The sequence below is a fragment of the Pseudonaja textilis genome, chromosome 3 (genome assembly GCF_049901715.1).
Source record: "Pseudonaja textilis isolate UNSWEBS1 chromosome 3, rPseTex1.2, whole genome shotgun sequence".
NCBI lineage: Eukaryota > Metazoa > Chordata > Lepidosauria > Squamata > Elapidae > Pseudonaja > Pseudonaja textilis.
Window position 1 is genome coordinate 91550295 of NC_141992.1, and position 67935 is coordinate 91618229.

The window sequence follows — 67935 nt, forward strand, 5'->3', positions numbered from 1 at the left end:
CATGATGCTCTGTGCTGTGCTCACCACCCTCTGTAGTATTTTTCTATCTGCGGCTGTCAAGTCAACATACCACACCGTAATCCAGTAAATGAGGACGCTTTCTATTGTAGACCGGTAAAAGGAGATCATCAGTTGTTGTTCCACTTTGTTTTTTCGCAAGACCCTGAGGAGTGGAGTCTCTGTTGGGCCTTTCTGGCCACCTGGGTCATGTTGATTTTCCAGGTGAGATCTTCGCAGAGGTAGACTCCCAGGGATTTAAAGGAGGAAACTGTCTCCACAGAGTCCCCTCAAAATAAAGCAGGACAGGTTTCTCACTCTTCTTCTGGAAGTCTAACACCATCTCCTTTATCTTGCTGATGCAGGTTGTTTTGAAAGCACCAGGTGGATAATTTTTGAGCCTCCCTCCTATGCGCTGTTTTGTCTCCACCTGTAATAAGACCCAGTATGGTAGTATCATCTGTGAATTTAATGATCACAATGGATGGTGATGATACACAAGCTACGTAGTTCTTCTTCATCTACATAATTTCTTAGTACAAATAAAAGGAGAATGGGAATAAGGATACCTTGTTTCTGAAAAACTGATTTTACAATTTTTCCAAACCAAATGTTTTATAGTCCTCAAATGTTGGTCATCATGTGGGGTTTATTTTGATGTTCATGACTGCATTAATATCAAAGCAGGGTAGTAAAAGATGCCATTTCCCATATTGTGTATGGTGTTTCAAAAGAAATGTTTGTGGAGTTTCTTAGTCATCCTGGTCACGTTTGTCCCAAAGGTGCTTTTTCAAAAGGCAAGTGGACCTTCTGGGTTTTTTTTTCTTTGAAGACATTTTGCTTCTCATCGAAGAAGTTTCTTCAGCTCTGACTAGATAGAGGGGAATGAAAGGATTTCTACTCTTTGCAGCCAGCTGGTCATTTGCATTCTTTTAGCAAGTCATTGAGTCCACCTGGAGGTTTATCTATGTTGTCAGGGTCATCTGAGTAATGCAAGTGGGTTCTTGGAACTGTTGAAAGGACTGTGTTCTAGACTGGAGATAGATGATGTCACATCCCTTGCCTTTTGAAAAAGCATGTTTGGAAGAAATAGTTGAAGCTGTCATAAGCCAATCTTTAGAGAGGCAGCCTTTTTATTATTTTAGGTTCTATTCTGCTATATGGACTTTCTTGGGCACAGCTTGCTCCAGGATCAAGAAGCACTTTGAATTCACTTTATCTGTCAGTAGTGATGCACTTCTGAATATTATATGTAGTTATTTCTTAATTTTCCCCACAATATGTCTAATATAGTGCCACTATGGGAAACATTAATATTGGTTGCTATTCAGCTTGCACCAGGCATTAGAGAAATTTTAATTAAAGGGAGCTCTTAAAAATTAAAGAGGAGAAATTTTAATACTATAGCAGTTTGCCTCAGTGGACTGCTCATTATCTAATATATTTGAGACCTTTTATCTGAAAAAAAAAGTGATGGGTTTAGATAGATGCATCTAGTCATTCTATTAATCTATTTTTCCTCAGTCATGTCTTTGGTAGAATACCTGAAATGAACTAATATCTCTTTTGAGGCACAATTATTGCCTAGTGACTTAATGGATGTATGTTTAAAAATCTGAAAATGTTTATCAAGCTTTTATAGATGATAAATAAAAAACCTGACTATTTTAAGCCTTAATTGAAAAACTCAGTTTTGTAAAATATAGTTAATTGTGATAATGTAAAATAAATTACAGAATGCATTAAGAGCATGATATGGACAGTTTAAATACTTTCAAAATTGAGTAGAAAAGAATGCCACATTTGAAAAATCCTACTTTATTAAAGAAATTGGAAGGCACAGAACTATCAGTTTAGTCCACTAGGAGACCATGAAACTGCATATAACATTGTAAAAATGAAAAGGCCTCATTATAAGTGAATCACAAGAACAGTCTGATTTAAGCCGTTTTGAGAAATCTTTTTATGAATCATTTCAGGACATTAGGAAGATCAAAAAGAGAAGCAGAAGTAAAGAAGAAACAAATATACGCTACATTTCTCAATTTCTTTTGCGGAAAGGGAACTTCACGAAGACAGTAGTGTCACAAAAACAGGAAAAGCCCAAGGGGAACATCAGGTCAGCCAGAAAACAAACTTACATAGGAAAAGGAATCAAATAAAAAGTATTAAAGAATCCCTATAGACAAAAGCCTAAGTAATTAAGAAAACTAGACAAATAGGAAAAGGAAACAAAAGATAATTTAGAAAACCTTTACAAACACAGGACATATCAAATAAGCAAAACAAACAGACAAAAGACACAAAATATAAATTACAAAAGGGACAGACAGGAGATTGCCACAGAACAAATATGAAAAACTATTTTAAAGCTAAAAGAGATTACAGAAAACCAGTAATACAATCTGGCCACCCTGCGGAGTTTGCCCTCCAGTGGAAATAAAGACAAACTCAAACAGGATTTGAAACATTAGGCACAAATACAAACACTCACACAAAATCAACTTACAAAGGGAGAAAAGGGTATAAAAAACCAGGGACTTACCATAAGAAGCTAGCTAGCCCAGGAACACAGACTTTTCACTGTTCTCCACCTCCCTGAAAAATAAAAAGATCCAGCTTTCAAGCAGTTGTCTGTATCCTTGTGCCGGAGCTCTCCCAGCGGGAAAATCGAATCCTTGAAAGAAAGGCATTTTGACACCTTTGAACACTTCAAAATATTTTCATCCTGTCTTTATTATTTTTATAAATGACAACAAAAACTCATATTTCTCTCTCCTATTTTTCCCACAACAACAACTCCATCAGGTGAGTTGGACTGAGAGAGAATGACTGGCCCAAAGTCACCCAGCTGGTTTTCATACCTAAGGTGGGACTAGAACTGACAGGCTCCTGGTTTCTAGCCTGGAGTTTTAGCCACTAGCTCTTAAAATGACACACCATGTTTAATTTTCAGAATTGTTTATCATTAATTAAACCTACCATTAATTCTTGAATAACATAGCTCTTTTTCAAGTGAGTTTAGCCTTTAGGTATAATCTTATTTGGATGAGAACTCTAATCAAAATCAATAGAGGAAGATACCCCATTCATATCCCGACAAAGAGCTTCTAGCATATTTTGGTTTTGCTTTTTAATATATTTTTTTAATTGGCTTGAGTAAATTGCATGTGAAATCAAGCTCAATGGAGTCATTTTAGAAGGGCAAAACTTTAGGGATCAGCCATGGATTTTCACCATGCAAAGCTGCAGACTGGTGGAACAGAAAGTTTTATAAAACTATACAATTATATCATTTTTTTTCAATAAAAATAACAGCAATAGAATATACTGTATCTGTACCTAGATTTTTTTTGTGGAGTTTATTTGAGCAGAAGAAGGGATTGAGCCACAAAAATTTTGACAGCTTCAGGTGATAAGTACATACTGATCTTTTATAAATGCATACATTATTTGGCTCCCAGTCAAAAAGTTCAGCTAATGAAGCAGCTTGTATTTCTAAAATAAAACATAAAATTGCATTGTTACTGTTAATTATACTGTTTATCTTTTGTACAGTGGCAAACAGAAATGATGGCATGAAAATAATTAACTACGATGACATTCTTTCCCTATTCAGAAAATTACACACTTGAGATCCAAGTGGTGTGCTAGACTACATAGAGAGGCACTGTTATGTTAAGATTCTATTATTGTTATTTTATTATTACTAAGAAGAAAATTGTGGTAAATTTTTAATAAGGGAAATGTGAAGGCATTAAACAAGCTGCCAGATATTCCAAACAGAATGTGTAAAGTGCTGATTCTGTTATTAGCAATGAGACATACAGTGTAGCCTCAAGTGCTGCATTAAGAAAGCTGACGCTTCACAATAAAATATACGTTGAACCTTAATCATATATGAAAAAGCTAAATTATTTCTTAAAAATAAAAGAAATGGAAAATTAAAGGCTGTATGAAAAGGCAATTTATTTGAAGCTTTGAATTATGAGGGAACAATAGGCAACATGAACCTTGAAAACCACAATATGAATTAGGAGTTATATTTTGTGAGAGAGTTTTACCTTCTTCTGTCCTTCCAGACAAAATAATTACATTTAACCTAAACCTTAAAAGCTTGTTGGATTATTGTGGGGAGGTCCCAGTCCAACCTACCTCCTGACTTTATTATTGTGGGAGTAAAACTGTATAAGAGAGTGCATTATAGAATATCTTGAGCTTATATAATGTACACACAGACAGACAGACAGACAGACAGACAGACAGACACATATACACACACACACTTATACACATTCATACACCCGTGCAAAAAATAATGTGTGTGGTAAGCGTATTGAGGGGAATTGTCTATGATAGCATAATCCTTTTATTCAGTTCCAGAACAAAATATAGCTATTCTAATTAAGAAAAGTATGGTTTCTTTTGACAGCTCTTTTATCTTCTTGACTTCCATTTACTTTTCTGTCTTATTTTTTCCATGGGAAACAAACTTATACAAGGGGAAATCTGGTTATATGTTTGTCATTACAAACATATTAAAGTCATTACAAACTTATCATTTTTGATTATTCTTTTCTTAAGATTAATGCTAGGAATTAGATTGTTTGAAACCTACAAAGTACCCCGGGCACAGTGTGTCCATGTATGGCTAATTATATTAGGAACTTAGTTTTCTGACAAGAAAGAAATAATAATAATAATCACAATGATATAGTTATTGTAAATCTCTTGTGTTCAGAAGATTGGAAACAAAGCTGTTAACTTCACTAATTCCAATGACATTTAGCAATCATGTCATTGTTGGATTATTTCTGTAGAAGAATAAAAATAAAAACATTTTCTGAGTAGGAAATCTTCTAGAGATAACTCTGTCATTAGGCTGGGGGACAAAACTCATCTCCTCCTTCTTCCCGCACAATGATGACAAACTGAATAACTAGCAATTATCTAATATGCAATGTAATTACCAAAACTCTCAGTCTCTTTTCAAACCAAACAGCCTAGAAGATGATAAACCGAAAAATACTGTCAACATACATTTTCTATTATTATAGTGTTTCTTTTAAAAAAGTTTTTAAAACCTGAACTCAGGTGGTAGGAAACATTCAGTGTGTGGAAGCATCTAAAAGTGTATGTTACAGCTAGTCCTTCACTTATCTGAAGTTACAATGGCAATGAAAAAAATAACTTACGAATAATCCTCACATAGTCATTGCAGCATCTCAATGGTCATGCAATTAAAATTCAGGCACTTGGCAACTAACATGTCTTTACCACGACTGCAGCATCTCAGAGTCATGGGATTGTCATTTGTCACTTTCCTGGCTGGCTTCCAACAAAGACAATGGGGGAAACTGGATTAACAACTGCAGGATTCATTTAACAACAGCAGGTGGCAGCACTGAACCAAATTCTGTGGCTTATTTCTTTTTCCAGCTAATGATCTCAGGGGGAAAAGAAACATGAAAAATTGATGGTACAAAGAATGTATGTCTGTTTCTGAAGGGTTTGAACAAAAGGCCTGCCTTGAAGTAAGTAACATAAAACCAACAACAGCATCAGGATGTGAAAAGAGATCTTCAAGGAACTTGCATTAAAAGAAATACATGTGGAGAAGGTTCTAGATCCTACGGAAAGCTGAGATTTTAAGAGGATGCACATTGTAGTTATTTTATTAAAAACATTAAAAAAGAGAATTGTTGTATCAATATGCAAAGACAATATTTGTATGGAACTATATATTTGGAGATTTATGGGAAATGATAATTGCAACAACACAGAGATGATAAAGAACTATGGAGATGTTCTGTGAAAACCAGTCAGCCTCTCCATTATGCTTTTAAGAGAGAGAAAAGCGTTAAGGTTGCAATTAAATCTCATCTGAGCAAAGAGTCACTGTAGCAGTTAAATAACTTTCAATTGTGCTTGTTTCTTCTTTTTAATGCTGATAGAAGTTTTATACTGTTTCGTGTTCTAGCTTCTTGATCTCAGTCCTGATATCCAGACAGCAGACATTCAGAAACTCTGGCTTCCACCGCTGCTTTTTCATGTTAGGCTGTCCTGTAATTATCCTGTAACAAGGCCTCCCTCATCTGTGATTTGATCATGGTTGACTTGGCATGCAGTATTAAGATTTGGCTGGGCCCGGAAGTTAGGCATTGGCCAGTGGTGGGATTCAAAAAAATTTATTACTGGTTCTGTGGGCGTGGCTTGGTGGGTGTGGTGTGGCCTGGTAGGTGTGGCTTAGTGGGCGTGGCAGGGGAAGGATACTGTAAAATCTCCATTCCCTCCCTGCTCCTGGGAGAAGGTTACTGCAAAATCCCATTCCCTCCCTATCCCACTAATCTGCTTTCCAGCTCCGTTCTCCTGTGCAGGGCAACAAAAGAAGACCCAGCCAATCAGCTGGGATTCAGGAGGCAGAGAATGGATGGGGGCAAGGCCAATCAGAGGTGGTATTTGCCAGTTCTCTGAACTACTCCAAATTTCCACTACCAGTTCTCCAGAACTGGTCAGAACCTGTTGAATACCACCTCTGGCATTGGCCCTTTCTGAGATATGCCTAGCCTGTGGTTTATGTGTGGTACCAGCTGAGAACCCAGGACTGGTGCTTGTAATCCACTGCAGGGAGGCTGGATCCATTAGATTGGTCTGCCCCATTGACTGATGGATGTGGAAGCTGAGGGAGCTGGGAGCTGTTTCTATTGACTGTGCTGCAGGATTCTTCTGAGGTGTTGGTTGCTGCTTGGAATAAAGGGGCAATTGAGGCATTGGATAGAACTGTGGAGTCACTCTCCATGAGATAGACAGCTATATACTGTAAGTTTGATAGACAGACAGACAGAGAGACAGATAAATATCCTTTTGCATCTTTCTCTTACCCAGTAACCAGCAATTGTAAGGAATTGTGAAAAGCCATAAGATGAACCGCATTTTATTTGATTAAAAATAGCCAAGCTTGGCATTATTTGAATTCAGTGTTCCAGATTTTAAACATCACAGCACATTTTGTAATGCAAGTGAACAAAAGGAAAAGAGGTGCCTTAGTAATGAAATGAAGAAAAATATAACCATGATCATTTTTATAGTAAGGATATGAATGAGGATGTTACAAATTCCATAATTTCTACATTCTAGTTTTGAAGTGCTATGTTTTGTAGACAAAATGACTAGGATAATATATATTGGCTCACAAGGCTTGTTTTGAACCCTTTTAACAATAAAGCACATGTTTAATTTTGTTCTTAAAAGGGCTACATAGTGTTAAGGGATTAAGTAAATGCAATAGTCCTGCTCCATTAGCATTTAATCTCATTCCATTCAGCTAAGTGATTACAGCTGGAGTAAAGTGCAGTCCATCTGCCCTAGAAATTCAATTTTGAATGAAATTTAAATTGTTCAGTTTGCACAACAACTAGCAACCCTTGGAGAGAAGGATGCTTAGTTATCAGAGGATATTTGAAATAGAAACAATCCCATTAGACATCAATGACAAAAACTAAGCTTGGAATAGTGGCAGGAAGCTTTGAACCAAATTGAGCTCCTAGAGACAAATCTCTCGCTGGACTTTTTCTGTTGTGAGTGTTGAGGTAAAATAGTCCTAGAATAATATCTCTATAATCTCTATAATGCTAATCTTGACAAGGTATGTAAGAGAGTTTTTGTAGTCTAGTCATGTCAAGATAATACTTAGCAGGATACCACAAAAAAGGGTAAAGGGAAAGCATGGAAGAGCAACAAAGAAAAAAAAGGAAACAATGAAATATTCTGATTTTAGAAAGCAGTTCGCCTAATATGGCATCAACTCATCCCCACAATGTTTCTGATTTTAAAAGTTAGGAATATTTTTCATTTGCTCACCTGGAAAGGATGTTTGGGGATTTCATATCATACAAGACACATACAAAATAAAGAGAGGGTCAAAGAACAGGAGGGAGATGCAGAAGCAGATGGGAAAACAACATCAAAGGCGCAGTACAACAGCATCTAATAACAATGGTTGAGGCCACCAGAAGAGCAAGAATCAGAACTTTGTATCTCCCTCAACATTGGAAGTGGAGTGGGAGTGGGAGGAGGAGGTGGAGGTGGAGAAACTTATACACATTGAATACAAAATTCAATGCATTGAATGCAGCAACTTCATTCAGGAAATTGAATATGCTCTGATTATGTATTTCTGCTCTGTTGGATATTTAGTCCTGCTTTGGAATCTGAAATAATTTGTGCCTGGCCATAAATAGTTTTCTCCTATTCCCACATCATATATGAAAATATAATATAACACTGTATACTGTACTCTATCTTGAATTGCATCAAGTTTCAACTATATTATTTTGATGGGACTTGAACATATTTAGCAAAGTAGTCCATAATATCCTGAGATGTAATTATTTAAAGGAGGACACCAAAAAGGAAGAACAGTTGGTAGTAATTTGTGTCTATGGATATATTCTATAATTTCCAGTCTTATACTCTGAAACTTAACTTTCAAGATGAAGATGAAATTAACTTTCAAGATGAATTATGATAGTATTTGAGATCAAGCCTCATTGAATCCAGTGGAAGTTTTTCAAATGTATAGGAAGTATTTTATGTACAGGATTGTATTGTTCAAGAATGTGCGCAAGACCTGAAAATTGAATTATTTTAATTGTCACGCATGGTGTTTTTTTTTTTTTTTTACAGAAATAATTCAGAAGCCAGAATAACTTGGCTAAAGAAAAGGTCCTATTTATTTTAGAATAGATTGTTCCCGAGTTTTTAATCTGCATATTTATAATTATTGAAAGTCTACATGGGGTTGTCAAACTGAAGAATAGTGTATATAACCCTTGCCTTGGAAAAATAAAAATGAATGGTTGTTGACCTGAGCTATGAGGCTATTATCTGGATTTCCTCTGTGCACTTTGTGTATGTAATATTACTTTGTTAGGTCTAATGTTTTAATTGATACACAGTCACATGAACTCTGTAGTAACCTGACTTCTTTGAAAAGAAAGCATGAAACAGTAAACTAAAAAGCATTATTTTAATTAATAGCATAATAAGCGGGGCAGATGTTTCCATTGAAATAATCAGAGTTGAATTCCAATCCTAGCTATTATGCTGCTCTTACTGGGAACTGGATTATAAAATTTGAGAAACTTTTATGTGGCATCCTCTAGATTCTTTCCAATAATATTATTGTTTCTGTTAGCATGTCATAAAATTAGCATCTCCAAAAGCATCATCAAATGTATTTTTGCAGATATCCCGATCCATTCTCTCTCTCTCTCTCTCTCTCTCTCTTTTTTGCATCAGAATGTACATGTAGTCTAAAGGTGTTTTAAATGGTAAATTAGTTGGACCATTCAAATAGGCTGACTGGAAATAAACATCAGGCATCAATGTTGAAACTGTTGACAGAATTTAGACTAGATTCAAATATTTTCCATTTCGATTATGAATGGAAATATCTTCCATTGCAAACAACAATGGAGGCTGGCCAGGCCTACCTGATGCCACATTTGTTCATTTTATGAGAACTGTTTAAAGTGTTCATAAAACACTCTGCTGTTGATAAATAATATGCCAGTGACATTGTTGCTTTTGCAAGGAGGAATTAGAAGAATTTCAAATACTGGAAATGCTTGAATACCTAAGAGTTAAAAATGAATCCCAATCAGGTACAATTGAGTTTCTTTGGTTAAATAAATATTCAGTGTCATTAATATGAATTCCTTGTACTATATCAGTGGAGTTCTTATAAAACATATTTTGAAGAGGATTAAATAGGAAATCTAGTTTATATAGTTTGCGTTCTCCATGTTTAATTCATTTCAGAACTAATCTTGCAGTCTGAAATGAAAGGTTTCTATTGTCTTCAAATGACTTAAATAAATAACAAATATGCTATTAATCTACTATAAATAGGAATAGGTCTGCAACCGAACAATAATCACAAATGTGATTTATGACATGCCCTCCACTGGATGCATTTTTCAAACAAAATCACATCATATAAAAATTAAATTGTTAAAAAATATAGAAGCAATAAAACCCATATACATTATGATACATTTGCAATTGCAGAAAAAACACATACCTTAAACAGCTAGTAAATTGATTTATTTTTATTTTTTAGATTTTTATCTTGCCTTTATTATTGTATAAGTAACTCAAAGAGCGAACTTACATAACATTCATCTAACTTTCCTAATAAGGTTTACAACAACCCCCCCCCTTATTATATAATGCCACTAAGTGCCATTTTCTAATTGCTATCTGACTTTACTAATTTTGTTAACCACCTCCTATTACTCTGCTTCATTAAACAAGTAATGTTCACACCTTTTTAAATGGCTTTGATGATGTCTGGAACAGAGTGGATGGGGGGAAAATTCATGTTCTGTTGCTCATGTAGTAGATTGATACTTTGTGTATAACATGGAAGACATTTGCTTGGCTTGTCTATTGGAAATTCCATCTTCAAACATTTGTTCCAAAGTCAGTTAGAAGAGAGGTTAGCTGTGTATGCATGTGAAGCAGTAGAGAAATATGAACATATCTCCCTCAGGTAAAAGAAACAGTGTCTCTCTCAGTTATTCCTTCTATACAAAGCAATTATTTAGAAAGTATTATGGGTATTATTATTTAATTATTGCTACAGTACTGTTAAACTACTAGGAGGCACCTTTTAGTCCATCCAGGCTAATGAAAATGCTAAGCTGTGACATATCTAGTCAGTACTTGGGATATACTTAGCATTTGGATAGAAAATCACAGGGAAGTATGGGATACATATACTGTATATACAGTAAAATGAAACAAAACAAAACAAACTTTAATCCAGAAGGCAGCTGTGGCAAACCTCCATATTGCTGCCAAGAAAATTATGTAGACATGTCCATAAAGATTTCTTTTAATGAATCTTGACTTCAAAGTAAATTCTAGCTTGATGTAATTAATCTTGACTTTACTTCTGTTAAACTAGGGCTATATTTGCATTACTTGTCCTCACTGACTTCTTGTGGTCATTGTGGAGTTTTGCAGCTCAGTTATGGTAATCCTACTTAAATGCCAGATAGGAAATATTGCACCTAAACATTTTCCTGACACAATAATTTGAACCATTTGGCCTACCCAAAATTGACTGAAGATGCTAAATAGATCCAACTGACTGAGACTGAAGATTGAACAAGTGATCCTGTAATCATATTCCATATCTGTGGCTATAGAAAATGGACTAGAGATAATGGATTCAATCTTTGAGCAAAATGGTACATCTAAGAATAAAATACTACAATTCAGAATTGGTCCTACTCTAAGATGCAGTGAAAAAATTGTCATAAGTTGCAGATATTGAGAAATAGTGATCATCCTTTCTGGAAATTTATGTGTATATGCACACACATGAACACACTCTTACAATCAAGAAGGAAGATATCTGTATGCTAAGCAGCCTATAATGAATCTTTAAATTAGCCTGCACTGGGATTAAGGATACTATCCTGTTGGCAGAAAGGAAATGAACTTCACTTCAAGTCTTGGGTGACCCTTACATAGAATAGGCTGTTGCTGCTTTATAATTCTGGCAGCAAAGTGTCTTGGGGTGATTCTGCCAATTTCAAGATTGACTCTTAGAATAACCCATACATTGATTTAACTCAAATGCCAGCATTCTTTTTCAATCAAATGAAAACAAATCAACAACTGAGGTCAGAATTGCTAAAGATTATGATGTTTTCTATCTGGGCTTGTGTGTGAGAGTTTGTGTTGTCCATGCATAAGTATTGCGCCAACTGGTTACCAGTTCTGTAAGCCCAATCTTTTTCTAATGGACCTTACTGAACAACTTCCCCTCCCTTTGATGGGTTAGATTTTTGTCAACTTTATATTGCAAATTAATAAGATTAGATTCTTCTCCATCATGTTAGTTTCCAACTTGATAAATTATTAGGCATGTAAGTGTATTTCTAGATACTGCTCAAAAAATGGAGAAAATATGATGGTTATTGAAATGTTCAGGCAATCTTCAAGGAAATCAGTTTGACTAATATATAGAAAGCTGGCTATATCATGGATTTTCCAATTACTGAAAACATTCTGAGCAGATAGCTAACCAAAAGCATTCCTACCTCCCCAATCACATTGATGCACATGTTAGCATAAAAGCCTTGTTTGTGTCAGTGTTTTCCCATGTTGTAGAACTTTTGTTCAGGTATCTAAAGGCAATGGTCTGGATTTGTAGAAAGTGTATCAGATGCAATCATATTGCTGTTTCTCTAGAAACATTCTGATTCCATAAAAGCTCCTGGACTTGTCGTTCATTCCAGTGGAAGCCATGGCCTGCAGAGCTTTCAGCCAGTAGCAGCTGGCATGTCAACTTGGCCTTACCTGGATCAGGACATCCTGGCAACAGTGATTCATGCCTGTGATTAATGTAATATGCTTTACCTGGCCTGCCATTAAATGTGATTCAGAAGCTTTACCTGGTAGAAAATGTGCGATCAGGCTTCTAATGGGTACATGCTGGCATGCTACTTTTATTCTTGTTCTTGGCAGTTGCTGCTCTGTTTGTTAATCAAATTTAGAATACTAGTTTGGGTCTGTGAAACTCTGCATGCCTATATTTCCTTTGAAAATAATTGGCATAGTTGTTTATCATGCAGTGACATATTGGGAGACCCATCTTTTGGGAGATCATGGAAATGGTCTGTGTCTATGATGGCTATATATGCTGGAATGTGTTGTGAAAATTCAGCTGGCACCTGTCTTCTAGATTTCCGCAAGATGGTTTTAATCAAATGTTTGAAGTTTTGTAGGATGGTTGATTGAATGAGTGGACATTTTGGTTTGGAATTATTTATGCCAATTCCATGTGTTTTTAAAGAACTGCTAGGTTACATAAAAGTATTGTAAAAAAAATAAAAATGTAATCAGCTCACTCAAGTTCTCTGTTCCTATAACAAGATTCTCTGTTCCTATAAAATTGCCATAAGATTCTGATTAATATATACTTCTTTCTTGTATTAGTGTGCATAAGATTTCTGGCTTCTAAATAGCAACAACAGCAGAGTATGCTAGCTAGATGCATATATATAATCATGGGTAATATTCAACTTATATAATAGTCTCATTTTTTAAAATATCAGTTTTATTTCTAGTTGCACTAGCCATTGATTGGCTTTTATTCTGTCACACACAGTTGCTGAATTGTACACTGTTGATAGGTTGACTTCAGTGTATACCTTTGATAAAATGTTTGAAATATGCAATTATCACTCGGGTAAGAATATACTGTATTCATACATGTTAATGATTGCAAGGGATTATAGCAAAGCAGCACATATTATATCATGGAGGGGAATTTTTTATTTAATGTATCAGCTCTGGACAGGAAAGCTATAGGAGATCAATGTCTTGGTTATACTGTACAAAGTAAACATGTACAGTTCATTTCTTAAGATGGTCTTCATTTTTTTGGATCTGGTTATGCTTTCCACTTCATATGTGTATTCCAAAGACCCAATAGTCAATTTTGTTAGGTAAAAATTGGGGAAAAACTCTTTTCATAGGTGTTTGGCCATGCCAGATTGACAGTGACCAATGCTGCAGATCCACTCTGCTGTAATCTTAACACATGTGAAGGTAGTGAGGTTGGGGAAGATTGAATTAAACTAATTCTTCTCTTGTCACTTGCAAATTCTTGTCTTGTTACTTGTCATTGTTATAACTTCAGTTCTCTGGTTTGGAACTTCAGGAATTCTAATCCTAACAAATTTGGATTGGCTGACTTGGTGACAATTGGTGTTGACTGTGGCAATAACAAGAGAAAAGGGTGTGTTTGTGTGTGTATACTTTTAATATCCATGTTATAAACAGTAGAAAACTTGAATTGATATTTTATAGGGTAACTGTTATGAGCAATTGTCTTTTATTCAGTTCAATTAAAATGTAGTTCTGGAATATACAGGTGAAACTTGAAAAATTAGAATATTGTGCAAAAGTTTATTTATTTCAGTAATACAACAAAAGGTGAATCTAATATATGAGATAGACTCATTAGATGCAAAACAAGATAGTTCAAGCTGTGATGTATCTTTTTTTTTTTGGAAAACAATTTTATTGGTTTTTAAAGACAAACAAAACAAACAAAACATAAAAACATCCAGCTTTCTTTCATAAATATACAAGCAGTGTGTCGGTTGGTTTACCAGTTTTTTGTGCATCCATTTCGTAGTCTCAATTACAGTTATATTACATAATAACTCATATTATCAATCAGAAATTAAATACCCTGGTATCACTATTAAACAATCATTTGACTATAGTTTTGTTCATTCATACTTAGCGAGATAACTATAATTTACTTAATTTATTTTATAACAAATCTTATAGTCATACCAAATCTATCCTAAAAACATTATTATAGATATGATATCAAAAAAAGAAATATATCTTTATATATTTATTATTTCCTAGAATTCTAAATATTCTATTATTGTATTTTATTATCTAACCATTGGTAGAAAAGCCGTGATGTATCTTAATTGAGATAATTATGGCTTACAGCTCATAAAAATCCCAAATCCACAATCTCAGAAAATTAGAATATTGTGAAAAGGTTCAATATTCTAGGCTCAAGGTGTCCCACTCTAATCAGCTAATTAAGCCATAACACCTGCAAAGGGTTCCTGAGCCTTTAAATGATCTCTCAGTCTGGTTCAGTAGGAATCACAATCATGGGAAAGACTACTGACCTGACAGTTGTGCAGAAAACCACCATTGACACCCTCCACAAGGAGGGAAAACCTCAAAAGGTAATTCCAAAGAAGTTGGATGTTCCCAAAGTGCTGTATCAAAGCACATTAATAGAAAGTTATGTGGAAGGGAAAAGCATGGAAGAAAAAGGTGCACAAGCAGCAGGGATGACCGCAGCCTGGAGAGGATTGTCAGGAAAAGGCCATTCAAAAGTGTTGGGGACTTTCACAAGAAGTGAACTGAGGCTGGAGTCAGTGCATCAAGAGCCACCACACACAGATGGATCCTGGACATGGGCTTTAAATTGTCAAGCCACTCCTGAACAACAAATGTCAGAAGCGTCTTACCTGGGCTAAAGAAAAACAGAACTGGTCTGTTGCTCAGTGGTCCAAAGTCCTCTTTTCTGATGAGAGCAACTTTTGCATCTCATTTGGAAACCAAGGACCCAGAGTCTGGAGGAAGAATGAAGAGGCACACATTGCAAGATGCTTGAAGTCCAGTGTGAAGTTTCCACAGTCTGTATTGATTTGGGGAGCCATGTCATCTGCTGGTGTTGGTCCACTGTGCTTCATTAAGTCCAGAGTCTACCTGGAGATTTTGGAGCTTCCTTCCTCAGATGAGCTTTATGGGGATGCTGACTTCATTTTCCAACAGGACTTGGCACCTGCCCACACTGCCAAAAGCACCAAAACCTGGTTCAATGACCGTGGGATTACTGTGCTTGTTTGGCCAGCAAACTCGCCTGACCTGAACCCCATAGAGAATCTATGGGGCATTGCCAAGAGAAAGATGAGAAACATGAGACTGAACAATGCAGAAGAGCTGAAGGCTGCTATTGAAGCATTTTGGTCTTCCATAACACTCAGCAGTACCACAGGCTGATAGCTTCCATGCCACGTCGCATTGAGGCAGTAATTGCTGTAAAAGGGACCCAAACCAAGTACTATGTACATATGCATGCCTCTACTTTTCAGAGGTCTGATATTGTTCTATGTACAATCCTTGTTTTATTGATTGCATGTAATATTCTAATTTTCTGAGATTATGGATTTGGGGTTTCCATGAGCTGTAAGCCATAATCATCTCAAATATGACAAATCATGGCTTGAACTATCTTGCTTTGAATGTAACGAGTCTATCTCATATAATAGTTTCACCTTTTAAATTGCATTACTGAAATAAATGAACTTTTGCACAATATTCTAATTTTTTTGAGTTTCACCTGTATTAAGTGAATAGAAATGTGTTTCCTTAGCTAAGGCTGTGGTAATCAATTCCAAGAGTAGCATCTGTAAATAGCTAGATAATATTAGTTAATGAATGCAGCTTTCAAATTAAATTACTTCAAAGATCATGCTTTGTTATGCTGTCAAATAATTTGCCTTTAAGAGATCTCTTGGAAGAAAAGTGAAAGCACTCATGTATATGGATGTTTAGAATTTCTACTGCCCAGCTTAGAAGCCCCTTGAATATCTGCAAGAGACTTAAGTTTAATTACTTAGATATATTACCCAACAAGTCTTTGAGATTGTTAAACATTAATTACAAATAATATTTTGTAACCCAATTCGTATTGTTATTGTACAACAGGAATTTTTTAATTGTTCAATCAGCTGCTGCAAAGTTTCTTCTCCCTATTAAACACTTGAAGCATACTTTTGTATAGTTATTGAAAAGAATGTTAAACAAGGCTACCATTGCAGGATTATGAATAGAAGAATTAGGCTTGCATCAAACAGGACTGTAGTAAATAATGGAAAATCAAAATATTGTTTAAAAATGAATAGATACCATTAGATTTTTGTGTGTTTGTGAATGTAAACCTCAATATATTTTAAAGCATTCCTCATTTTTTATTTCCAAATATATAAATAAAACACATATATACACATATCTCTTTCATAGAAAGCAGAAATATCTATCATGTTTCATCTGATGCCCAAAGCAATGGTCTCCAAGTCTGAGTTTAAGCTCTAGTGAATCTATTTTTCCCCATGCTATAGTTACTATAGTTTCTGCTCCACACAATAACCATCCCTTTTTTTTCCATCACAGCAGATGAGATAATCAAATGCATTCTAAATTGAAAAATGTGTTCCTTTAAACCTTCTCTGGAATCTCATTTTTTTCTAGTCACATATTGTGAATGATTTCTGCATTGATCATGGCTATTTAATTACCTTAGCCGTACATTTTGAATCCTTTGCATCCCTATTTATTTATTTGAGCATTTCCCTTGGGATGTATTTGTAATTCCAGTGAACTGTCACAGTATGTACTTCACAGTTTGTAAGCAATAGAACAATGCCTTTCTCATGGAAGTTCAGATCATAGCAGCAATTAATAGCCAAATATATTCATCACACAATGACACAATTTATGGCAATTGAAAAATGCCTGTTGATGAATGTCAAAAATTGATGGCTCACTATCCTTCCATTTATAGTCCAAGCCTAAATTTGGTGGCCATCAAAAGAGAACTATGACTGAGCCTAACATATATTTTTTATAGCAAGTGCATAGGTTTTTATGGCTTGTTTCTTTAGATGTAGGAAAATGAATAATCCGTGGTGATTTGAATATAATGTTCCCCATGCAGCTCATTATGTAACCATGGAAATACTACATTCATATATGTGGGACATATTATAGCCATTTTACAGGAACATTTGGAACTTCCATTATTTTCTTATTAGTTGATTTGGGTTTGGTTCCTGGTGAATATATGGGCAAATGTTCCCCATTAAAAAACAACTCTACCAAAGGCATTGAAATAATTAATGTGATCCAATGCATTCATCCTTTGCACTGTTCTCTTCTTCCTGTGCTTTCCTCAGCCTTAACAATCTATTGCTTTTTCTAGTCCATCCTCTGATTACATTCCCCAAATGTGTGAGTTTCTGCTTACTGATTTTTTCTACTGAAGACATCCCCTCCCATAAGCTTCTGAGCAATGACCACATTCTTTGGAGCATGGTGGCTTGTGAAAAACCACCAAAGCAGCTGGCAAAAAATGTAAACACTTATGTGCTGAAAATTGTGCCCGAGGGAGAAAAACAAAGTGCTGCTATAGTCAGGGAAGTATTTCTGTAAGTGTTGACAACTGAGCCACTAAAAACATTTGGTATTATTTACAAGTTTGATCTCAAGGGTAAATGAACTCAATACTTCACACATTTCCATAACATCTGTTTAAGGACTGTGGCTGGGATATAATTAAATGTATTTTTTATTTGACACTTTAAAAATCCCTGTGTACATCTAAATCCCACTAGCAACAGGTATGATTGAGGAGGCATTTCAATATAATTGAATAATTTATTTTCTGTTATTATTAAAGTTTATTATAATAGAAAGTACAAATGTAAACAAAGATCATGGGGGAATAGAGAAGGGTAAAAAGAAGGGGGAGGAATGCAGGGTTAAAAGGAGAAGAAAAGGTACTGTTTTCTAATTTTTTTCACTGAAGTAGAATACAAAATACATTTGAAACCTCAACTTTTTGCTTTACATATTTAGTGATTGCTAGCCATTTTTACAATTACAAAACCATTCTAATCATCAACACCTAACATCAAAGTTTCATTTTTTTCTGTTTCAAGCATGAAGTCCAGAAGCATTTTCCAAGTGGAAACAAAACTGGGTAAGTCCCTTTTTTAATTAGAACAATTAATTTTGCCATTTCCACCAACATACAATATGTATGAATAATTTCTGTGTGGCTTGATTAAACTCTTACATAAAATTTATTTAATTTTACTACTAGCCAAAAGTATTAAGGTTCTAATTTCTAATATCTACTGGTATCTATTTTTAAATTCTAGAATTGTATAGTCAAAGGAATATATACAATAGTTCAAACAATGAAATACAAATATTGTGGTACAGGTGATATGTCATATAGGAGATTATTTCCTGCAAACACTGATACAAAAATTCTTCCTTTGTGATGCTTTGTGAGGGGAGTAGTTTGCACATCTTTTATAAAAACAGGAAGCATTTAGAAATAGTCTAAATTTTAATTCATTTTCCTCATATTTTAACATTTTACTTACATGCTCACATGACAGGTAACATTAATTAATAATGTTAATACTATTCCAGCAACAGTTTCAGTTAAGAACAGATCACATCAATTTAAAATTATAAGTGACACAGCAGGAGAGTAAAGGGTTGAAACTATCATCAGGACAATACCTTATTGTCCTGATTTTATTCACATTAGCAGAAGCAATCTTTGTATTGTGATTTTTCTTCTTTTAGGTATCTTAGTCTACTCAAAGACTTAGAGAACACCTTGTATATTTTACTGCTTGAAACTAGCTGCAAAACAAGATGCCAATTCTTTTGCTCCTTGGAGATCACTAGGGTACACATATACCTTTGTGATAAAGTCCCACTCAAGAGAAGGCAAATGGAACCCTTTCAACCCTTTACTCTCCTGCTGTGTCACTTATAATTTTAATTTGATGTGATCTGTTCTTAACTGAAACTGTTGCTGGAATAGTATTAACCTTATTAATTAATGTTACTTGTCATGTGAGCATGTAAGTAAAATGTTCATCATAAAAGAGGGTGATGCTTACATCAAGCTATTATACCATGTGACATCTAATAGTATTCTCAGACTGCATAAATCATGTGTGTCAAACTAGATCACATCACATGACATCACTTGATGCATTGCAATGTTTTTTGCCTTTGCGGAACCAAGGTGGGTGTGGCCTGTGCATGATGCATCCAGCCTGACCATGCCAGTTTGATATGCCTGGCATAAATGGTCCTTCAAAGAATATCTGTTGCACTTAGCTAGTATCATTTTGGCTACCTAACCAATGCCACTCACAAACAATTATAAACAGAGGAAACAATTCATTATAGGGCTAAAATTGAGGTAAATAGGAAGAACGTATCTTCTTTTTACCAGTTTCTGCTGTTACTGATTATCTGTAACGTTTTGCCCTTAAGCTGCTCCTATCCGATAATAAACATGATTGGACTTTTTAATGTTTTAGGACAGGGTATCAAACTTGATTTCATTGAGGGCCACATCAGAGTTATGTTTGGCCTTGGGGGGCTGGGGTGGGCATCGCCAGGGTCAATGTGTAACTTTTGTCAGGGGGCACCTTTAGTGGCCTGAGCAGTCTGCCAGTGAAAACGGGCTCCCGATCTCTGTTTTTGGCTGTGACAGCCTCCAGCAACCTACTGCCAGTAAAAATGGAGCTTGTGGGGGGGACGAGCTCTGTTTTTGCTGACAGAGGCACTGTGGCCTGGTCCTTTGCTATTTCAAGGGTAGCCCTGTGGGCCATATCTAAGCACCATGTGGTAGGATTTGGCCCCCTGGCCTTGAGTTTGACACCCCTGCTTTAGGACAATGCTGTTTAGGGATGCTTCAGAAGCAAGTTGACAATATGGATTCCCAACTACCGTGGTAAGAAAGAAACTGTCCATCTCTTTTCTTTCCTTTCTCAGAGTTGATAGGCACAGAGAAAGAGAGATAGAGAGGTAGTGAGATAGAGAAGTTATAGTTAAATAATATAATAACGCAGAGTTAAAATACATTTATACAATATATACAACACTTAAGGCATCAAAATGCAGATTTATGCTAACACAACCACCATCTTGTATTTTCCCTGCTGTTAGGGATACACCCTAGCAGAATCTGCACAGCAGGCAGGCAGGCAGGCAAAATATGTGAGATAAACGTTTTTGTAGCTTACACTCAGTAAAACAGATACACTGTGCTAGTTAAATAGTTTATTCCAGTAATAGTTTTAGCATAGTCAAAACAGTCCATATATCATTCACTAATTCAGTCCGTCCGGGGATTATTCAGTTGCAAAGTCCAGTGTCGAAAAAGAGGTCAGTAAAACTTACGAATATCAGTCCAGTAATATATCTCCTCGCAGTAGAGATATGAAGAAGTCAAACCTCCTTTCTTCCTTCAACGGCAGCAGGGAACACGCAGTTAGCAAATCATCAATCCAGTATATCCAGCAATCGTCAGGTTCTCTTGCTCCCTCTTATGGCGGTTTCACACCGCACCCAAAATTACATGCTTTGCAGTTTAAAGTGACACACACTTAAACTTACTATCATAGTTTATATATATTATTTTACCCAAACTACGTTAGGTAATCTTGTTATTCCTTCACCTGCTCTTCCTCAATAAGTGCTATTTAATCACAGGTTGTTCTAAATAGTGTAGTAATTGTAACATTTCACACCTAATATAATGGTTTTAAAGAAAGATCAGCATAAAAGCAGCTAGTCTGAAGTAATAATAATACTAATAATAATAAAAAATCTGGATTTCAAGCTGGACATGGTGGACATGACATGTGGACATGTCATACATACATTACAACCACCATGTTACTGAGCAAGACCTTCTGCAGAGGGTGGAAAGCAGACTTTAGAAGGAAAAACTTGGAAAATCCAATAAGGGGGTATTTCTGCCATAGCACAATTGCTATCAGAGCAGACAACAATGTGTGAGCTGGAATGAGCCAGGAAAAACTATGTTCAGCTCAAAGAAAAAAAAATGAGTAGAAGACTGAGGCAAGGAGTAGATAGCAAGACTGTTCCTGCACTTCAAGTGCAGTTGTGTCCCTTTTGTAGTTAACTATTAGGGAATAATACGTACAGGGTCACTCCATACACAGGTAAGAGGGTTAAATTTCTTCTGTGTATCTTCCATTCCAAACTCTTTTTCTCCTTTTCTTCACAGGCACTTTCCAAAAGAAGGCATCATTGTTTGACATTGGTAGAGGTAATTTATGTGGCTTTAAAAAAGTGAAGATGGGAAGGACATTCCCGCCCCCCCCCCAAAAAAAAATAAAACAACATAAGGAGCTCACACAACAGATTATATTTTTACCTTTCCATGTATTATGGTCACAGTCTAGATATGGAAATAGATATTGTGTGTTCATGTCCGTATTGACTCCTGGACAAGCCCCTGAAGTTTTCAGTGGGCTGGCTGGTGCCTTAACTACTATTCTTAGCTGGCTCTCTATTATAAGTAAATAAGTAAATAAGACAAGAAACTGGGGGGTGACATAACTTATAATGATCTTGTTTAGTCTTAGCTGAAAGCAAAATGCAACAGTCTCATATTTCAGTTCTGTCACATGAAGCTTTTATTAAGACATAATTTTTTTAAAAAAATCCACACTCCCTAGAATGGAAAACTGAGAGATTAGACACAACATGAAAATAACTTAATCACTAGGTATTTAATTTTTTTAAAAATAAAGCTAAATTCCATTTTTAAAACCTGCATTTTCAATTTGTAAACCATTGCATTAGTGAGTCACCTACCCTGCTAGCCATCAGTATAGAGATGCTAGGAGATTCCAAACTGCTTTTGAGCTTGACCTTTACAAAAATGGGAGCCACCTTTTTTGACTTCTTTTTAGTTCCTTATTTACCAGTTCTTTATAAGCTTCTGACTTCAGAAACCGCGGGAATGAATCTTTGACCATGAGGTTATAGATTAATTTTTGAGCATCATCAAAACAGTTGAGAGTTGGTTTCGAAATAGCCTGCATGATGCGGTCTCTGGTATTGAAGTCAATGTTTATCTGCAGGAAATACAATTGTTTATTCTACTGAATATATGAAATGTTGTCTGGGAGCCAAAAGCAAATAAAATTTGAATCGTATCCCCAAATGCACTCTTTGATGCAAAGCGGCAGGAAAGCTTTTGTTACTAAAATATTGAATACTAATTTTAATTTAGTTTTCTACTCTCCAAAGCCATTTATCGTAATAATAACAACATCAAAACAGCAACAGGTTTTCTGGTAAATAAGATGATGAGCACTCCAAAATTTTTATACTCAATATGTATGTATTGGTGTCATTCTTTTCTCACCTGGCTAACATTTGATTATTTGATCAGTGTGTATGTATACATTTAAGATAATTAAAAAATAATCCCAACCTTCCAATATAGAAAGCTATAGGAATTACATTTTCCCGTGTTCGGTAGAACCATAAGTTTTTTCTCTTTTTTTAAGAAAGCTTTCATTTCTACTTCAATTAAAGCTTGATCTGCCTTCTCTTTGTCATTCTACCTATTTAATCATTGAACTTTTATGAACATTAAAATTCTAAGCATGAATCCGAGAATTTTAGTATTTTGTTTCCAAATCAAATGTGAAAGTTCACAAAAGGAAGCAAAAATGAGACCATTTGATTGAATCAGCTTACTGTCATCGTAGGATAATTGGTTGAATTGTACCCAACTGTCAACAGACCTAAGTCATGTATAAAAAAATGGGAAACCAGGCTGAACAGCATGTTTTTAAACAGAAAATTAAATGAAACTGGCTCTACCTGTTTAAATATTTTATTCCCTTGCATCCATCAGTAAAATAATCAGAGACAAACTGACCACTAAACTAGAAGTCAAAGCCAAGAAAGGTAGGAAGAACTATTAATGAATGATTTTTGGAACAGGATAACTTACAGTAGTGACACAAGATAGAAATAATTTTGATTTATGCAATATATGCTAGACATGTAAAAAAAATATTGTTTTTAGGCTGTTAACTGAACTGAATTGTATTTCCTTTTGTTGTTCTATTCCAAGATGATAAGCATGGTTTGCTTGCCTCAGCCCTTGTTACTTGTGAATGTTCTGCTTTTGAATATTTTAATTTTCTCATTGTCTTCTGCCGCAAAGGCCTGCCAATGCATTTTTCCCTCTGGACTATTGGAAAATGTTATAGTGTGGCACTTACACATAGTCTGATTCATCAACTTGGCATCTACCAAATGTTTGAATTATAATTATCACAATCCCTGACCAATTTTAATATAATATATCACAGAAGAAGGATGTGAAGGCCTTTTCCCCTGGACCCTGGGGATTCTGAACATTGTCATCAACGACAGATGTAGGATAGTTAATAGTGTATTATTTGATTAGACAATACTGGGCTAAAACAAACAATAATCTAACATAGTGTAAAATGGGTTTATTGGATTGTTTTCAATGATAATTTGTTCTCTGGGAACGATGTCTGAATTTCAGTTGTATGGAACACAACCAATATTATGCTCTGTGAAATGTTTTTCTTTTTTTTTTTTACATTTCAACTTTTTTCCCCCAGTGACATCTAATTTTGGTTAATCATGCTGAAGATTCATACTATAAGAGGTTCCAAAGTTTTTAATCTATGCATATATGTCAGCGGTGGGATTCAAACATGTTTACTACCAGTTCTGTGGGCATGGCTAGGTGGGTGTGGTGTGGCTTGGTGGGCGTGTAAAGGAAGGTTACTGCAAAATCTCCATTCCCTCTCCACCCCACTAATCTGCTTTCCAGCTCCATTCTCCTGTGCAGGGCAACAAAAGAAGACCCAGCCGATCAGCTGGGATTCAGGAGGCAGAGTATAGATGGGGTAGACCAGTCAGAGGTGGGATTTGCCAGTTCTCCAAACTACTCAAAATTTCTGCTACTGGTTCTCCAGAACTGGTCAGAACCTGCTGAATACCACCTCTGATCTATGTTATCATCCCCAAATCCTGTATCATAGTAAATCCTCAAAGTTAATGCCACAGAAGTCCAGTTACTGCTAGGCAACCATGGTTACTTCCATCCTCAAATCAGACTTGAACCCAGGTTGGAAACCTGTTTTTATCAAAGGGAGTCTGGAATACTAATTTAACCATCTGCTCCAGGGCCTTTCTCAAAAGGGAGATTAAAAAACAGAAAATAATTATCTGAGGGACATGCCCAAGTCAGTCTTTTTACAGAAAAGCCTTATGGATGCTTCCTCGAGAAGAGTTGGAAGATACTTCTACTTTGCTGACCCACTTGCTGAAAAGCTTCTAGTAGCTCTTATAAATCTAAACAGCCATTCTCCAAAAAGAATACACTCTAATACTCATAATCCTTATTCTTATTTTTAGGTTGAATTAAGAGAAATCATCCATCAATATATGTGGACAGACACAACAAGTGGCTTCTTTGATCATCTCACTATTTGGGGTATGAGATGAGCAACATGATCATAATAATGCATAAAAATCAAATGTATATATCCAAACTGATATATTCATTTTTTTTCTTTTGTAAGGAGTAATCAATGTTTTAAAGCATCCATAACTGGGTTACCTCCTGTGGTGCATCAGCTTGGATAAATTCAGAGTAAATCCTTTGGGCTTTTGAAGCAATTTTAGCAGCTGACTTTGTTTTCTTTAAGTCCTCACAAGCGAGCCAAAATTCAATATTTTCTTCACTGAATTCTGATTTCAGGAAAGTTCTAAATGCATCCAGGCCATCTGAAAACCAGAAAAAGAATGGGGAAACATAAACAACTTCATAGTGTGAAGATCATGAAATACACTGAAGACTATAAGAATAATTTCATTGGCTTTTACTGGAGGAGAACCATAATTCCTTTTTATAGATATGACCCAGTCATGTCAGAACATGGCATTTAACTTGTGTCCATTCTGGTGAGTGATTAATAAGTTAGTGGCCTTTTTATTGGCCATTCTGGAGGGTGAATTTTACCATTTGGACCAAGAGCCTCAAACTCAACCATCAAGAATATTCTATAAGGATTCGTTCATTAAGCCAAAGGCCAAATAACCACCAAAGCCTTTTTGATTCACTGATACATAATTTTTTTTTTTTTTTGAAAACTATTTTATTGGTTTTTTTAACAAACAAACAAAACAGACAAAACATAAAAGCATCAGCTTCTTCCGTACTTATATACAAACAGTGTGTCGGTTGGTTCATCAGTTTTGTGCATTCATTTCGTAGTCACAATTACAATTACCTTACATAATAACTCTTATTATCAATCCAAACTTATATATCCTCATATCATTATTAAAGAAAAAAAGATTTGACTATACTTTTATTCATTCATACTTTATGAGATAACTATAATTTAGGTAATTTATTCTATAACAAATCATATAATCATACCAATTCTATCCTAAAAAAAAACACTTTATAGATGTGGTGTTAAATAGCAAAAGAAAAAGAAAAAACAAAGATATTCCTTATTATCTAACATTCTAAATATTCTATTGTTGTATTTCATCGTCCAACCATTGATAGAAAAGGTCCCAAATTTTATAAAATTGTTTATCTTCTTGCTCTCTAATTTCAAATGTCAATCTACTCATCTCAGCACATTCCAATATTTTCTTAATAATTTCTTCCTGCAATGGAATTTTCTCATTTTTCCAATTTTTAGCAAATACAATCCTAGCCGCAGTTAATACATTTACAATCAGATATTTCAAGTCTTTACTGTATACATCTGGTAGGATTCCCAATAAAAAGAACTCCGGTTTCAAATCTATGTGTTTCTTTGTCATTTTTTCCAACCACATGCGGATTTTAGTCCAGTATTTTCTAGCATCCTCACAAGTCCACCACATATGGTAATATGAGCCAGGTACCTGATGACATTTCCAGCATTTTTCAGATTTATTCTTGAACATTCTTGCTATCCTTGTCGGGGGAAAATGCCACCTGTAAAACATCTTATACAGATTTTCTTTATAAGCTGTAGACATTGTCATTTTATAATTTTGCGACCATAGTTTCTGCCATTTCTCTAAATCAATCCCATATCCAAAATTCCTCCCCCAAGCAATCATAGTTTCTTTAACTTGTTCTTCCTCTAGCTTAATTCCCAATAAATAACCATATAGTTTTTTAATCACCTTTTCATCAGTACCTGTCAAAATCTTATCTAAATCAGTCTGTTTATCATAAAATCCCTCTGTTTTGGAATCTTCATCATACCTTGAGTGAATTTGCACATATGAAAAACAATTCATCTTTATACCTTGTTCCTCTAGATTTTAAGTTCACCCTTTTCATCTAATAATTCCCCATATCTAAGTGTTTGTTCCTTCTTATAAATTATAGGGTAAGAAAATGCTTCTATCGTCGATAACCAAACTGGAATTTTCAAATAACATTGTTTTTTTTATCTTCTCCCAATTTAACCACAAAGACTCCCATATATAATGTCTTCGAAAATAGCCCTGTGTTTTGGTTCCCTTGTACCATAAAAAAGCATGCTAACCCAACAACAAATCATGACCTTCTAGTGTCAACAATCTAGTCTTTCTTAATGTTATCCATTCCTTAACCCACATCAAATTTGCAGCTTGGTAGTACAGCTCCCAATTAGGCAGGCCAAAACCTCCTCTAGTTCTAGCATCTTGCAAAAGCTTCAGCTTTATCCTCGCTTTCTTACCTTGCCATATATACTTCAACACAATTTTATTTAAGTCCTCAAAATAGTCTTTTCCGAGCCTAATTGGTATTGTTTGAAACAAAAATAAGATTCTGGGTAAAATATTCATCTTGATTGTTGAAATCCTCCCTATTAATGACAGTTGTAAATTTTCCCATTTCTTCAAATCTAGGGCTATCTGTTGTTTAAGTTTAATATAGTTATTCTCTTTTAATGTACTACATCTTGATGTCAAATATATCCCCAAATACTTAACCTTGTTCGTGACTTGGATTTTCAACAGATCTGCCAATTCTTCTCTTTGTCTTAGTAACATATTCTTTGACAAAATCTTTGTTTTATCTTTATTTATTTTCAAACCAGCCACCTCACCAAATGTCTCTATCTTTTCCAATAGCTTCGAAGCTGTTTCTACAGGGTCTTCCAAAATAAAGACTAAGTCGTCTGTGAAGGCTTGTAATTTAAATTCTTCTTTTTTAATTTTCATTCCTTTTATAGTTTTATCTTCTCTAATGTTTCTATTCAACACTTCCAGAGTCAATACAAATAGCAAAGGAGAAAGGGGACATCCTTGTCTTGTGCCTTTTCTTATGTTAATAGAGTCTGTAAATTCTCCCTCCATCATTACCTTTGCTGTTTGCTCATGGTAAATAGCTTCTATTGCTTGAATAAATCTTCTAGCAAAACCCATCTGTTCCAATAGGAGTAACATAAATCTCCAGTTCACATTATCAAATGCCTTTTGGGCATCTAAGAATATCAGAGCCATTTGCTTTTCAGGATGCACCTCATAATATTCCAAAGTGTCCAGAATTACTCTCATATTGTCTCTAATTTGTCTCTTTGGCAGAAATCCATTTTGATCTGGATGGATAAAATTATTCAAATATTTTTTAAGTCTTTCTGCTAATATTGAAGCAAAGATTTTATAGTCTGCATTTAATAAAGAAATTGGTCTATAGTTCTTAATTTGCAGTGGATCAGCCTCCTCTTTTGGAATAAGTGTAATGTAAGACTCTGACCATGTTTTAGGTATCGTCATCTTTGACATAGCTTCATTCATAACTTCTAACAATGGAATGCTCAATGATTCTTGTAATATTTTATAGAATTCTGCAGGCAGCCCATCTGGACCTGGTGCTTTCCCATTATTTTGTTTCTTAAGTGCTTGACTTAATTCCATCATTGTTATATTACTTTCTAACATTTCTTCAGTCTCTTTGGATATCTTAGGTAAGTTTGCATTCTGTAAGTACTGTTTGACTTTTTCCTCATCAATATTCTCTTTCTTGTATAGTTGTCCATAGAAGTCTCGGATAATTTCCTTTTTCTCCTTATTACCATAACAAACTTGACCTTGGTCATCTATTAACTGCGATATTTTCCTCGACTCTTTCTCCTTTCTCAGCTTATATGCTAGCCATCTACCTGGCTTATTTGCATCTTCAAAGTAATTCTGTTTAGCATTCCTAATTTTCTGTGCCAGTTCTTCTTTCTCTATTAAGTCCATTTTATGTTTAGTTATGTCCAGTTTCAGTTTGATATCTTTTTTCTGTGGCATTTTCTGTAATTCTTTTTCAAGTCTTGTATACTCATCTTCCAAGGCTTTAGTGGCTTGCCTTTTCCTAATATTCTTTTTTCTTATGTAGTCTATTATCAAGCCTCTAGCATATGCCTTCATTGTATCCCAAATATTCTGAATTGAAGTATCTTCTTTTTTATTTTCTTTAAAGAAAAAGGCCAGTTCTTTCTTGATCCATTGTACAAAATCCTTCTCCTTTAAAATAGTATTATTTAACGTCCATCTCGATCTTTTTTTTTGTCCCTTCCATTTAATTGTCAATGGGTTATGGTCTGCCCAAGTACTTGTTTCAATGTTTATTTCTTGAACACTAGATATTAATTCTGTTGAGATCCAGATCATATCTAATCTGGACCATGATAAATGTCTATTTGAATAGAAAGTATATTGTTTGGTTTTAGCATTTCTTTCTCTCCATATATCTTTTAAAATTAGTTCATCTGTCATTTTAAAAAAAGATTTAGGATGAGTCTTTCTATTGTGCTTTGCTGTTGTTGCTATATAGTCCAGTTTGTTGTCCACAATTCCATTAAAGTCTCCCATCATAATTATATTAGCATAGTCCAGTCCAGTCATTTTCATATGTAATTTTTTATAGAATTCTTCTTGTTTATCATTCGGAGCGTAAATTGCAGTCAAGAGTATTTTTATATTATTGTCCATTATTTCCACCATTAATATTCTTTCATCTTCAACAGCGTAAATCAATTTTGCTGTGGTGGCCTCTTTAATATATAAAACCACTCCTCTTTTTTACATTGAGTCAGAGAAGTAAATAATTTCCCTAGTTTTGGCTGTACTAACAATTGTTCATGTTGCTTTTTAATGTGTACTTCTTGTAAACAAATTATGTCAAACTTTAATTTCCCTAATTTATGAAAGATCTTCCTTCTCTTAGCAGCTGAATTCAGTCCATTTATATTCATTGTAATCAGTTTTTTCTCTTCCATGATTATATTTTATATTTAGGTTTAGCCGCTCTCGTAGATCTTGGTTCACGTTGGTCTTTGATATCCACCTGTCCACCTACTGCGCCTTCTTCTTTTTCAATCTCCATTTGTTCCTCTTGGAATTCAATTAGTGAAACCTCTTTTTCTGCCTCTTCCTCTCTCCTTCCAAAAAATTCTGTGTAGAAAAGTTCTGCTTTCTCAATTGAATCAATTCTGTGTCTCTGTTCTTGCCATGTAAACATCAGTCCTTCTGGGATCAGCCATCTGTAATTCACCTCCTTTTTCAATAGCACTTTGGTCAGAAATCAATATTCTCTTCTCATCTCTCTCACTCTTCTGGGTATTTGTTTTAAGACCAAGATTTCTTTGCCTTTATATTTCAGCGTCTTCTCTCTTGCCGCTTGTAAAATTTGTGTTTTGATGGATTTTTTAGTAAATCTAATGTGAACTTCTCATTGCATATCTTGTAAAAACTCGGTATATCTCATCTACTCCATCCATCATCTTTTCCTCTGTTATTTCCAAAGTGTCAGCCAAGATTTCTATCATTATCGCAGCCAAATCTTGCCCTTTTTCCTCCTCTATATTTTGAAATCTGAGATAGAATTCTGACCTCTCCATCTCCCACTTCAGCATCCCACTTTTTTCTTGTTCAACCACTGTTAGTCTGCTATCAATATTTCCAATCTTCTCCTCTCTTTGTTTACCCTCTTCTTCGACTTTTTGGAGTCTCTCATCATACTTCACCATCATCTGTTGGATATTTTCCACTTTTTCATCAGTCTTCCCTGTTCTTTGTTCAATAGTGTCTGTTTTTATCTTAAGGTCTTGGATTCCTTGCATAATCATCTGTAAGGTTATTTTTCTTGTTCTTTGTCTTGCTTTAACATTACCTGAATTGAACGTTGTCCTCCAGATGGTGGGGAGGCAGAAGTAGATATAGAAGCACCCTGAGGTATGAGTTTCCTGCTCATTTTAAATGATTCAAAATCTTCGAGTTCTTTCAAATTTTAATCCAATTAGGAAAGTAGCCAATTATAATCCAGAATGGAAAAGTCCAATAGTAAAAAGCCCAATAGTAAAGGAGAGAAAAGAAAAAAAGAAAAGATTCTTCAGGTTCTTCCAGACCCTAATCCAATTATGAAATAGCCCACAATAAAAAATAAAAATAAAAAGAAGAAGAAGACCCAATAATAATAGTAATAAAAAAGGACAGAGCAAAAAAAAGATTTCTTCAGGTTCTTCACACCTTAATCCAGCTAGAAAATCTCAATTAAAAAAAAAGAAAAAAGGGAACCAAAATAATCCAAGAGCATAGATAGAAAAAGCAAAAATCTCAATGAAAAAGGAAAAAAAATAAAAATAAAAATAAAAATGAGAAATTCTAAGGCTTCCCCTTGAAAATAAAAAATAAAAATAAAGACATTGCTAAAATAAGAATTTACAGTAATACTGGTAAGGAGGGGTAGCGAAACTAAAAAAAGATTAAAAAGAAAGAAACAACACACTGCACTCTATTTAGTTGTCCAAGGCTCTTGTTATGACTCTCTTCCCTTTCCCGCAAGCTTCAAAGCCAAACCATAGATATTTAATTGTTGATAGAAATCCAGAAGAGCACCTGTAATAATATTCTGCTGCGCTCTTCCCTCTATCTTATCAAATTAAAGTGTCCTTGAGAAGGAGTCTTTCACGGTTCTCTCCACTTCAAGTAAAATATTTTCAAGCCTCTACTTGGCAGTGTTACAAAGTTTCTTAATTCTCACTTTCCCCCCTCCTCCCAGAAAAGCGTAATTGAAGTAAAAAAGAGAACAGGAGATATATATACATATATATACAAAAAGAAAAATAACCAAAGGGAGCCTCTAGCCTCAAGTGTCCTTTCAAGCCTCAAAGTATTGAAAAAAAAAGTTTCTCTCCCAGCCGACACACTTTCTCTTTCAGCCTCTTCCTTTCCGGAGCTGCCCCGACTTCAGCAGCTTGGGGGCTGCCTCTCTGCCGCCAGCAAAAGGGACTTCTCCTGGGTCATCCAGCGACTTTGCAGTGTCCCTGGGATCCACAGGGTATACCCCTCATGATAACCATACCTACGGGATGGTTTAGGTCCGTTTGGACCGGCCAGGGGCGAAGATATCGGCTACAATCTTAGAGCTCGATTGCAAGCCGTACCGTCACAGCGCCAGCTCCTCTCCTCTCCCACTGATACATAAATGATTCTAAATTCTATCAGTCACAACCAGTCTGCTGAAGTATGAGGGGTGTTGGGTGCTGTAGCTCAGCACAATTAGAAGGGCCATAGCCTGCCTGCTGCAGACAGACCAGTTTTCAAAGGGATTTTTAACATATTCATCTCTCTCTCTGTCTCTCTGTCTCTCTGTCTCTGTCTTTGTCTGTCTGTTTGTCTGTCTGTCTGTCTGTCTGTCTCCCCCTTTCTCTCTGTCTCTCTCTCTGTTTCTCCCTCATGCACATGCACATGCACATGCACATGCACAGGCACACACACACACACACACACACACACACACACACACACACACACAGACACACATCTCTTTTGATCAAAGTTCCAAACTTTTTGTTAAATAAAATAGTGTTCTGTCGCCAAATAAGAGATTCACAGACTGGAGTTGAATTCAGCTCTTTAATGCAATTCAGTAACTTCAACTGCAGTCGAGCTGCGGCAGCCCCTTTTATAGCGGCTGCTCCGTGGCTCGCATCCAATGACATTTACTTGAACTTCCCGCCACTGTAAGCGGCCAATCAGATACTAAGGATACTAACCAATCATATCGTTGTTTCTGTTAACCAATAGGACTATCATCCTTGAAAACTTTATTTAAATACACTACACCTAGGAACCTTGAACCAGCCTTGACTCCTGGTGGCTATATGAAGAAGTCCATGCAGTTTGCATGGCAAAATTTTCCAAAGTTATTCAATACTTGCTTGTTCCTAAGAATGAGAAGGAGAAAGAAATGTACAGTCACCCAGCTGGCTTTTCTACCTCGGGCCAGACTAAAATTCAGATTTCCTCACATTTTGGACCAAAGTGGCTTTCACAAACCTACTGGGATCAACTGTGGAACACATACAATATATCTTGAATTCCACAGGTGTCCCGAATAGCAAATGGTTCATGAAAGCCTGTTTTGATCTCATGTCTTTCCCCTATACCTATGCCTTTGCTTACTTTGTTTTTAATTCTATGTTAACTTCTCAGAGTAACATACTGATACAAATATTTCAAACTGACAATTCTTCACTGTCTATTTACACCCTACTATCCTTGTGTGATCAATGAACCAGGTGCTGAAGAGTCAACAGCCTTGAATCTAGACCTCCTGTATATAATTTGGGAAGCTACTGCAGGCTATCCAGAGAATTTCAGGAGATTTCTACTTCCTTATTTAATCCAAGTGAGATTTGAAATGAGTTATTAGTTCTGCTTTAGAACATTTGTTTTTTCTTTGATCAGTCAGCTTAGCAATTTTTGACTTGGTGATATTGCATCAGCAATTTGAGCTAACTGTGGTATGCAAAATAATTCATCCACATTTTTGGGGGTTGAAGGCTTTTTCTCTAGGTATAATCAATTAGATATTGTAGTTCCTTTATTAGGATTTATTTTTATGACAGGAAATATTAGTATATGACAGGAAATATTAGTATATATTTTTGAAGCTCTTGTGGAGTTTTTTGTGGTATCTCATAAGTTTTGTTTTTGTATAATTAAAAAACAATGTTGTACTCTATAAAGTTTTGGTCTGTAAAGTGGCATTAATTAAGCCTATGTGGGCTTGCTGATTATTAATATTAGGGAGGAGAAGGAGCGGTGTAGAACAGGTTTGGGAATATATATAGCTCCTTGGATTTCTTGAGACAAAAAAATAGAAATATGACAAAACATATGTTGAGTGGAGTGGAATGGAATGGAATAGAATAGAATAATCTTACCTTTGTTAGACAAAAGTGTATCCATAGATTCCATCCATGACATTCTTTCCCTAGGGGATGATCTGTAGAAACAATATTTGCTCTTGAAATTATCATTGTGAACATGTGGCATTTTGCTTCAGTTATTTCCTCACAGCTCATGGAATCTAAATTAAGATACTGCTCTTGCCTCTTTTATCTTTCTTGTTTTTTTCACCTTCATGCAATATACTTCAACAAGACAAGAAGAACTAGAGCAAAAGCACAGTGTTAAAGATGTGGATGCTCCATTGGATTTTCACTGGATTTCCTTTTTATTTTGACATCAGCAAGGCTGCTTAATTCCTCTTTCTTTGCTTCCTCCTTAACACCCCAATAGTATTCAGTTATAATTAGTTAGCTATATTTATTAATTATAAGGATTCTCCAGTGCAGGTCTGCAAGGAACTTTTAATTAAGTATATAACATCTCAATAAAACACATGTTTGCCACCATGGAAGAATGGTTGGTCAAATTGACAAAATTAGCTGAGATGGACAAACTGACTTCTTTGATTAGAGAAAGGAAAACATTAACTTTTATTGGTGTTTGGAATCCACTTATGAACTTTTTGTGTATTTTTTTAAAAAAATGTGATATATGGTTTGACAATTAAACAGGATAGAAATATTGACAGAAAGACGGAAAGAAGAAAGTCATGATGTAACTTTAGAGAGAAAGAGGTTAAAATATATATGTACTTCTAACTTTCTAACTACTATGAAGAACACTACTTCTGTGCATTTTCATATATTTTTTTATATTTTTCTTTTTTCTATTTTGTTTTCTTAGCTTGCTTTTAATTTTCTCTATTATTTTTCTATTTTTCATTGTTTCTGTACTTATTTAGTTTGCATTGATTCTTATTATTGCTTTTAGTGAAAAATTTTCCCACATACTGATTTATCTTGGAATAAAGCCTATTAAACACATTAAATTGGATATATATTTGGATAGGCATGGATTCCCTAACCTTAGAAGAAAAAAGAAAGAAAAAATAATCAATGTGAAATGATTGCACAAATGAATGCATCATGTAATTTAATATAATATCCAGGTTACCTATTCAGGAGAGAGTCTTGTTAGCTGATCAAAAGGAAAAAAATAGAAGGAAAGGTATTAGAGACGTTTCAGCACAGAATTGCTCTATGCCTTCTTGACACTGAGTGGGTGCAGTCATTCATTCATATGATTCTTCTGCTACTGAGAAGTAGAGCTGTCAAAAAGGTTATTGTGCTAACATTGGGTAATAAATAGGCTTTGTCTTAATCCCTTACATATACTGCTTTAAAAAATAGGCTTTCCAGTTCTGATTCTCAACAAGACTTTGATTAAATGTTTGTTAAAAGGCAGTAACAGAATTTGTCTCTGCTAAAATCTAGTTTAGTTTCCTCTCTGAAAAAAAGAAAAACTTGTCTTCTTATCCCAACTCCAAGAATCTCATTAGTTCAATATATTCCAGCTCAGGTCAGATTTATCTAAATCTAGGATCTTGTCAGGGCAAAATAAGATCTTTTCCAAGCTGGTTAATAATTTCAAGTGCTTTTTTCTTCTTCTTCAAAGAAGCAGTCCTTGAGCTTTGATATATGTACCACCAGCTGCAAACAGAGAATTTCCAAGAATCTGAAGAATTATTCAGAATCCCACTGATACCTACAACACATTCATTACAGTAGAATTTGTCCATGCGGTGTTTCCAAGGAAGAGCTGTTAATCTATTTCAATGTCTACTACAATAGTTCAGCTATCTATTTTTTTTAAGTAGCCTATTCCCTAGGAAGCAATGTTTATTATGAATAGGTCCCTAAACTTCTTAGAAGACAGCAGACCAAAGGGCAATGTGAAGATCACTCTTGCATTAGAACAAAATATGTTTTGACTTGCCCTATCTCCTCGAATGGTAAGGCATATTCAAAAAACATGATAATCCCAATACACCAGAATACAAGCTTGACTTAACCTTCCATCCTCCTGAAATTGGTAAAATGAGAACACAGATTGTTGAAGGCAATATGCTGACTCAGTAAATTGCTTAGGGTGAGCTGTAAAGCACTATGAAGCAGTATGTAAGTCTAAATGCTATTGCTATTTTAGTCTTTTACAGAGGATCACTTCCAGTGATGACCCTTTCAAGTGAAGAAAAATTAAGAAAGAATTGCAGTTTGTTTAGATGATTACTGAGGAGATAAGAATTTCACATTATATACTGTACAGCATCTTCTTTCCTAAAAAAAATTTCTTTCAAGAAAAGAAAAAAACTTTAAAAAAATAACTCATTTTATTGGCATGTTTCACTGTGCCACTCGTCACAGGTACACTAGCTTTTGCTTTCTGGTTAATTCTGTGCGAGATGGATAATGTGAGAGGAAGAATATCATAATTAGCACACCTATAATTAAACAATAGTTTTCAGACTGGTATTTAACATCTACAATGTTTCTAAAATAATATTTTCTTAATCATAGACATAACAATAACAAATTATTTGATGCAATAGAGGTAGATTATTTTAGATGGACTTGGATATTAACAAGATTCAAAGGAGAATAGTGATTATCTTGTCTAATAATCAGAACAAACGAAGACATTCACATAATATTTTAGAGTGAAGAAAATGAAGATTTGAAAAAACTTAAGGAAGAAAAAAGCAGGAAATTAAATCATAAACCAAAGGAAAATAAAATTGTATTGAAGATTTTACACATTCTGCCTCTAGTTGCCTCTACCCCCAAAAGAGCAATCTCCACAGGAAGTGGTTTGAATCATATACTTCACAGTCAGTGGCCAAGCAGAAAATGCAATTGGTGGCATTGTTAGGATGAAACTTTGTGGCCAAAATCTAGGGTTCCACTTTATACTGTTATATAAAATGCTCCATGCCATGTTTGCAGTTTTAAAGGTTTCTTTTTGCCTGCTACCCACTATAATGCCTAAGTTGGGGCTGTCTTAACACATGGGCCTGATGGGCACTTGCCCATGGGCCCCATAAGCATAGGGGCCCCATACTAATCTGTGTATGTTAACACTTCAATGCACCTTGTATCATATAAATACAGCAACTGTATGGCTTACTGAATATTATTGTGTTTTTCAAGCCTCATGTATTATCCAAATGTTTATCATGTTGATTAGTTGTTGCTGCACAGCATGTTTTTAATGTTTCAACACTGATTTTTTTGGAAGTGCCAATAAAATAAATATATGTTTAATTTTATCGACCATTTACATTTTATTCCTGTGAGTAGTTGTCATAGGGGCCCCAGTACACTGCTTTGCTCGGGGCCCATAATGCTATCAAGACAGCCCTGGCATAAATGTTTCATTTTTTTGTCTCTGTTTTTCTATTTTCTCTTCACCTATGCCCAACTGACAGGTTTGGAACCTCTGGAAAAGTATATTCCAACTAGATAATATCCATCAAAATCTAGTAACCTGAAAAACTGACAGACCCACTGTGGGTAGATCCATAATAAATTCAGGCATCCAGGCAGAACAATCGGAAAGTGGTTTGATAAACAGCTCATGATACCAGTTTTATCCTGGAACTCTGAGGATGCATGAATAGAAAATTCTTCCTGCAACAAGAAGTTTTACAGTTTTGCATGCAATGGAAATGGGATAGATCCTGTACGTGAGGGCAAATAAATGGAGGAACAGAATTTAGCTTTGTTATTTTAAATAGTGTGAGAAGTGAATTTTATTAATAACTGTTGAGCTGAAAAGCCAGTATTGGTAAATGTTTGGAGGTCTGCAGATTCTCAGAGCTTCCAGGGACTACATATGAACCCTAGGCTTCCAGATGTATTTTCAACCCTATTAGATCTTTTTCCATGATGGATGGAAAAATAGGTGGTAGTGGGAATGGGCTAAGGTAGAAAAAGTGTCTCGCATCAAAATGATGCTTAAGCATGGAATGAGAGATCTTGGTGTGACTTATGACATGGATGGTAACTTTGAGGAAAGGAAAGAAGAGAGGCTACCTAGGAAACAATCAGATAAGAGGGGTAAGAACTCACAGTCTTTTAACTGTCACAGAAAGAAAGTGAAGAAGGATCTGTTCTAATAAAGTAAGCAGTTGAGAGTGGAAGGACATCTGTGTTTCAGACGTCCAAGATTCTGTTAATATAGACTTACAGTAAAGTAGATTTAGCTCATCTAGTCATGTTTCCTGTCTGGAATATCCAGGAAAGGTGACACAGCTGCCCTATGTTTTAACTAAGGATATGATTACTTCACAGCTGAAGATTCTACTTTTTAAAGAATCAAGCTTGGGAGGCTTAACAAGTAACCCTAACCCAGGATGTCAAACTGGCTGTCACTGGGCTGGATGCATCACATGCAGGCCACACCTACCCAGGCTCAACAAAGGAAAAAAAAAACATTGCAAAATGTCACGTGGCAACATGTCCTAACCCTATTTATAATCTTGTCCTTAACTCCATGACATCACTTGTAAAAGCCTTTTTAAGGACATATAATGCAACACATATGTACATGTACACAAACACATACAGAAACTATGTATTTAACATATCAGCGGTGTAGCACACTTACTTTATTTTTATTTTTTTGCTCCTAAACACCAGAAAATCATGTTGCCCAAGAGGTGGCTGTTAGCTGGATACACTTGATGAAGTGTCTAATGTCATATGAATTCCTAGACTCCAATCAGTGTCGAATGTACCATTTTACAAGTTGCAAGCATTTCCTGCTTGTTTCTCTCCAATGTCAAAACAAAAATGCTCAATACAGTGTTCAGTGTTCAAAAGGAATGGAAAAGTAGGAGCAAAACTTGATTGATAGGATTATACAGAACTCACTAAAAGTCTAAACAGGGCTCTGGTTATTCATAGAATATAACATCACCCACCTCTAAAGAACACTATTATTAGAAATTATCCAGAAAGCCTGATTGACATCACCAGGTAAACTGGCCCTCAGTTTATGTTATGCATTCTATTTATATCCTATAAGCCTATAATAATAAAAGAAAGATTGCTGCTAGGTCCACAGCCGGTGTTCCTCATCTGAGGAAAACATTGTAAGGGATGTTGATTATTCTTCCTTGACTTCCAGCCAATCTTAATGCAGAATAAAATGAGCTAAAGGTAAACCCACTAATCTTATGAATCCTACTGTTTAGCTGTGACAAACTAAATTATATGAATAAGCAAAATAAATTCCTCATTTAACCTTGAGCCCTAAAAGAGACATAAGAGTAGATGAAAAACAACCCCAGTGTCAGATCCGTGTATCTGTCATTTTTTCAATGGAAGAAGAAAAGGGGGGAGTCTGATAAAGAAATCCTTCTTGATGTAACCTGAATATATTTAATCGTATATCGAATTTGTATAACCTACACATAATACAATGGAGAGATGAAACCCAGATGGCCAGAACCTATCACCTCTGAGAGAGACAGCCAGGAGATGAAGAGATCATAAAAATTCCACAGTGAGATGTGGCCTGGGAAACTCTGAAAAAGATCATTCAAAAAAGGGGGTGGGGGGAATAAACATGTTGGCTCTTGGTTTTACTAAATACACATCAAGATAAGGGGAGGGATTTTAAACTCCCTTATCTATCTCTACATGCCCGAGAGACTTTAGACGCTGCTTTTAACCCCTACATGAATTGTCTCATCTCAATAAAGGATTCCTTTCTGATACATTTTGATACGTTTTCAGAAGTTCATTCTAGTTGATTGAATGGGAAAAGTTCTGTAGCCCGACACCCGGGCAAAAACAAATTAGCAAAAGGAAAAAAATAGACCATATTTGATAACTTGACCAATACGGGGTAGTAGCAGTGTTACAAAAAAGGAAAAAACAATAATTTTAAAAACCCTTAGGTACTTAGACTGTACACCATTTCTTGTATTTGCAGCAGTATATAATGCCTTATGTTCTAGAAGCTGAAAGACAGTAGTGAACATACTCATGTTGTGTGTGGAAAATAATACTGCAGCTGTGAAGCCATAATTTCTGAAGTGTGTAAGAAATTAGTGATAAGGTTTGGAGATGAATAAGGGTCTTTTAAAAATATAGTTTCAATGTTTGTTGAATAATCATCTAATAATATAAATATAACTTGAATACCAGGGGTGGGATTCTACCAGTTTGCACCTATTCGCTAGAACCAGTTGTTAACTTTTTAAGCAGTTTGGAGAACCGGTTGTTAGATGAAATCTCCTTTTGGTTTTTTCCACTTTACTGGCCTAATCCTGTAGGGAAGGCATTCCTTACATTCTGGTGGTGTAACTGCCTCTCTGTTAACCCTTATTATATTCTTGCCAGGACTAGACACCCTGTTTCCAGAGTTTCTCTGGAGGTTTTTTTTTTCTCCTTTGCTGGTACTTTGCTTGTGTGAAGCCCGAAATTGACATGTGTAAACCATTTCACTTGGAAACCTGACAGCTTGACTTTCTTAAAGGGTTAGGATTGTTTTAAGGTTTTTACACTGCTGTTGGGAGAAAATACTCCCCTGTTGGAGTGTTGAAGAAATAATTGAATTATGAAGCAGAGCTGCTGGAAATAAACTTTTAATGATAAGGAACAAGATGAGTGACATTCAGCAAGGCTTCTTGGCTAGCTAGAAAGATTGACATTCAAATGTGAGTTTACATATCCTTTCTGAGTTTTGGTCTAAAACTAGTTTTTGGTGAAGTTTAATTCTGTGCTTGGTGATGTTTAATCCTGTGTTTATTGATGGGGTAATTTTCCCTATTCAGCTTTGTTTGGACGGAAAAAGGTTACTCTCTGTTCCTGAAAAGAAACTGAGTTGAGAAATCTGGCTAGTTCCTGTGTCTATTTGTTCTGGTAATTGGTTTAACAAGCAACAGCTACTGTTGTGATTTAATTATATGTATTGTGTTTGAATTTTTTTCCTGCCTCATGGTTTCTTTTTCTATCTGGGAAGGGAGTCTTCCTTTATTGCTTTAGTGGTATCTGGTACTGTCCTTTTGGGGTGTACTTCCAAGAGACAGGATGCCAGCTTGGCACTGATTTTTTTTACTGCCTTTCTGGGAGGCATGTGATCTTTCCTTAAATCTGGATGATTTCCTTAGGACATCTTGTGAGGTGAGTGAGACTAGCTGGTGCCTTTAAGTGGTGCAAATAGATCTAAGGATTGCTTCTCCTAGGTGTGCTCTTTCTGGAGAGCTTTAGTGACCTCTCTGCAAACGGGTTTCACTTTATGAGCAAGAGTTGGCTGCTGATAGTTATCATTGCATTTTAACTATTTTAATTCCTCAAGGTTCTCTGGCACCCTGCCTGATTTGTAACTCTGGCTTGCAGGTATTTTAATCTAATTATTGGTATTTAGGGCAGCTTTTTGCAAGCAAAGAAGCTTTTGTATTTTTGTACAGGTAATCCTTGACTTCCAACTGTTCATTTAGTGACCATTACAACTGAAAAAAGTGACTTATTACTGTTTTTCACACTTACGACCATTGCAGTATCCCCACAGTCACAAGAGGCTAGGTGAGGAGAAATCTTGGTGTGCCTCTTGATGTGAGTGGTATTGAGCTGGCCACGCCCAGACAGTCACATGAGCACCAAGCTTTGCCCACCAACTAAGCTATGCCCACAGAACTGGTTGCTAAAAAATTTGAATCCCACCCCTGTTGAATACATACATATATACATATGTTTAGCCCATTCTTTATGTTTAGTTAAAACCTAAAGAGTTACTTGCTTCATTCTGCTTTACAGTAAATTATTACTGTAAATTATCACAATTATTATGTTTGGTAATAATTAGTTTATTCATTTAGTAGTTCAGCTCAGTCTCCTAAAATTGTAACTCCCAACTTTTCAATCAGAAGCATGAATTCCTTCAATTATCCGTGCAGATTCCTGAATTTTCTCCTAGTGTCAGTATAATATATCAAATCATAGTATTTCCTCTATCTACTGATATGTTCTCTCTTGTACATCAACTTGACTTGATGAACAAACTAATGATCAGTATGATAGGAAATGCTATGCAATGGCACCATTTTCATACAATTGTTGTCTAGGATATTTTTTTCATTTAATGTTTTTTTCTTTCTTTGGAGATGAGAAAATGAGTTGTTTTATCTATTCTCATCAGTGACTGGGATAATTCTGTGTTATAAGCGGTGAAGAACAAGATGGTATTCCATCTTTATTTTACATGCAAATGCTAAGCAGAGAACAAGCTGCATTTTATTTCAGCACTGGACAGCGTCTTTCATTAAAATAGTAGGTTGTCAAGATTGTATGTCACATTTTTTTTCTCATCAGTATTATATATTCCATTAGGAAATTTCCTCTTTCTGTCAATTGAGGTGATTGTATCCATTTTTATTCATCACTTCCATAGTCTGTCTATTTGACTCTCTTCTACCCATGCCATACAAGAAAAAATCCTCACCATCCTGAATTTGGTTATGACTTGTATCCTATCATGTTTGACAGAGACAGAAAGAGAGAGAGAGAAATTCTATTCAATTGCTGAAACACTTATTAAAACAGTTTCTGCCAGGGCACCTGCAAATTGCCACAAAATGTCATTTTCTAAGAGACTGGGAATGGATTCTTCTTAATTTGTCAATTATGCCTGGAATAGCTCTCATTATAAAGGGGTTTGGAAGTTATCAAGTCATAGCACTCCAATCAATCAAACACTAACAAAGCCTCTCATTTCATTTGTCATCCTGGACCATTAGAGCTTTTTCTGCTATTTTTAATTTGAGGATTTGTCATACTTGGACTGGATTTTTTTTTCTTTTGAAGGTTGGGAGGAAACTATAAAGTATCCTTCTTGTTGCTACATACCTGCATATTTGACATAAGAAAATATTTTCTTGTAAACTGACCAGAGCTATAAACTTTACAAACTGAATAAAATCAACACCAAACAATCAATCAATATAAATTGAAAGTTTAATCCAGCATTCAGTATCCTATAGTGACCAGCCAGATGTTTCTAGGAAGTAGAAGTTGATTCTCATTCTACATTGTTCATTATGAGATTCCCTATATAAATCATGAGTAATATATATCCACCTGATTATGACTACACTTATTAGTGATTTATTATCTGTTATATTCGAAGGGTTGGGCTCACAAAGACGAGAGACTCCGGTTCAGTAACAACAGCTCTTTATTTATCAGTCAATTCAGCTCAAGAGAATAGCAGCCGCAGCAGCTCTTTTATAGAGCTCGGCAGGGCTTTAGCGGCCAATGACTTCGCTTTGAGTCTCCCGCTGTTGGTATTGACCAATCGTGGCAGACTCTTAGCGAGCCAATCACAGTTGCCCGGTTAATTGAACCAATAGGAATGCAGGGTTTCAAGTCTATCAATATGGAACATTACCATTTCTCCCTGTTTTGTTATTTTACTTTATTTAGGATTAAAGTTACAAAGCAGGTGAGAGCTTAAAAATATTCAGCTCTGAAAAGACACATAAAATGACACAATTGCAAACACAAATATTTATACAAAATGACAAAATTGTGCAACTTCTCTTTGATTTACAATTGAGATAGAACACATTTTTTACAGCAGTGTGAAATGAAAGCATGCAAATTTTGAGTGGAGGCTAATGACTTTTCTCTTTCTTGAACCTCTTTTTATTGGAGAATGGAGCAGACTGAGCTTTAATGATTTTGTTAACTGGTTGCTGTATCTGTATTCTATTGCTAAGTATCCCGAGCACTGTTTCTACTAGAAAAGGTAATACTTAACATTAAATAGTATTTATATAATATAATATTTATATTAGTATAATAATATAATAATATAATAATATAATAATATAATAATATAATAATATAATATAAGAGCTGAGGTGGTGCAGTGGTTAGAATGCAATATTATTGCAGGCTACTTCTGCTGACTGCTGGCTTCCTGCAATTTGGCGGATCGAATCTCACCAGGCTCAAGGTTGACTCAGCCTTCCATCCTTCCAAGGTGAGTAAACTAAGGACCCAGATTGTTGGGGGCAATGTACTGACTCTGTAAATTGCTTAAAGAGGGCTGTAAAGCATTGTGAAGTGGTATATAAGTCTATGTGCTGATGCTATCGCTATAATATAGTTTAGAGTCATGTAGTGTAGTACAGTACAGTACAATACAACACAACACAATATGAAACAATAAAGAAGTTAATGGATTCTCTTCTATCTTTCCCAAAATAGGTTTAGGATATGAGACTTGGCCACCAGTCCCTTCCCCATAAATGTCTGTGAAACAGCTAAAATATCTTCTTTGACAACCAAGTCTTAGAATACATTCTGCATATAGCACTGAGAGCCATAGGCAGTTGACTTTGCCAGAAAGGTAGAAAAATATTTGAAAACTCAAAGTCTTACTTGTATTGCCCTCAGTACATTGTACATTCAGTACATTCAGCTTTGCCAACTGCTTAAGAAGTGTTTCATCACTCAGTTTCTGGGAACTTTGAAAGTGCAGGGTTTCAATATTGCTTTGAGCATTTCGTGTAAACCTGAGAGTACTGCAAATACATCAAAAAGCAATGTATGAATTTGGTGACATTTTCTATTGTATTTTAAAATAGTTTTACTGTGTCTCAATGAGTTGAAATGCTGGTTTTTTTTTAAATTAAAGATGCTCCTCTAATTTTGTGCTTTATCTGTTGAATGATTGTTGCAGTTGGAAGGCTGATTCTTTGATGAAGTCCCCCATATAAATAAAAATTAATAAGAGAATCATTATAATCACCGCTATCATCAATAATCATATATCTGTTTATATAGAAATATGTCCTATTCTATTCAGTAGGGCCTATCTCAGATAATTGTGCATTGGGTTCTCATTTAAGCTTTTTTTAGGTTCCATCCTGCAAAAAATTTTGTATGATTTGTTTATTGATTGCCCAGCCACTTGTCATTGTTACAGCCTTAGCTTCCCTAGTACATAGAGCAAATGCAAATTAGTAATGGTGGTATTCAATAAGACAATAAGCAACACTAATCACAATGAATGAAGAATAGCAAATATAAAATTGGCTAATAGACATTCATATTATATTTTATTAAAATCATCATGAAATTTAAAAAAAGCATTTTGACTTGGCTTTGAAAAATTGTAAAATTACCATCAATTATATACAAAAACTATTTCATATTTGGGAATATGTGACTTTAAATATTAGACTGTAAGTCATTTAGAGTTTTAAGTTAAGTAACAATACTGTAAATTACAACCATGTCCACTGAAGAATAGCTAGAAGTATTACCCATTAGAACATTAGAGGACTATCTCTTTTCAGCTCAGAAGAAACTCTTTCAGGGGCAGTCTTTTTGGGACTGCAAGCAAGTTTTGAAAAGAACCGAATAAAAGTTGTGTTTGAGATTAAATCCAGAATGACTGTGTTCATTCTTTTCCATTTATTCCTAATATCCCATGGGCTCTCTCATTCTCTAATATTCTCTATTCACTCTCCCAGGTAGCAAGATATTTGAGGCATGAGCAGAAGGAACTTGGTCTGAATTGATTACGTGAAGATTTTTGAAATTGTGTTTAAAGCTGCTTGCAATTATATGAAGTAATCTCATTTTTAATGTAAGTATTCCTACATTACAATAACACATTAGAAAGACATGGGTCCTTGTAGCCTACCTGTACCTATTCAAAACTGGCTACTGGCATCGGATATGTGATGAGAAAAGAAGTATAATCTGTATATCCTTTTCTTGATATGAATTACATGATACACAATGTTTTTGCCTTGTCAGGATTCCAATTTATTTTATCAGTCTTTATTCGATTCTTTACTGAACCAAAGCATTGAATCAATATTGTATTATTTTGGTGACTAAGACAAATAAAAGTAGAGTTGGGAGTTATCAGTCCAGTAGTATTTCATTTAATTGATAATATGAAAGATGACTGTAGGATCAAGGAATATCTTCAAGGTCATAGCCCTCTGCACACTCCTGATCACTTCACTTATCAGAAAAAATAACATTATTTTGGGAGAAATCTGAATATGAAATGAATCTAGATTCCCTGTTGGCTCAGTAGACTTGAGACCTTCCACTTTTCTCAAAAATCATGCTCACAAAGGCTATTTTAGAGTCTTCGCTATGACTGCTATTTTTGGTTATTTAGAAGTAGTAGTATTTCAGTTTGATTCTACTACTCAGTAGCATCCATCAGGGTAGGATTGAAGGGAAAGGGAAAAGAATAATGAAACAGAATCATGGTGTCATGACAAAAGCCCCTTTGTGCATGGATTGTGATGGTATGATACTGCTTTGGTCATTTTGATGATAAAGCAAACTTCTGCATGCACCCAGGTTACTTCTTATATAAAGAATAATATCTCGCTGTAGATAATGGATTAGTTGACAATTTGATATTTTTTGATATCTGCATACTATAGAGTCAGGGAAAGCCTAAATGAAGAGACAAGACTAAAGTAGACACCTCTAAGGTTCATAGTTGGTTCCTCTGTAACATTAGAGAGGACTGTGTTCCAAAGGGTGATATAAGAGAGAGGAAATTTATTTCTATATTCCTGTACAATGTTTCTATCAGCCTCATTTTTTCATATATACAGTATATAGGGTTGTTTAATTTTATTTAAACCTTCCATCCAGGTTTATATCAGGAAGCCAAATGATTCAGTGCTGAAATTAGATGATATTATGGTATTGTAGAGAGCCGTGGTGGCACAGTGGTTAGAATGCAGTATTGCAAGCTAATTTTGCCAATTGCCAGCAGTTCAATCCTGACCAGCTCAATATTGACTCAGCCTGCCATCCTTCTGAGGTTGGTAAAACGAGGACCAGATTGTTGTTGGCAATATGCTGACTCTGTAAACTGCTTAGAGCGGGTTGTAAAGCTGTATGAAACAGTATATAAGTCTACGTGCTAGTGTTGTTGCTTGACAATGACATGAGCAGCATATTAATTTAATAAATAAATATTTTATCCAAGTCAATTATGGATGATATGCAAAGACATAGTTCACACAATGTCATTCAAATAAACTACAGTTTCTGATTGTGGCTAAGGCAGTGATTATTATCTACAACATCTATCAAAGCCAAGTTTCAGACATCATACTACACCCAACCACAATACAGATAAGCATGATATGCAATTATTTTGAATTCTATATAGGGAAACTTGCAAGGAAAATGGTGACAGTAGTCTATTTATAACTCACTCTCTCCATATTCACTAATGTAATATTTTACATTAGTAAATAGAGTTCATCTGTTACTGTCACAACCTTCCACTTAACCTATTTCAGAAATATTTTTCTTCTGAGTGTTCAGACTCAGAAAATACAAGTAAAAAACGGTCTTTTTTCCCCCTCCGCACTAAGAAATTAAAACTAGTGGTCAGTTTTTGCAAACTTGCATTTTGGACATTGGCAATCTTGACAAGTGCAGTTTACCATTTCAAACATTTCAAGATCCAAAGCTATTTCTTTCACAAATCTAACTAGATTCAGATGTTATAGCTGAAGCAACCATAGCTGCTGGTGTGATCACTACACTAGTGCTACTGCTGTAGAGCTTAAGGCTCCCAAGCGAGCATTCAGTGTCACATTAAATTTAATCTTCTGTATCCCAGGAGGCTGGTGTTAATAAGATAGTGCTGAATGTTGTGGCATTCACAACAGGGGTCAACTTATATAAGGGGAGGTGGACTACAAAAAGCATTTTTCTTTACAGAGCTCAGTGGAACCTGACATCCTATTTAGAAAGTCCTTAACCTATATACTGTCCCTGACTGCACATTAAGTGGGTTCTGGCTATTGATTGCTGGCATACAAACAAAGAAACTGCTTTGGCTTCAAAGAACCTGGCACAAGTACATTATTTTTTTAAAAAATGCTTATGATCAAAAATGCTTTAGATCCATTTCAGCAGGGCCCCTGCAAGACAGGTTCTTATTTTCAGTTGTAGCATCCTTAGCATGTCAAGGAGAACACACATACATTCTCTCTCTCTCTCTCTCTCTCTCTCTCTCTCTCTCTCTCTTCCTCTCTCCTCTCTCCTTTCTCCTCTCTCTCTCTCACACACACGAGCTGTTGAATTGCTATGGAACTGTGGCTGTTTAAGCATGATTAATACAATCGTTATTACTCAAACTGACATGGAGCTGGAATCAATAAACGCAGCCACCAGAGAACAGAGTCTTGCTAAAAGACCTTCTTACCTAAATGAGATAAGTGATTCCTTCCCACTCTTGGATTGTTGTCCAAGTTCAGTTTGGATTTGCTTGAATGGAGTTTAGAATTGGATTTCCTTTCTCTGAGGTGACTCTTGGCTTCTCATGAATCCTTTTTTGCCACAGAGTTTAATGGTTTGCCACTGTGGAATCCATTCTATATCCAAGATAGCCTAGATCTGATAGGGACTGGAAGGCAGTCAAAAGGAAATAACTATACCCATGCAATCTTGATTATTCAAGCAATATCAACATAAACTCAAAGGATTAAGACATGGCTGGCATGTAAGCTAGGAGAAGCAGCATCTGTTCAAATGGCATGCAAATGCATCATTTGTTAGAGCAATATGCAAATTCTTACTTTTGTCATTGCCTGGCACAGATTGGAAAGAATAAAGTTCAGAGCTGAAAATATATCATTTTTCAATTGATATGATTTATCTTCATGCCATACCATACCATATCTTGCCATGTTTTGTTTTGTTTTGCTTTTTAAGGAAAATTTACAGGATGCTAAAAGCTCAGCCCAGGGGAAAGTCAGAAAATTAGATTTTTTTTCAAACCAAGTGACCTCAACTATAATATTTCTAAAGCTCATGGGTAGTTCTCATGTTTTAGTCAATATAAAATAGGAAATAATCTTGCCTTGGCATTTGAGTCAGCCTTTCTAGCTTAAAATAACAGAGAAAATAAAGAATAGCTAATGAGTTTACATATGACATTGTTATAAGCATAATCCTGGTTTGTTACATAAGCAGGCCTGATACATTCTACTAAGCTATAAACCTTGCTTGAGTTTTACATAACATGGTAAATCCAGACCTAGCAAACAATATGACTGGCTTGGATTGATATATGAACTCTGATACATCATTACTATATCATTTTTAAAGAATATTTTATTAAACTCTGGGCAGGTTTGAGATTTCCTAGTTTAGGGCACTTCCATCTGCACAGATGCCATTCCAAAATAGACATTGCCACTCTGGATTCCATAATATAATGCACAATTGCAAAGCCATCATAAATTCTGTGAATTACTTTTGCCTGAGTTGTTGGTCCAGAGAAAAAGCTGAGATATTTCCTCTGGAACAGCAGAATGACTGATTTTTCAAGGGTGAAAACTCCTGCCTCCCTTTTTCTTCTCTCTTCTGAAGCCAAAATACTTCCTCCCCATCCTTCCATGTTGCTTTGTGGGGCAACTATACTCTTTCCCACGGGTAAAAGAAGTGACAGATGAGTAAGGCACAACAAAGAAATAGGCAAGAAGCTTCAGTGAAGAGGAAAAAAAAAACATTTGCCTATCTTATTAACATTTCCTGAGTCTTGACCTTCAGATATGGAGGAAAGGTCCATACTCAAAGTATTCAGCATCTATTAACTTAGACAAATAACTTGGAGGAATATTGAGAAGAATCAATACAGATTCAGTAAATGTAACTTGTAGGTAACCCTCACATAGTTAAAAGTATGAAACCTCTGAAAGTTATAGAAAAGTTCATTTTTGCTTACACAGATGTATTATTTCTACCCAAAGGAACTACAGTATGCCATCTTTAGTGCAAAAAATAAAACACTGACACAGACTGAAAATTTATTGTATAGGACATGACTATGGAATCCTGCAATTTTGATTAAATCACTGTTGCTTGTTTCTAACCATATGGATTTCAATTTAATATGAAGAACTTTAAATTTTTCAGCCAGCTGAATTATTATTTCTGGGCTTCTAAACAATCTGGCAAAAATCAATATTTCTTTTCTTATTTTGGTGGAGTTCCTAGCAGTTTAAATAGTGAATATTTAGCCTCCATGTGTATATGCTCTACTTTGTGAACGGTAACTATTTCCATAACAAATTTTAGAGGTGTTATTATCACCTCTTACTTTGTAAAGCAAGGAAAATATACTAAGTAGCTCAGTTCTTCAGATAATAGAATAATCACTTGGAATTTCTTTGGTCCCAAGGCTTCTAAAACTGTGCTACAAAGACAGATGTGATTTCTTGTTAATTTAAAACACAAAGAAAAAAATAAAAACTGATGAACTAAACTTAATATTGCCCTTTTAAATTCCAGTCTCAACGCTTGCATAATAAATAGTTCTACATTCACCGTAATCTTTAGCTATTCCAAAGTTATTACACACTGACTTATAAGCACAAATGTGTGAGTCTCAGATATCTAAAGGATGCCCATTTCTCAGTTATACCTTTGCTATCAAACATTATTTGTAAATTGATTTTGTTATACTTTTCAGCTGTAGATCCAGTGATCCAGAGATGACGAAGCTGAAATTTTCTTGTAACTATGGTTATTTTTATTGATTTTTATAATGGAGATTTTTTTCTTTTCTTTTGGTAACTTTCACTCAGTTTTTGACTGCTAACAACTGCCTGGACTACTCCAAGAAGTTTTCTTGACAAGGCTTTTCAGTAGTGGTTTACCATTTACTCCTTCCTAGGGCTGAAAGAGAATGACTAGCTCAAGATCACTCATTTACTATTTCCCTGCAATTTGATCATTTTGCAGGATCCAATCTGGGTTGGTCACTGGTACCAAAGGTTTTATATTCAAGGATTTCAGACTTGTGCTGGAGTCTATCTTCAGGAAACTTCTCTCTAGCAGAGTGTGAGCTGTTCTCTGTGTGGTTTTTATAATGCCTATTGTATGTAGCTTTTTAGATGTGTTGATGTTGTTAGATGTGTTTTAAGCCACTGGCTGTCATTTACTTGTGCTGCTCAGCCCTGGCTAAGTACTTGGTCAGGCTGGTGGTATATCAGCACTTACGTTGACTGGTGAGGGACCTGTTTCCCAGGCTTCAATTCTGTCTGTTTTTTGTGCCGACTCATCCAACAATCTTAACAGCTGCAAAATTGAATGTGTGTCCTTGGGAAGTGATTGAAGCCTAGGAAACAGGCCCCTCATTAGTCAGTAGGAGTGCTGATTTACCACCAACCTATCAAGGCAAGGATTGGGCAGCACAAGAAAACAACAGCTAATGATTTAAAAGTCAGCCATCAACACATCTAAAAAGCCACATACAACAGACACTATAAATACCACACCCAGAACTGCTCACACTCTGCTAGAGAGAAGTTCCCTGAAGATGGGCTCTGGCATGAGTCCAAAAGCTTGGAATACAAAACTCTGGTCCCAGTGACTGACCCAGATGGGATTCTGCAACCTTATCCCGGGATATGGATATTTATCTTCATTTACTGATCATTTTGACCCCATATTTATTTTCCAGCCTAATTCTTTACCTGGCAAATACTGTGTTTCAGCCTGTTCATTATCTTGTTTGATTGCTCTTTGGGTGTATTGAAATGTGAAGTCATATTCACATGCAAATGTTAAAAAAAGTTTCATTAACTTTAACATTAAGCTTTTTGTAGTTTCAAGGTTTTTATGTAATTAATCATTGGAAATCAATATAATTTTAAATGCTGAATTTTTGCAAGTTGTACATCAAACAATTCTTGTACCAACTTACTGATATACTGCAGGTCTGGCGTTTTGCTTATTTGCAATACTGGTTTAGCTGGCAGTTGCTAGTTCTCTGCTTTTTGCCAAAAGATGTCAGTATTAAGCTATCAGCTTTGTCAAATAGTTGAATCTCTCTGTGTTACCTCATCAGAATCTTCAATCAGACCCAGTCACATATAGTTATAGAGTAGTGAAATAATTTTACTTGATAGAATTCATGAAATAATTCCTTCCTATTGATTACTTTAGCCATGGCTCTCAGTATACCTAAAACTATGCCTCATGGTGTAAGGATTTTTAAGTTACTATGTCCCTTAATTGTTTATAATAAAATAATTTTATTATTATTTAGGACAATAATCATAAATCATGGATGAAAGAATAAATCAACATCCAAATCAAATTTAATTTCTTCCTGCAGCTTTTGTGGCTGGCACCAAGCAAATAAAGACAAGCTGTTTAAAAAAATTAAAAGAACTAAGTTAAATCTGACATGAAATATCATACTCTGGCAAATTTGGATTCTCCAGATGGTGCTTCACATTCAAGAGGCAAAAAAAAAAAAAAAACATTCTTGAATTATTTGCGAATTTTTGTTTTATTCTGACTAAAAATATTCTTTAGATGGGAATGCCTATACTTGCATTAAATTTCAGAATTGATATCTTTTGAAACTGTAATGTGGTTTATCTTGCTATTTATATAATAACAAGGGGATACAACAAGCTTACTGCGAAAAAACAAGGAGCATCAGAGGTGATAAACCAAAACTGTGAATTAGTTCAACACTGATTTTATCTTTGGTATCTGTGGGATGCACTATATAACTCATGTCTGTTTGTAAGAGTACCTGCTAGTGCAGTGTTTCTCAACCTTAGCAACTTTAGAATGTGTGGACCAGTGATAGGATTCAAAAAAAATTATTACTGGTTCTGTGGGCATGGCTTGGTGGGCGTGGCATGAGTTGATAGGCATGGCAAGGGAAGGATATTGTAAAATCCCCATTCTCTCCCCACTCTACTAACCTGCTTTCCAGCTCCGTGCTTCTGTGCAGGGGAACAAAAGAAGACCCAGCCGATCAGCTGGGACTCAGCAGCAGAGAATAGATGAGGTGGGGCCAGTCAGAGTGGTATTCTGAACTACTCAAAATTTCCGCTACTTGTTCTCTGAACTACTCAATATTTCCACTACCAGTTCTCCAGAACTGGTCAGAACCTGCTAAATACCACCTCTGGTGTGGACTTCAACTCCAGAATTCCACAGCCAGTATGGGTGGACTAGGGAATTCTGGGAGCTGAAGTCCATACATCCTAAAGTTTGCCATGGTTGAGAAACACTGGGTGAAAAAAAAAAAAAAGAAAAAGACAGCAGCTACAAAATTGTAGTCAAAGTCCTGCTGCTTTTTTATGTGACACATATGGAAAGAAGAGAGATTTGGCTGCAGCTGCCATCTTGACATTCTTAAGCATGCCCAGAGATGCTTCTGTGATGCTACCCTGAGAAGGAAGCAAGTTTTCAAAACCCTATTGTAGGAGATGAGCAGGGCGAGCTAGAGGGCAGAATTAAGTATGGCATCATTGCACAAGCACAAGAAACCCAGGTCCGGTCCCTTATTCACCCTTATCAAGCACTAATTTAGGTTGACCATTAGTAGACCAGATTCTTGTGCAAAGGTAACAAGAATAAACTCTTAGTGCTTTGAACTCAACTCCTGCTCCTGGTTATTTATGTCTGACATCTATTGTTTAAACAAAGTACCTTGAAGAACATGTCATTGTTTTAAAAATGTGAGAATTCAGAACCTTTGATGAAGATTTTTTTTTAAAAAAAATGTCCAATATTAACATTAGACATGATCATTTTATAAGAGTAAAATTAACAATTGCCTTCTTACTTGTTTCCTTCTCCTTTTGTTCTTATTCTTCATTAGTGAATATAAGTATATATAGAAAAAAAGTATATATATATATATATATATATATATATATATATATATATATATATATATATATATATATATATATATATAAAGTCTTCTTTATATTGTTATTTGGAGAATGCTTGCCTCATTCACAAAACACAAAAATTCAAAGCATTGCACAAATCCCAGACCAGAAATAGTGGCTTTTTGCTACTGAGGATCCTTTTATTGGTGGTTCAGAACATAAAGGTTATGAAATCTAATAACAGATTCAAAGACAAATCACTCCATGAGGCCTAATTTGCAGCCCTTTTTTTCCAGTACCAGTAAGGAAACATATGCTAATTGCAGTTCCTATGAATTATTTTAAAAGGTTTAATGAATATTTTAAAAAGAGAGGACTAGTCAACCATTGTTATGAGAATCTCCCAGCCCCATGCAAACAGAAAAGAAGTAACTTTGCATCACATTCTGTAACTGTCTGCAACTGAAAACTGAGTTTCAGAGCTTGTAGCTGTGTGTCTAAGACAGCAATTTGCCTCTGAAAAGGAGTGGGAAGTTACAAGCTGCCTCCTACTGTGTTTAATACAATAATGGAGACACAAGTTGATCATATCTGGAACAAGAACAAGACTAAAATAATGTTCAAATCCTACCAATACCTGCTGTGAAACTCCCTAAGCTCTTCATTTATGTTTTCTAAATTAGAGAACAATCTGAGTCAGATTTTGGTCTCCTGCTGTTTCGTAAAAAAACCAAAACCTTTATAAGTACATGTCAATGGTTTACCATTGGTATTGAAATGAGAATTATTTTCTCTAGTTCTAACTAGAGATGAGCAAATTTGCAATTAATTATTAAATATTAAATGTAACAGTCTAAATGTAGTATTCATTATTTGGAAATTGCCTACAAAACTGATGCATGGCCTTATGAGAACATGGGCTATGTAGTAGGTTGTTCTTTTCAAAACCTATGTTTGCATGTGTTTGCATGGGATGGAGTGGTTAAGGTGATAGATTAGGAGATGGAATCCAGGTTGTAGTATATATTCGTCACAATCTAGTTTACAGTGTTGTGCTATAAGGAAAAATAGAAGGAGGTAGTGTCACCTGGAACTCTCAAATGAAAAGTGAGAGATAAATTTAATAAATAAATTGAATAAATAAATTGTTTCTTCGTGTACTTCGTTTACTATAGTTTATTGGAAGATGGGGAAAGAATAACATGAACAGAATCCTTAATGAGAAATACTCTTTCTTATACAGTACTCTAGTTGTAAAGGAATTCAACAAGTCCAAGCTATAATGGCCAAGATTGAGTTTGACATAGTGGTTAAAGCCCTGGGCCAGAAACAATGAAACTGAGTTTTAGTCTCCCTTAGACACATAGTTAGTTAGATGACTGTTAAGTTCCGAAGAAAGGGGAGGCCACACCAGAGCATTCTGTAACACACTTTATTCAGGGGAATAAAGAGGGCTGTCGCGTCTGCAGCTAACAGCAGACTAGCTAGCGAACAGCAACTGGCTCGACCTAGCAGCCGGCTTTTATAGCCGGCTGTCGAAGGGAGCCAGCCAATGGGGGTAGCAAACACCCCCACCGGATGGACGGACCTGATGGAGAACTTGTGTTAGTCCTGGGGACATAACACTCCTTCCCCCCAGATACGAACACGAGTAGTCTTTTAAATAAGCGGGTGGCTTGTGCGAGCGTCCAGACCGGTGCAGTTCTGGTGAGACACAAGGTGGCATGGAGTTCTGGGAGTCTGGAACTGGCTCTGCTGGACCCTCGGATCGAACTGGGGCCCGGCCTGGCGTATGGGAACGGTCACAGCCCCCGGGTTGGATTGTTAAATTGTCATTGTCCCGCAACCCGGTGGTGTCGCTGGTGGGAACGGCTGATGCCTCTGTAGGACGGTCCCGGTCTACCGTCCGTTCTCTTGGCTCAGCTGGTGATGACTGGTCACTCTGGAGGTTGCAGCTGGGATTCGGATGCGGCGATTGGACAGTCACCGGAGTCCCTGGATCGGCGTTGGCATGTTCGCTCTGGCGACTTCTTATCTGGTCCAGATGCCTCCGCCATATACGACCATCCTCTAGCTGGACGCGGTATGATCTTGGGCCGGTGATGGCCACGATCTTTCCGGGCACCCACAGTGGATCGCCTGCGTAGTTTCTGGCGAACACTTGGTCCTGTAACATAAAACTCCTGACTCTACTGTTAGAACCAATTGGTGTGTCAGGGCAGTAGTGGGGATGCAGTCTATCTAATACTGTTCTTAAACATCTGCCCATCAGTAACTCGGCGGGGGATTTGTTTGTGACAGTTCAAAATTGTGCCCAAAGAGAAATTCATGGAATTTTTTGACCGCAGCCACGGCGGCTAGGGCCTCTTTGTCGATTTGGCTATAGTTACGCTCGGTTGTTGACAGGGTTCGAGAAAAGAATGCGATTGGAGCTTCGGTGCCGTTGGGGAGTCTGTGGCTTAAAACAGCCCCGATTCCAAAAGGTGAGGCATCTGCAGCTAAGACTAAAGGGAGGCGCTGGTCGAATTGAATTAGGACAGTGTCTGAAGTGATTAGCGTTTTGACTGCCTTAAAGGCGTGTTCCTCTTTGGGTCCCCAATGCCATGGAGTGTTTTTGTCTAGAAGTCTATGCAACGGTTCGGCTACTGACGCCTTGTGGGGTAGGAACGACGCATAGAAATTTAGCAGACCCAGGAAGGCTTGTAATTCTGATTTGGAAGAAGGAGTGGGTGCCTCGTGAATGGCTTTGACCTTGGACTCCACCGGGTGGATGCCTGAGGCGTCTATTTTATACCCAAGAAAGTCCACCTGCTTAGTGGCGATGGCACATTTTTCCCTTTTTAGTTTGAGGCCATGCTGCCTAAACCTATCCAATACCGCTCTGACTCTGAGGAAAAGTTGGGGTCTGTCCCTGGCTGAAACCAAGATGTCATCAAAGTACGGAACTACGCCAGGGAGGCCTTGCAGTATCCGTTCCATTAATGATTGGAAAATACCTGGGGTGACGCTAACGCCAAATTGGAGGCGCTTGCATCGAAATGCCCCTCTGTGGGTGACAATTGTTTGCAATTCGGCCGTTTGGTTATCCACAGGAAATTGCTGGTACGCCTGTGACATATCCAATTTGGCGAATATGGTTCCCGGTTCAAATGTGTGTAGTAAGTGTTGGATTACTGGGACTGGATATGCGCTAGTCTGTAGATAGCGGTTGATTGTGGTCTTGTAGTCAGAACACATTCTTATACTGCCATCTTTTTTAAGGGGTGTGACAATTGGAGTCTCCCATTTAGCAAAATCTGTGGGCTCGATCACCCCTTGCTTAAGCAATTTACCTAGTTCTGCATCCAGCTTAGAACGCAGAGCAAATGGTACTCTCCGTGGTTTCAAGCGGATGGGGACAGCTTGCGGGTCCACTGAAAAGGAAATGGGCGTACTGTTGTAACAGCCCAATTCATTGCTGAATACATCAGCATAATTTGAAAATAGGGTGTCGATATCGGAAGGTGAGACAGCATGTACTCCCGTTAAGCTAAGGCCGAGATAGGGGGAACCAATCCAACCCCAAAAGGCTAGGGAGGGCACCATCCATCACCACTAAAGGCAGATGGCCTTTAAAGGATTTGAATCTAACAAGGAACTTGCCTGTTCCGAGTACTGGAATATTCTTCCCTTGATAATCCCTCAAGGTGAGGCGACTTCTCTGGAGCTGCTTCCTGGACAGGGTAGGCCGTATTTTCTTGAGCGTGCTCCACGAGATGATCGAGAGTGCTGACCCGGTGTCGACTTCCATAAGGCAGGGTTTACCTTCTAGATGGATAGAAAGCGTGATTTTATTAGGGGTCAAAAAGGTATGGTTAGCCTGGTAACACGTATAACAATTTTCTACTTGCCTGGGTGGCTCTGAAGGAGAGTAAAAGGATGATGACCTTTGTGGCGGTGTGTGCGTTGCCTGGCAGGCCCTGGCGATGTGGCCCTTCTTGTTGCAATTGTTGCAGGTGGCGTTCCTAAACCTGCAAGTTGTTCTTGCATGGGACCCCCCGCAGGAGAGGCACAACAGGTTGTGTTTAGGTGTGCTGCTGTTTTTTAGCCTAGTTCCTACCTGAGGCTGTTTGAAGGGTTTGAGGTGATGGACCTCTGAGTGCTCGATGGCGTCTTCTTTGCTTACCACTTCCTCGGAGTGGACAGTGACCGGGTTGGCTTTGGCTGCGCTACCTTGAATTTCAGCGGCCGATTGAGTTGCTAGTTCTGCTGCCAAAGCTTCTTCGATTGCCTGAGTGAGGTTGAGGTCTTTCCTGGCCAGCAAACGCCTCTGTAATTTTATATCTCTGACTCCACAGACGAGTTGATCCAGGAGCATATCGTCTAGGTAATTCCTGAATTCGCAGTGGAGTGCTGCGGTTCTCAAAGCGGCCATATACTGATTGACAGATTCCCCATCTGCTTGCTTCCTCATACGAAAGGCGAAGCGTCTCGCTATCTGTGATGGTTTTGGGGAGTAATGATTGGAGAGTGTCTCCAACAGCTCAGATCAAGGAACGTTCTTCAACTCTCTGGGGGCGAATAGCGCTGTGGCGGTATCGAATACTGCGGCCCCACAGTAACTCAGGAAGTACGACTTCTTCCTGTACTCTGTAGCATCGGCCAGACCGATGGCATCAATGTAGTGATTGAAACGGTTCCTGTAAGAGTCCCACTTGTCTTCATCTGGCTTGAATGGTGGAAATGCTGGATTCGAATTCATGTTGAAGTTCAGTCTGTTGTAGACTGACCAATCTCACTGGGAATGCAATGGCCCTGATAAGTGTGGCAGCTGCAGTACGCAGTGCTGCTTCAGCTCTATAGGATCTCTCTGGGTTACACGCTCTATGCGGCTATGGCTGTATAGCCGTAACTGACTTCAGTTTGAAATTCGCGCCCTTACAAGGCGTAGGCGGCTATGGCTGTAGCCCCGTGCTGACAGCTATTCGAAATGCGCGCCTAATTGTATCCTGGCGGCTGTGAGTGCAGCGCCGGAACTTCGCTAACAGTAGAATCCGAACTGTGACGGTTGGATTCTGTGCTCAATGCTGGGCGGCTGAGGTTGTCAGTGCCCTACTTTCACGTAGCTTTTTTAACGAGCGCTACACGCTCTGCTCTCACTTCCGCAATTCACAACTGACCGAGCTCTCAGCGGCGCGGCTACGGTTCAGCGTTTGGTGTGTGAATTCAGCTCTTGTTAGTTGCTGCTGGTTGGCCAGATCCCACCCTCGTCGCCAATGTTAAGTTCCGAAGAAAGGGGAGGCCACACCAGAGCATTCTGTAACACACTTTATTCAGGGGAATAAAGAGGGCTGTCGCGTCTGCAGCTAACAGCAGACTAGCTAGCGAACAGCAACTGGCTCGACCTAGCAGCCGGCTTTTATAGCCTGCTGTCGAAGGGAGCCAGCCAATGGGGGTAGCAAACGCCCCCCACCGGATGGACGGACCTGATGGAGAACTTGTGTTAGTCCTGGGGACATAACAATGACCTTGCACCAGTCACTGTCTCAACCTTGGAAGGAAGCAATTGCACTAATATTATTTAGACTTTTAAACCACTTCTGAAAATCTTGCCAAGAAAACTGCAGACTGTCTCAAAGGCTCTATCTATAATCCCCATGCTTAGAGTCCATATCCGTAGAGATGTGTGTATTAAAAACTGTAAGGTGACATCTGTATTACTATGATTGAAGCCTTGTCCCTTTTGAACACACTTTACAAAAGGGTCACCAAACCCAACATCTTGTTGATTTTAATCTTGGCTAAGCTAATTAGGAGATTATGAGAGCTGGTCTACAAAATAAATGAAGACAACCAGGTCCTTAGAGAAGACAGTCAGCAAAGAAGGATGAATTATGTTGTTTCTGAAATATTTATTCATATCATACTAATAGCCTCGTTATAAATACTGTTTTCAGTATGGATTTAAATGATACAATTATGAATTTACTAGATTTCCTAGACCCATAGAATTGCAAAGGAAGTGAGAGGTTTTTCTAGTTGAAACTCGTACTTGCTGTATCATCTGCTAATGTATTTCAGAGTGCCAGTGCATGGAAATTTTCCACTTCATGAGCCAGCTTGTTCAACTGGTTGACAACTGTTACCACCAGGGGAAAATATTATCTGTAATAATCATGCTTAGGCTTGCACCATGACCACAGTCATAAATGTATTTTTCTATGATAATCAAGGTGGCCAAAATGAATTTATCATGGCAGCTTATATAGGTTTTAATTGGATTTCCTATGTGTGAGAGTGAATCAATACATGCTTCTTGATCAACAACATCTAATTTAGACTTACACATAAAGGGCAATAAACTTACAGCTCTGATGTAATTTGGCAAGGCAACCAAAGGAACTTTGTTATGGACACAAAATACAGTATTCGTTTATAAAGAAAATGAATAGCATTTCCCTACTCTGCTTTCTTGATATCATGTGGCAAGGGTATAGATCAAATGGACTACTAGGCCAACTGGAGATTGTCAAGTTTTTCTGGCTTCGAGGATGATAATATTCAGAGTTTCGCAGATGAAGTTGGCAGAACTGCTTCTTATTCTGGTGTGTCTTTCTGGATCACAAAAACTAGATACCCAAATATACGGATAGAGGTGGTTGCAAGAGGACGTGTACAATCATTGAATATGACCAAGCAGAAGCAGGTAAGCTTTGGGTTATGCATCTTTAATTTGCAATCCAGCACAGAATGGGAAATTATATTTGTTATTTTAAATTTCACATACAAGGTTTATAATTTTAAGATTCTAATTAAGGACTTTACTGGACTTTTCAGTTGTTCTTCCAGCTGTTTACAAATGACAAAGAGTTTGGTTTTGTTTATTGCATGGACCCCCAGCAAAGCATGATGTCTATTCAAATCTTTGGAATAAATCTGGGTTCATTCAGATAAGGTGATCTATTTTCAACAGCTACCAAATCAAGATGTCTTATGGACAACATATGCCATATTTCAGTTTTTCTGTTTCTCATTTTTCTAACTTTAATTAATTTCAGTGTAGTACGAAGATCAACATCCCATACAGTTTGCTGTCAATGACCATGCCATTAAATGTAGACAGTAAGTAGAGTGATGCTATACCGGGAAGCATGCTGACTTCTGAACTTAACTATGGCATTAGAAAAGAAGCTAGGAGGGAGAGATGGAGTTATTTAGGCCTTTAAGTTCTCAGCATGTATAAATCAATCTTCTTCCAACACACTGGAATATCAGCAGTTTCTTTCCAATTTCTTGGACTTGGGCAAAGAAGGGCAAAGGCTTATCCATGAGAACAAATTTGGGGGGTGTCAGAAAGTCTAAGGAGATGTTCAGTCATCCAGGTCATGATTGTCCCAAAGGTGCTTTTTCAAAGGGCAGCTGGAGTTACTTTGTTTTTGCTTGAAGACATTTTACTTCTCATCCAAGAAGCTCTGGGGCAGGGGTCTTCAAACTTGACAGTTTTAAGACTTCAACTCCCAGAATTCCTCTTCCAGTCATGCTAGCTCAGGAATTCTGGGAGTTGAAGTCCACAAGTCTTAAACTTGCCAAGTTTGAAGACCCTTGCTCAGGAGTGTCAATAAATTTAGGCTCAATGGTGGGTTATCATAAGCATCTTTTATTGGGAATCCTTGAAGATGGAGTATCAGAAAAGTTCTAAATTATCCCCTTTTCTAGTCTGTAACATTGTCTTGCAAAGCATACTTCCTGAAACTTTCATGTGTAAACTCAAGCTGTACAGAAATCCCATGTACAGAATTTATTCATTATATTTACCTAAACTTGTCTTTAAGAGAAAATAATCAGTAATATAACTAAAAAATATCAGCAAACATTTTGATTCAGAGACCTAATTAAATTTGAATTTCAACCTTCGGCTCCTCTGTTTGTGACAATAAAAAAACAAAAACAAATCACAGGTTATTCTAAGTATGTGGATGATAGGAAACATAGTTGACTTATTCTCACATATACTCTAAAAGTACTTATTTCTCTTTTTTTTAACAGGCATGGTTTTAAAATGGGAGTTTTTTCCTCTCATTGTATAAGACTGAAGAGTGAAATTTTAGTGACTCTATGTGCTCTCTCTTCTCCTTGTGTGAGTTCTCTCCATCTCCATCTTTAATATATAGCATATATTACCTCCAGAGCATATCGTCTGAAATCTTCAGATTAATTTATGCACATCTGCAATGAAAAAGGTGCAATGCAGTTGGTATATTCCTAGAATACAAGGCTCACTTTCAGCAGTATTATTCTATTTTTTGTTGTTTTTCTTAATTAAAACAATCTTCCATGTTAAGAGTCTTTAGGTTGGAAATAAAATAATACAATGATAAAAATAAAGAAGCAATATAGTCTACTATGGGGAGTAGAAGAAGACTTTAATCACCCTTGTGAAAGGCCTCAGCAAACAGCAAACAGGAAAGTCTCCCAGGCTTTCAAAAATACTAGCATATTTGGGGACCTCCAGATCTCAAGGCCTCCCAATCTCAGGCCTCTTCCCTTGTCATTGACCTCCAGTGTGACTCAATTTTCACAATATCTCCAAGGGCACTTTGACATGGAACCATTCGAACCCCTGAAGAAGATCTGCTGATCAACTCTATTCCTGCTGACCTCAGGATTCTAAGAATGCAATGCAATGAATTACTGTTTTCTTTCCAATTGGTCATTTGGAGCTTACTGGAAGAAAAAGTTCATGGTATTTTCTTTTTAAATTCAGTCCTGCCCAAGGTTTGCTATTCAGTCCTGCCCATCTTTGCTATTCACAAGAAGAAAAGGATTGGTAATTAGTTCTCTCTCTCTCTCTCCACCCCACTCCCTCACACACATACAAACATTGCATGTGTCATTTTATATCAGACTGATATAATGTGTTAACATCTTTGCAGCTGTGTGCTTTTTCCAAATTCTCCAATCATGGTTAGGTATTCCAGTGCTGGCTGAAGGAGAGAAGATAATAAAGACTAAAACAAAAACAAAAAACCCACCATCCTTTTTAAGTTACTAAAATTGATTCTTACTTTAAGGACACTTCCACACTGCTTCTTAGGTCCATTCCCAAAAAGAAGGGAAAGGGTAGTAAACCCAGCCAATGTCACTGAGCCGGAATTCCTTATTAAAAACCTGCTAAGGTAGTTTGAGAAGTGGGCTGAGCTAACAGTTTCCACTTATGGGAAAATAGAATTGTTCTGTTTTTGTAATTTCAACAACATCATGACTACAGGCCAGCAACTCATGACACTGAGAAAGTTCAGAACTTTTTTTGAATCAGCACAGTTTTATAGATTGGGAAATAGTGAGAGTTTTTAGGTAAAGATTACTAGGATTTGAAATTCCAGAAGGAAAAAGTCATGACTGGGATACTGAACAAGTAAAGCATGTCTAAGTCATAACTGAAGAATGAGTCAGGAATTATAAACTTACAATGTTTCTTATAAAGTTCTGAAATTCAAGATAAATGGAAAAAGAGTGAACTGGCTCTACCCATTAATAGTTCCACCCATTAAACCAATTCCTGTTTCTGCACAGACCAGTTCAAAAACTCCTTTTAAAAGAACTCTCCCTACAGCCTAAGAATATTTCAGGTATACTGTGCCTAAAGATAATTTTAGAATTTATACCCAAATTAATAAAAATAAGGAAAAAAATAAGCATCTTCAATATTCTCATATTAAGAAGCAATCAGAGTATTAAAATGGCAGTAGCATAAGATACATGTTTTTAAGTATAATGAATAATATTCATGTGTTTTTGTTTCTAATTAAAGAGTGACAACAGATTTTGCAGGGATATGTAAATAAAGAAGAGGACTTGATTTTCTGTTAACATTACATTCCGCTCATGTAATGGTACCCCTAAGTGGGAGGAAACTATCCTTATAACACTATTTGAATAGTCCTGGTACAAGCAAACTAGTTAATGATTTCTGCTCAAACCTTAATGGGTAGCATAGCTGAACAGATGCAGCCAAATGTCAGCCACTAAAGAGCTTTTCGAATGCAAAAGGCATTGTTTAGAAAGTGGCAGAAAAACCATCAACTGAGCAAAAATCTATTGAGCAACAAGGCATAGATTCACCTTTGTGGTAAGCTTGGGGAACATAATGAAATTCTAAAGTAGTGATGAAGCATAGGGAGAAGGGCAATTAATTGGTGAGCTCCACAAATTAGCATTCCAGAAACTACTTTGGAATGACACCAAAGAGCAAAATCATTATTCTGATTTAAAACATATGTGGGTATACAGTATCTAACCCAAAGAGCCTCATATTTATTTTCAAGGCAACTCTGTGAATGTTGTTTATGGAATGCATTATTAATAATCACAAATATTTAGAAACTGAAAAAGGGTGACACTAAAATCATAAGCCTCTTGCCTTCTAACAGGGGTGTCTATGGATTTTGGTCATAACAGTACTGTACAAGTCCTGCCTCATTTTTTACATGCATCATGTGTAATAGATATAAACAAGAGATATGGTTTTGGTGACCATTTTGATTTTTTTGCCCATTCTATAAATGCCTCTGGGCTTAGGTCAAAATTGGAAGCAACAACAGATACTCATTCTGAAATCCTTATGGCAGTTAAATATGATGATAATCTAATTCAGCTTTATAGCAGTAAGAGCTGGAATCCTCTACAGTGCTACTGGAACTGTCTCATTACATTGGACTTCTGTATGGCACCCTATGCAACTAAAATATTTTAGTTCTGTACAATGATTTACAATAGATCAGTATGGTAACTACAAACATAAATAATCATATCCTTGGCTAGTGCTTTGGGAAAAAGAGTTCTAACTGGGAGCCTAGGAATTATCCAAATAATGGATTGGTGTCTTCCAACTGTAATAGAATTCAAATTCCAGAATATATGGACTACTGGAAATATATCTGTAAGTGTTATATATTTTATATTGAGGGCAAGTATAAAACTACCTTAGGAGAATAGTATAGTGGTTAAAGGCATAAACCCATCTTAGAAAAGCCAACCTAGTGACCTTGGACCACACTCCAATTTTAAAATACTGAAATTATTTATATACCACTCAAATTTCCTACAACAATATTCCAATTTTCTGCATGGCACAGTGATTTTGTTGCTGCTGTAACTTTCTCTAACATCCTTTTATGAATGAAAGTTTTAAAAAAAGGTAAAGCCAATTAATCCTTACAATAGAAGTCCCAAAATGATTATTCCACTTTCCCTTTCTCAACTTTTCCATTCGGGGAGGAAGAAAAGCTGAAGAAGACATTTCCACATCACAGTTGCAAAATAGAGATTTCCTCGTCCAAGGATATTCCAGTAAAGAGTCAGTTGAGATGAGCGGCTGTACAAATACGATAAATAAAATAAAAGCAAGCTCTCCAACTTCGCAGAAACTTCTGAGAATAAATGCTGCCCAGATTGTTTTACTTGATGCAAAATTCTGAGTCTAAATGGCTCTAGATGAGAAGGGATAACACACATCTCATTCCTCCTTTCCATCTCCACGCTAAAACAATGGAGTTTTACTTCTGAATCAATATGCCTAAAATTGGGCAGAAGGTCTTGCTAATTTCCAGAAAGAGAAATTTAAACAGAAGTTCAAACTGTGCCTAAATGTACTATTGATCTATAGAGGGCAGCTTGGAGAAAAATTGCACAAACCAGAAAATGAGGTTTTTCTAGCCCTGGTAATAATCCTTATGCTCTAAAGCTGCCCAGAATTTTGACACTAAATCGGTTTACTTCAAAATAGTATAATTCATCTGAAATTATCCACAGCAGCAGTTACTGCATGGCAGACAAGAAAATGCCTTTTTTAAAAAAAAATAAGAGTACAAATCACAAATACAAGCATATGAGAAATTTACATATATCTTACACCTTAACAGTATAAATGTAGACCTTTAAAAAGAAATCACATCTGAAGCTTGATGGGTAGTTAAGTGGACTATATTTATCTAATAGGACTCTTTTATTTTCTTATGGTGCAATACTATATTTGTTGACAATTCTGAAGACCTAGGAGTCTAGGATTCTATGATTTTTTTGGATTGTATCTTAAACAGCTACAGTGCCCCTTGTCTTATGGAGTTGCACATGGCACCAAATATGAGTCCAACAGGAGAACAGCCTTTGCAAATATTTGTGTTGTGGAAATGAGTGCATATTTTCAAAATAATATCTGAGATCTGCTGAAACCAGATGACTGAAGAGAAATTACTTGCAGTGAAAATAATGAACTCAGGTCCAGTAATGAAACAGGTCCAAACAGGTTATGCCTTAAAGGCCAGCAGGTGTTCCAATCCTCCCTTCTGTGCAATAATTTGTCATTAGACAAGTGCAAAATATACATATGCCTAAATATATTGTATTGTAAATACATTTTTTTTAATTTTTGATTATCTCCTTAACTACATTTTTTTTAAAAAGAAAACAACCCCTGCTTTCCAAAAACCTGCTGACAAATTTACAAGAAACATATGCCAAAACAATTCAATAACCTTGCAGGCTGAAGAAAAGTCTTTGGAAGGGCAATTTATTGATTGTGACAAACTAACCTTGAAAATATCAAAGGCAGAAACCAAAGGAGCATTTTAAATAGCTGACAGATGAAGGAGCTGAGTCCACTCCTCCACTTTGCTCAAAGCCCAAGGACTTAGATGTGATCTGATTTATGACTTGACATGGTACCAAGTTACAAATTAAAGCAATATAAATAATTGTACCAGAATCCCAAACTGGGATAGCATATCATCATTGCAAGTGAGTAACTTTGGTGCAAATAATAGTTATTATTTTATTACCACCTTTCCATTCACTATCTAATACCAGACATTCTGTTAGGGGATAGGGGAGAAAAGAGATTTAGAGTTATTTCAATGATTGGCTGATAGTTTGCACACACTATTATGTCTTGTTTTTTATGGTATTGGAATGTACATGTCTTTCAATCTGTGGTCTCTGTGTTATTCTCCTGATCTGGTTGGTTGGTTGGAATATCAGTCAGTTAGAACTATTTCATTTGGTATTTCATCAGTTACTGTAGCCTTCTGGGTAATGAAGAGAGTTCTGAATTCACTTCATTTTCCAAAATGAGAAATTCTTCTAAGTAGACAATATTTTCTAAGATATCTTAGATGTTCTAAAAGGGAAATGAGGAAAGGATTTAAAATATGCACTTTGTAAATCTCTCCCAATTTAATTCATGGTTTACTGGAACAACATCCTAAATATTTAAAATACATTTGGCAACATATAATCAGTAAAAAGGATGTATGTCTATGTGTGTGTAATATATTCATATTCAGTCTATTTTGAACTAATGGGTATATTTTAGAATATAGAAATCAATATACTAAACTAGGAAAACCAGACAAATATTTTAGCAAAGATGATTTATTCCTACTATCCCTTTATAAATTGAAATATTTATAATTCTGCAATCCAATCCCTTCATGGAAAATTTCTAAATTACCGAGCATCTTGTAGCATCTTAAAGTAAGTTTATTACTATATACAGAAGTGGACCCCAATCCATTTCATTTCACTCAAGACTTGCAGTAAATCAAATGCTGTGTTGCAAGACTCGTCCCTGTTTTCCATGTAAAAAAAATAACCCCTTGGAAATAATTCTAATTTATTGTGAGCATTCTACAAAGGCTACTTTAGGCCATGTTTTCTTTGGGACAGGTAAATGATTCCAACTATTATTTTGCTCAATCATATGTCCATTGAGTTTGTATGTTGCACTAAATTATGATGCATTTTAAATAAGCTACAATAATTGGATTTACACTGAACTTAACTTTGAATGATGACTATGACCTATATCTGAGTTTAATCTTTCCTCATAAAGCTTCCCTTTTGTCTTTGTTGACAACTATAATCTCTCTCTACCCTCTTGTCAACCTACTAAGTCATGGGTATCAAATCTGTGGGATCACATTGTCATCATGTGACATTTCACCACTGGAGTAGGCATGGCCTATGGACTGTCAGTTTGACACCCTGCACTAAGTTGACTTAACAGGAAATCAACTCTGCAGGAAAACTAAAATTACAACAGAATCTTGTAAATCTAGTAAAAGAGAATCTGCAAATCTTACAAAGAATTAGTCTGGTCTACTAGTTATGGTATCAGGCTAGGAACAGGGAGAGAGAGAATTCTACTCCCACTTTGGGCATGAAAACTGGTTGGGTGATTCAAGTCACTATCTCTCATTTCACAAGACTGCTGTTATGAAGAAAACAGGAAGAGGAGGGCATATTAGATATGTTTACTACTTTAAATTATTTATAAAATAAATATATAAATTATGCTGTACTTCTTCCTCCTTCTTATATTCCAGTGAATCAGGGCAGAATCTAAGTCACCTCCAAATGTCACCTTGTTTCTGGACTACTATTGCCTATAAAAAAGCTCTTGAATATTTCCACCAAAGTCATCTTCCCTGTTATATTTTTGTAAGTCCTTATTTTCCTAATTCCAGTATACGTATGAGTATAGAAAATCTTGGAGCTGTAGACTCAATTGGCAAGTTATAAAAGAAAACACCTTATTGAGAAAGAGCAATGGCAAACCACATTTCTGGGATTGCAAAAAAGAACAAGAAGAATGCATTAAAATTATTACAAAGAGCTGTTTGACTTGGATATTTTATACATTTATTTAAAGGGGAACTTTGAAAAGCCAATTATTGTCCTAAGTTTATTCTCATTGTAGCATTTAATTGTGGGATATCTCCTAAAGCATGTGTCCCCAACTAGTCTGTGGCCCTTTAGAACTGGGCCACAGAAGCAGGCGAGTGGGTGAAATTTCATTT

The 67935-nt window shown here is 36.3% G+C and overlaps 1 protein-coding gene and 2 long non-coding RNA genes across 4 annotated transcripts in view; 1 reads left to right on the plus strand and 2 right to left on the minus strand.

Moving 5' to 3' along the window:
- The window catches only part of LOC148126211 (uncharacterized), a 5807-nt gene extending 481 nt beyond the window's left edge, over positions 1 to 5326 (minus strand). Inside the window, exons 1-4 of one of the 2 annotated variants that reach the window (XR_015742960.1) lie at positions 5193 to 5326; positions 3340 to 3495; positions 2543 to 2595; positions 1 to 427 (exon numbers count right to left, since the gene is read on the minus strand). The exon at positions 1 to 427 is cut by the window's left edge and continues 481 nt beyond it. This is a non-coding gene — a long non-coding RNA (uncharacterized LOC148126211). The remainder of the gene's footprint in view (positions 428 to 2542; positions 2596 to 3339; positions 3496 to 5192) is intronic. The other variant, XR_015742959.1, reaches the window with a different exon arrangement.
- Positions 5327 to 21479: 16153 nt separating this feature from the next.
- Positions 21480 to 45010, plus strand: LOC148126212 (uncharacterized). Its single transcript, XR_015742984.1, has 3 exons — positions 21480 to 21514; positions 43341 to 43428; positions 44927 to 45010. It is a non-coding gene; the product is annotated as an uncharacterized LOC148126212 (long non-coding RNA).
- Positions 22125 to 33582, minus strand: RGS21 (regulator of G protein signaling 21). Its single transcript, XM_026703201.2, has 3 exons — positions 33471 to 33582; positions 24872 to 25038; positions 22125 to 22328 (listed from the first exon to the last, which is right to left on the minus strand). Exons 1-3 carry the CDS (start codon positions 33580 to 33582, stop codon positions 22125 to 22127), a joined length of 483 nt encoding a protein of 160 aa, XP_026558986.2.
- Positions 45011 to 67935: the final 22925 nt, after the last annotated feature.

Bases quoted from the DNA above. Each gene is read 5' to 3' on its own strand.
- RGS21 (XM_026703201.2), bottom strand. From the start codon at position 33,582: ATGCCACATGTTCACAATGATAATTTCAAGAGCAAATATTGTTTCTAC. The intron at 25,039-33,470 runs GTAAGATTATTC...TCTGGTTTTCAG, and splicing joins TACACTTTTGTCTAACAAAG to ATGGCCTGGATGCATTTAGA. The intron at 22,329-24,871 runs GTAACCCAGTTA...TATTTCCTGCAG, and splicing joins AAGCTGATGCACCACAGGAG to ATAAACATTGACTTCAATAC.